Source organism: Centroberyx gerrardi, chromosome 5, assembly GCF_048128805.1.
Source record: "Centroberyx gerrardi isolate f3 chromosome 5, fCenGer3.hap1.cur.20231027, whole genome shotgun sequence".
NCBI classification, from domain to species: Eukaryota; Metazoa; Chordata; class Actinopteri; order Beryciformes; family Berycidae; genus Centroberyx; species Centroberyx gerrardi.
The window spans coordinates 24,940,228-25,010,640 of record NC_136001.1 but is presented as its reverse complement, the minus strand read 5'-3'; the positions used below and the strand labels follow the sequence as shown (position 1 = coordinate 25,010,640).

Genomic DNA, 70,413 nt, shown 5'->3' with positions numbered 1-70,413 from the left:
GCAGTGCACTCCAATTTGGTCACATAAACATGAGGATACCGTCACCTTAGGGCGCACCACAGCAACTTTTTGTAACTCTTTCCGCGATACCCACGAGTGTCAAGTCACCTCCCAAGTGCCAGTCGGACCTGTATGGCCCCATCTATCGCCATGTCAGCTTTGACCGCTGGTTTGAAAACTGAAGACCTTCCTCCCCGCTCGGTTCTCGTCAGCAGAGGCGAGATGCAGACCAGTCTGAGCCCCGCAGAGGAGACTGGGAAGCCCAAAGTGGCTATTCTGCCCTTCAGCGTCGAGGCACTGATGGCCGATAGGAAACCGAGCAGAGAGGTGCCATCCCCGGATGCCCCGTCAGTCGCCGGGACGTCCCAAGTGCTGGGAAGGGGCGCAAGGATGGGCTCTCTCTCCAGTCTGGATACTTCAGTTCCTGCTTTGCCCATGGGCTCCTCGTTTTCAGTGGGCGAGATAATGAACATGCCAGAAGACGTGTTGATCAAACCCGAGAGCCCGGACAGTAAAGACAGGACTGGCTGGATACAGAATCCTCGCTTTTCTCCCACACCTCCACGTAAGTTGAAGTTGTCGTGTCCGTGCTTAGAGGTAGAAATAAATCCACATACATCATAATGTGTGCAATTGTATGCTCAAAATCTCGGTTATCTCAGGACTCGTTTGGAATAGGATTTATTTCGTAGCCATATAAGTGTAGGCCTATATCACGTGTGTTTTCTGAAACTTTCTACTCGATCTGTATTCGTCTTTGGTGGAATTTGCATGATGTGCGTCCCAATCCCAGAATTTAAGATGATAACAAAATTGTTTGTCTGTTTACAGGAAGGCTGAGTCCCCCCGCCTGTCCACTGAGAAAACACAAGACGAACAGAAAGCCCCGGACCCCTTTCACCACGTCCCAGCTGCTGGCCCTGGAGAGGAAGTTCCGCCAGAAGCAGTACCTCTCCATCGCCGAGCGCGCAGAGTTTTCCAGCTCGCTCAACCTGACGGAGACCCAGGTTAAAATCTGGTTTCAGAACAGGAGGGCCAAAGCCAAGCGGCTGCAGGAGGCAGAACTGGAAAAACTGAAAATGGCAGCTAAGCCCATGCTGCCTCCGGCTTTCGGGATTTCCTTTCCTCTCGGTGCGCACGTCCCCGCGTCCTACGCAGGGTCGCACCCGTTCCAGAGGCACTCGCTGCCGGTTTCCCCCGTGGGACTGTACGCCGCCCACGTCGGATACAGTATGTACCACCTTGCTTGACGGGACGGAGGACCAGGGGCACTGCAGTGGGGTACAGGGGGGATAGACTACTTTCAGAGGGCCCCGAGCAAGAAGGGGCCCTTCAGATAGGTGAGGTGATACTGAACTAATTTAGAGGCATCCTGGTGCGGAGCCCGGTGTCACATCTTGTCAGGGGCCAAGACTTCCTCGCAGAGCCCATTCGCAGGACCTTGAAGTTTATCCACTTCTCTTGACCAAAAATAATCCACCTTAACAAGTCATTTCATCTTGTGTTGAGTCTTAAAATCTGATTTTTCTGAGTGGGAAAATCTGCCAGTGCAGTGACATTATTTCACAATGCCAATCAACTTGATCAAGATTTTTTTTTTTTATTATTTAAGGAAAATATCTTTTTATAACTGACTGATGAGACTAAATGACTTTAAGATGGATATTTTTGCAGTGCAGAAGTGGAGAACAGCTTCGTCCCTGTAGGCCTATGACATATCATGACTCGACAGTCAAGTATGGACAACCTAGTCGGCTAAATGCCACACAGTGTGTCAAAGATAGCCCACTCCTCTGCCACGACCCAGCCAGGTACAAGGGCTATTATACGAACTTATACCAATAAGAGACTATTGCGCACAGCTTGACGTTTTGCACCAACACACATAAGAACCCCAGGTAGGTTGGGCTCTCATCACTTATGTGGGATGTTGTCACACTGCAAACACCATACTTTTTCATTTTGCATTCATATCAATGCGTAACTTAGTGGGTTACTGAATCCAGTGTCAATGAATGCTCTTTGCTAAATTGGAGAACCACAGCATTTTTTTTTATAACAGCACTGTCTGTTGTTGGAATGATTCCCTTCGGAAGGGATTTGTGTACTGTAAAATAATGTATATTTGAAGAATATCCTCATTTATATTATGAATATATTTGTGACATAAATTAACAATAAATTGTTTATTCTTTTTCATTAAGAAGTTGTTCGTTTTGACTGACACTTGCTGCCTGCAGCACCAACATTTGACTATTTGCTAGTCCTATTATGAATAATAATAATACAGTGAATTGGAGTTAATGAAAAGTTCAGATAATAGTTATTTTATAATTGTATATCTATTTTAGGCCATGTTGACTGAAATAGAACAGGCTTACAGTTGTGAGTGTTGAGCTTCTGCGCAATGGCATCTTGGAACAAACAATAGAGAGGCCTACTGTCTAAACATGAAGTCTATGTGCCAATGATTCCTATAGGTTTACCGTCATTGGAAAGAATAGCAGGGAATGATTATTGGGAAAAGTTCTAATGCTGAGGTTTATTTGGCCTATTACAAACATCTTAATACAGTTGGAAACCAGGATATTGTTCATTAGCTACAGTATTATGAAATATTATATGCTTTGTAGAATGTCAATAACAGCTAGACTTCAACATGTGACCCAAAACAACCAGGGCCAAAGTAGCTCATCAATAGATCTGAAGGATCAGGCTAGTGGTTCTACTCCATTTCTCCTATTCTTCACCAGGTATTTGCATTAGAGCCTCGCTCTTTCACATGTTTTTGTGCTCGTGTAAGAGCGCACGTTTTTCAGCGTGGCAGTGCTGGGGCAGGACTGTGAATTAAAACTTGTCAAATGTCATTTCACAGAGCAAAACGTGGAATGTATTTCTACAGCTGTTGCCTATTGCTTTGAAATAACTAACCCAGATTTTGTTGGCGCCAGAAGAGCTCAGGGGGTGGAGGGAGGGAGGAGGGGGGGCCGTATCGACAACCAGTTGTGCGGACTTCTAAACAGGCCGATAAATATTGAAGACTGGTTCTAGGGCTAAATTGCTTGTAAACGATTCGCTCGAGTGTCATTATGGGGCATTTAGGGTGTAAAACGAGCCAGGTGACACCACATTATGGAGAAGCCGCAGAGTGTTTGCAGCCCTGCGCCACTCCGCACATAAATATAGTCTGCTTGACATTCCTGAAGAAAGAAAGAATTTAAACTTACTAACAAATGCTCAAAAGGGCGCTGCTGCCATAAAGAAGACTTACATGACAAAATAGGGATCAGAAAGGGGCAAATTACAGGCTAGTCCGCAACAGTTTTAAAGGCTTTCTCCTGACGTCCCTGCCATTCAGGCAGGGGTTAAATTGGAGTAAAATAATTGCTGTAATGAGCAAAGGCAATCTGCCGCAGACGGAGGCCGGCTCCAGCGAGGCTGTAGCTCCAGGCAAGGCGGAACTTTTATCATTCCTAAAATGTCAACGGGGGACTGGGACGGGCAACACTTCTCTTCACTGTGCTTTAGTTTCCTCCTCCAGCCTCCTCGGCTCTGTCAGCCTGTTGTCCTCAGCAGGGCCGTAACATGGAGTCTGGATGAGAAATGCGCAACACCTATGTGTTGTAGTTTGAAGATTATTCCATAAATGTGAAATCGAAGAGATAAAAAATAAAAAAAACATCTCGATTTAAGATTTAGTTATTTTCAGAGATGCAGTGGCGGGTAAATCCTCTTAGACTCTTTATATCTTTATGATTTAAATTACATATCATTTCAAACTGTTTTAACTTATATGAAGGACAATTTAAGGGAAAACGTTTACTTGTTTTTTGTTTATACTGGAGGTTGTTTGCCTTATGATGTTCCCCGGCTGGAGGTTATAGTTTACCCTTTTATTTACCACCGCGTCACAGGTTATTTTACAGGTTTGCCTTAATATTTTCTCTGACAGACTGTGCTTCAGGATAACCTCTGTAGGAATCACTCACCGCTCAGTTGAGGGATCAATTAATAAATAAGTAATGAAAATAAGATGAAATCACACGGATGAATGCTCTATCTGAAAAGGAGAGAAACTTGACACAAAAGAGCCGAAGGGGATCCGTCGATTCTTTCAGCTTCGACTTTCTCTCTTCGTCCCCCGCTCGCTATCTATCTCTAACTCTATCTTTATCTCTATCTCGCCAGGAGCCAAAAAAGAAAACAAAACTCACTTGTTTATATCATCCAAAAGATCACAGGAGGCTGTAGTTGACTCCAGAGAGAAAGCCATTTTCGTTACTCGTGCTCTCACAGGCGCCAGATCCCCATGCAGGACAGCTTCAGGAAAATATAGTTTTATTAGGCGAGGATGCGCAGGCTGCATATCATACATTGTGATTATTAGTGTTATATGATAAGGAGGCCTTGATCTATTCTTTGACATGTCCGTATGAAAATAATAGCCGACTTTCTCCGTTTTCCTTTAGTTTACTCCAAGCAATCTACTTTAAAGTTTATTTAAAAAAAATACGTTTTCTCGTAGGCTAGACGTGGCGTTATTGGACGTTTTTACACGATAGGCCTGAGACTGTATTATGGATAGGCTACATTTGCCGCCTCGGCCCACCGGGTTCAGGGAATAAGACCAAACTTCCATGTGTCCCATCAGGATGAGGCCGGTGTGAGATTATTCATGCATGGGGTTCAGGATATGATGTGTGTTTGATACCACAAAAGTGATACATCAGTACTTTCCATAATGTGACAAAAGCCCATGAGGTCAGCTCAGCACTCTTAGACCTGGGTTGATAAAGCAGCCTAGTGATGGATGAACACATGCAGGGATGAGTGGAGGGTAAACCCACCTAAACTCACTTTACCTTCATTTTCACTGCGGAATATTTAGGCTGACAGTATAGCCTATATCAAACGGATGGAAGTTACATGAGGTTATATGGTCTTTTAAGGGAAAAAGAAAAGAATAAATTAATGCTTTTCTGAAAATGTAACTGATTTTTTTTGTTAATAGGCTACTGTTGGTTTGTTAGCTTATTTTTTTATTTACGTTTTATTTACCACTACATTACATCCATAGCCTGCAGTCTACCTGATCATTGTTAATTAAGCTTCTTTATAAATCAAATTATACGTCCATACAATTCATAATGTTACCATAAAGTTGCTGATTGTGCTGAATATTACTAAGATCATTATTCCGCAAATGCCAATAGGTTAATAAGGAAAGTTGGTGCGAGCAGTTAAGGTTTGTTAAAGCTGCTGACATTATTGGGTCCTAAATATGAGTTCTGTCAAGCTAAAATGTTGCCTTCGCCTCTGCAATAGACTCCATAAAGGTTTGGAAATTTTATTTGACTTTTATTTCATTAATTATTATAGGCTGCTATATAGGCACAGGCAGCCGATAGTTTATAGTTTGCTGTGAAAACGCAAAGGTTAATCAGAGAATGTCTCATTTTATTTATTTATCCTGTTAATTGGCCCAGTGTTGCGCAAGGGTTCGGGTCAGTTCACTTCCAGTTCAGTTAAGGAACCCGAACATAAAAATGGATAAGCGTTTTCCATAAAGGGCTATTATATGCATGCAATAAAGAAAACCATTAGATACATGCCCATTATAGCCAGTGAGCTGTACATTTGGAGGTGATCGCACTGAAATAGAAGTGACTCTAACCCAATCTCAAGCCAAAATCCATAAACCCCGCGAGAGCAGCAGTTGTTTCCCTGTGGTTTCAAATACCACACTACCACCTTCTGTTCAAAGTCGGAGTAGCAAAGGCCTTTTCATTTCAATAAAAAGGGATAAAGCTTGACCCACTAAAATCACTTTGACAAAATGTATTCTGTCATTTTAAAGCTTGCTATACGCGTCGAGCCAGTGCGTCCATTTCTCTCCAACACACTTATTTGTTGCGCTTCAACTTCAGCCGAAAAATGTAGGCCAACACAGTCTGCTTATACTGTAGGGTAAATGTACAGTGAATGAATAAACTATAGTAATAATGACTGTCAGGTTTTTCTTGAATAATAACTCAATATATTTTTTGCAAATAAAGCTATTAAGATGATGCTGAGTGACTGCATAACCTTTGATATCTTGCCAAGGCCCTATATATGAATGAAATTCTGAAGATGTGATTTCACTCGATTGTAGGCTATAGTCTATCATATGACTTAGCCTATTTAATGAGATAACTTTATGAAAATATGTCGGCTGAAACAGGAGAACAGGCTACCTGTTGCTGAATCGTGTGAATGTTTTATGTTGACATGCAGAAGCCCTGGGACAAATAAAACCTAGGTGATTTTTCCATGAAATGATCAGCTTTCTTTATTGACAAGCTGTCAGAGACTATTCACACAATAATTGAATGTTAATACGATTAAGCCGTTTAGATGCATAGGAGAAGGTTATTAATATTTTCATTTCCAATATTAGGCCTAACATTTTACCATTAATTAGTGTACCATTTTCCCTGTTACCAATATTAATCATATTAATATTTCCCTTATGTAAGAATATTCGCTCTTTAACGTCTGTCTCTTTAACCACTAAGCCCGGGCTCTGCCGCCACCAACCAAGCAAAAACACATGATTTGTCCAAATGTCTTAATAACAGCATTATAACTCAGAATATAGCTTTAATCGAGGTAGGCCTGCCACAGTTGTATTAATGTGTTGCATGACCCACATCTTAATCACACTACTCTAATAGGTATTAAGATAGAAATATACACGGTGTAGTCATACGGCATGTCAGCCTGCTAGATTCAACGCGCAGCCATCCATTCCCTGTGTATTATCCGAGTTGTGAAGCGCTCAGTATGAGATGGGAGCGCTCAGGCAGTCCATCCCGGAGGCCGACATGCTTTATATGTATTCTGTTACAAACGACATCAGCATGAATGTTATGAATCAATATTTAATAGCCAAGATGCGATAACCATCATATCACCAATTTCTTGCAATCGGCTCTCTAAGGGAAAAGAAGTAGCCTGTAGCCTAGTAATGCAGTTTAGAAGTCCACTAGGCCTATAATGACACAGAATGTCCCTACAGGAACATTATGAGAATATCACCATAGGAAATAAAAAATACCATTAAGTACAATAAGGTCACTATAAACTCGCTGAGTAGCCTACCACACAGTAGGCTGTAAGTCCCTTCAGGAATATTACAGGAATGAGGCTGCACCACATGCATTTCCAATTTGACATGGGCCTGTACAAGTTGTGCAGCCAAGCCTCTGGGTATCATGCTAACAAGAACACGCATAAAGACACATCCATGTACTGTTCATCTTACCGATCCGGGTCAACTCAACATGTTCCGTCAAGATGACAGCGGCAATGCAACTATAAGCATTAGTTAACATTATAATTCTGCTTAGTTCTCCTACAGTGTCCACTAGAGGGCAGCGGTGCCTGGACCTGTTTTTTGTTTTATTTTGCTCATATTCTGAATCTTGCCTAGAAAGCTTTTTTGGTTGACTTCTGCTTCTCACCAGGCTTTAGTCACATAAGAATAGCCTAGTTACCAGCCATAGAGATAACACTAGAGGAGCCTATATTAACCCTCCTAATAGGCTATGTTCAAATTAACAAACTATGTTTGGGGTCAAATTGACCCCAGCAATTTAAACCTCCAAAACAATTATTGTAATTGAAAGTGTTACAGAACATCAGCAAGTAACACATTGCAGTTAGTCAATAATGAAAAAAAAACACCAATAAAAAGTAAACTAGTCACCAAAATAGTCTTTCGAAGAGCTGACAGGAGAAAATCTTCAGGTGAGATAAAACTCAAACAGAAATGGTTTAGAGTGCTGTGTGTGTGATTATATTAGGGTCCTAAAGCATGGGGACGTTTTTTAAACATGCATGGGAAAGTTCCCTCAATATCAGTCAAAACAAAGAGAAATAAATATGTGTAAAACTTTTACATTTTCTCTGGTTTTATAAGGCTATTGTTTTTTAAACACACCGCTGTATACAGTGTGTAGGCTACAGGACCTTGAAAACTTATCATCATGTTAAATTTGATGTTTACCAGTTGTCCCCATGAAATTAGGGAAAGTCATGAAATATCAAGCAGGAAAAATGTGAATCATGTTTTTAGAGACGTTAAATGTTGAATGGGGTCAAAGTGACCCCAAACATAATAGGAGGGTTAATTAACGTTAACAGTTCGTGTCCTTATTCACCCAGTTTTCTACATTAGGAGTCCTCAAATGACCCTCCGTTGAATAATTACTTCAACATGTAAATCACTGAAACAGTTGTGCGTTTATAAGGTGCATTTACTGTTAACAGGAGGGGCAACCTTCGTCTAACATCTGAGAGTTTTGAAACTCAAACGGGTTGAATAATGTAACACAAGCCTCCATCTGCATGCAGCCAAATTGTTGAGCAGCGTAATTACAACTGGTGGACAGCGTGCCAATCATGTATTGGAAATTAAGGGGGAAACATTGTCTTATGTAGACTAATGAGGCAGCATTTGTTTTAAGAGACAATAAAAGTGCTAAATGTGATGGAAAATTGCCTGAAAACCCTATAAACAAAACTAAATCACACAAAATACTGCATCGCTGAGCCTTTAATGTAAATAAGTTTCTGATCCGTCCTTTACAAGGCAATTTATTTCAACAAAGCAGAGAATGATTTCTGTCACCCTTCGGCTAACTCGTTGCTTTTTATAGTGCAGCATTTAGCATTTTTTTAGTGCAATGTCACAGAACATAAAACTGTGAAATTACCTGCCTCCCTGCGGTTTAAATGTTGTGTTTTCTTTTTGCCTTAATGATTTTCAATAAAAATTGGATCCTGCAAACCCTCAACCCTCTAATGATTATCAATAAGCAAAGCAATTACGCTTTATAACGGTGCGGGCTGATTTCTGAACAAGCCACATGTTGCTGGTTAAAAAGGAATTCTTTCGTTTTTAGAGAAGGTTGTATTTTCCCTAAACTTCACTCTATTATATTCTCTAATGAAAGACATTAACGAGTGTTCTATCAACTTGGAAAATGATGAGATAGTCGAAAATTAGGCTAACAATTCAGACAGAAAGGTTAGGGTTAGTTAAGTCCGAGGGGTTCAACTTGATAAGTCATGTGGGTTTAACCGCTTGTGAGAAGTGTGTACTGTATGCTTTTTACAACATGAACCCAGCTAACCTTAAACTGGAAGGTTTCACTGCGCTGTCAGTCCTAACACCCTTTACACAGGAGGAGTCCATGGCAGAGGGAGCTGTCACAAGGAGAACATCGGACTGAGTAGCCTACATTATTATTTTTTTCATTTGTGGCTCAATGTTTGAACAACATGTAGCTTACAGGTAAATGTGGAGACAGTGTGGCTTTCATGTATAGAGGTGTAGAGCATCAAGTAGGAAAACAGCCAGACCATGTTTTCTGTTGGAACCTTATCCACTTCCACTGAGTTTGACACTACAGTATATGGATTTCCTAAGGGCATCATAAATAATCTGGTTCATCAATTAGCTACTGAAAAAAACACACACCTATTAATATACCTGCCTGCACACACAGTTCCACCACCATGGGGACAGTAAACAAAGCCACGAAATGAAACGACTTTTGCACCAAAATGAGATTCACCATTTGACTCCCTGGCAGGAAGTTAGTGCTTTGCTCAAGGACACTTCAGCAGGGAGTTGAAAGACAGTTTCCTCCTCACCCCGCCCCCTGCTGCTCACCCTGCATGTCACCATGAAACTGCTTCTTGTAGCGCTCCCTATTGGCAGGGACATTCCGAGTGATTCCACTAAGATGTTCACTTATAAAATATATATATATAGATTTATGGTAGAAATTGACTGTGTAGCTACTGTAAAATACACACAAGTCCCAAAAAGCAGCCTAATAATTACATGGAACAGTTTGTTTTACCCTTTGAAAACTGGCGTTTTTGCCTGTCCTGTCTGACATCCAGCTGTCATCAGACATATGACCATTCATATTCTCCAATAATCTCACACGTTTTTAGAATTGTTTTGTGAATCCACGTGCCCTTTAAAGCGCATAATAGCTTTTTTCACGATCAATACATTTTAAGTTGTAAAAATGTAACATTTAAGTTGTGGCCCTCCTACATTCAACCCTGTTACCTGAACACATTTACCTCTGTCAAAGAAATGGAAAATTTCACAAGTCTCATCATTAACAGGACATCAGCATCATTAACAGGAAATTACATCATTTGGATCTTTTCAAGGTTTGTCCTCTCATTTTTTTGTCTGTTTTCACAGATTCTTTGTGTTTGCTGAGAAGGTCGAGCTCAACCCTGTTATCAAAAGTATAGCTAGAAAAAAATGGAAAGAAAATTCTCAGAATTTGCAGGAAATAGCCTGTGTTCATCATCATCTTAGATATACAATGTGGCCTCGTGCTAGTCTTAAATAATGGCTAATTTTAGCCTGAGAAGCCAAACCTGTTAATTACTTTTAAATCAAATAAAGGTAACAGGGTTGAATTCTGTCATAATTATTGGACAAATTGACAAGTGGGAATTATTCTCAAAATACCAGTAATTGAATCTAGGCTATATCAAAGAAAGACGGTTAGAGTTAGCTTTATTTAGGGTCTGAAACACACACACACACACACACACACACACACACACACACACACACACACACACACACACACACACACACACACACACACACACACACACACACACACAAGCGTTTCTTCTTTCTCTTGGTATAGCCTATGTGCTGCAGCAGATTATGCGTGTGAGTTCCGTTTTGATTTTGATTTTCAATTTTCATTTCAGTTTAGGGGTTTGCTATTTTTTTTGTTCAGTTTTTATTTTTAAGAAATGTTCAGTGTTTGGTTTTTATTTAGTCTTAGTAACCGTTGTGCCTGTATGGAGTGTGCTGGTTTGTTTACATTATGTCTGTTTTGTTTACATGTCACAAAGTTGTATATGGATGGACATGATAAGTATTAATGTCACGGTAATGTGATCTGGTCCAATTCTTTACTAAAGAAATCTTTTTCTCTGTAAATGGCAATGACCAAAAAAAATAAAATAAATGAATTTCATTGTATTTTTATTTTACTTCAGTTAGTTTTGGAGGCAGATATCACAGTTTCAGTTTTTTCATTAGGTTTTTATGTTTATTTCAGCTTACTAAAATGTTTTCCATGCCAAGTTTTAGTCTTATAGTTTTAGTTTTAGTTATAATAACCAATTAAGACATGACCACGCCGGCAACTACGGCCATATCCGTATGATTACTGATTACTATACAGTTTGATTAAAAAATTCTTCACTTTCCTTTAACTTGGTCCTGGCTCATATATATTTGATAGTTCATTGTTTTATTTGTATTTTCACTTAATGGACATTCACTCAACTCTCTATTCAACCCTAATACCCAAGTTTCAGTCCTACATTTCTAATGAAAATACCATTAAGTCATTTATTTTGCTGAATTATATTTCATTTAATGTCTATCAAATTGTCAAAACAATTACCCATTTTTTCCCATAGGATAAAAAATTGGTAAAAACATGGAATATGGCTCTACATGGAATATACAAGATGCATGACAAATATTTAAAATATTTATTTACCATTTTAAGCCATATTTGAAAAATGTTTTAAAATTATATTCAGACAGTGACCTAAGTGTTGGTAACAGGGATGAGCAAAACAGCACATTTCAGGTAAAACATCTCAGCCTGAGATGGAAAAATACATTTCTCTGTAGGTAAAACATCTCCTTTCTGTGATGCAATGTTGAAAAAAAGAAAAATCAAAGTTAATTTTGTAAAAGTGTTAAGGTCCTAACGACCCCCCAATCACAGAATCATTCAAATATATCTTTATTATAATAAAATGTCCATTTAATAGCGGTGTATTAGCTAATGTTCACTAGCACCTGTTGCACTGAGGGGATCTACCTTCATGGATGGATGGACGGATGAAGAATCCTGCCAGCAGAGGGCAGCAGAGGCCATGAATAAAATCCTGCACAAGAAGGTGGACCTGTCCCTGCTGTTTGCCCATTGCTCCTAAATCACAGCATTGCAACTATATTACTAAAACAAATGGTAATTGTGCCATTATTTATCAGTGTACTAAGAAGCCCTAAATGGGGCACAGATGTGTGATGCCAAAGTGAAGACCACAAAGCTACAGGCTGTTCCTGAGCTATACATCGGAAGGATTAACATGTCAAGGTATTTTTTCTGTTGGAAATAAGAAAGAGGGGAATGTGGTTTGTGTAAAGCTAAATTCCCCACCTACAGTCCATCAATCACATGTTAAAGATAGAACTGACAGTTTGTTTTAGGTTGTGGAGAAAATATACATTTTTTGTGACTTTCTTAACCCTTGTATTTTTCTCCAGTCTTGACAAACATTACAAATATAAACAACCATTTTACAGGCTCTAAATATGAGTGAAAAATATCCTGAATTGAGTCAAGTTTTCAAAAGAGGGCACCATACTGAATCAGATTAGGGCATGGACCAGTTCTGTAAAGTCTCAGTAGTATTTCCCAGAAGCCACTGTGTCAGATTTTTAAAATAATTTTAAACAGCAAATCAATAAATACATAAAAAACAAACGCACAATATGAAAGAGGGGTTTTATTACATAATGTAAGATATACAAAGAGTCATAACACATAGGTACAAAAGAGTATACACAAAAAACACATTGGCACAAGATGTTACAGGATGTTCAATATGCCAAGGGGTCAAAGATCTGAACTACTGAAAAGTATGAATGTTTCAAGATGTTTGTGACAGTGAGGGCTGCATGATTTCTATTTGCATCATTGCATGAGGCAATGAAAACATTTTTTTTGGCTGTCTCCGGTATAAACACCCTGTCACAAATTCTCAGGTTTAAAACAAACTTAAAAACAAATTACACACACTTTTTTTTTTTGGACGGAAATGTGAGAAAGTAATGCAATATAAAGCCATCCGTTTCTCACATAGCATTCTCAAACACCATGTTAAAATGTCAAATGTTTACAAAATGCTGTATAGTACTCCTTTAAGACATCTTAGTGAGACCAGGGGTTATGGCAACACAACATATTTCTCTTAATGATACAGGAACCTTTGATCAGCCCTGGTAAGTAAGCAGCAGTTAAGCCAGGCTCACAAGCATCGCTTATTGGTTTATTATTTCAAGGTTTTCATCGGCATGGCTGGCATTCAGCAAATTTCCTGTGGAAAGTTCTCCACTCCTTGATGGAATGTAACCACACATGCCGACTAACATGGGTCTCCAACTTTGCCAATAACACAAGCTCAACTAGGTAAGAGTTGAAACAGCACTGCATGTTTTGCTACCACCATAGCTGCATCTAACATAGTGTAAGCTGCTGTGTTTGACTGCTTGTACATATAGGCCTACTTTACCATTCTACATTTTGCTGGTATGCGTATTTGTGTGATTGTCATTGACATGTGTGCGTCTGTTCCGTGTTTTGCTCATCTCTCCTCTTGCAGGAGCTGCAGCCTGTCCTCTCCGTAGCGAGGGCTACTGTGTCCGGTATCAATGGCCTCGCAGTCATCTGTGAAAAACACAAGGTCCTGCAAAAAAAACAAGAAGCAGGTCAAGCTTTGCACGTCTGAAAACAGAACCTGAAGGTCAAGAGTGCTGTGGCCTTTTAAGAGGGTCTTACCCGATAACAGACTTTGATGATGATGGTGTACAAGTTCTGGACTTTCTGTTTCAGCAGGATCATTCTGGGACGCTCTTTGCAGTGCTGGTTAGGATGGTTCAGCACCACGTAGAGGAAGTCACGGAGCTTGGTTATGATGCAGGAGTTCTACAAAGACAGAGCAACATCTCTGAGTATGAACACCTAACAACAAGAAACATTTACACTGTACTATCATCTACAGAATGATTCTGGATTACTTTAAAGAGGTTTTGTTGATTGACCTTTCCACTAACAGTTGGATGTCATGTGTTGTCATGAGGTCCAAACATTGTATTATCTCAGTGTCATCAGTTTCAGTAAATGTGTTAAGGCTGGGTATAGGTCAAGGGAAATCATTTGATTTATTTAATATACTTATATAGGCTACTCATCTTCATGTCACAAGCCCCCAAATTGACACACATTAGGCCACAGAGCTTCATTAGATAAGGTTTTGTCCCAGGAACCCCAATACAGGAAAATAGCCTATATATTGAATTAACTCTACACAATGTGTGGGAAGACAACAGTAGGGAGAGTGAAACCCATGATTTCAAAAAATTTTTTGAATTCAAGTGAAATTAAACTATTTCTCATTTACAGGGGACCATCTGGAACCCCTTCCAGGACCCCTAGGGGGGCCCGGACCCCACCTTGGGAACCACGGCTTAGACAATGCACTATTTACATCACGTGTATTATCCGGTTGCTGTAAACTTACATGAACATCAATGAAGATCGTAGGCAGGACCTCGGCACAAGTTTTCTGCAATCCAACAAACATGATCATTAGGCAAAGCAGAGCGCCAGTTTAAAAAGCCTCGCATAAGTTATAAATGCAATCGATGTGGAACTGCTCACCGTGCGATGATAATTATGTATTTTATCCAGCAAAGTCATTATTTCTTTGCTCAAGTCGAGCGCTCTGGAGTAGCAGGTCGGTGGCGCGCAGTCAGACAGCCGCAGAAAGCTGAAGAAACACACGACGGTGGCAAGTCCCAGCCTCATTTCGGATACTCTGGTTGCCGGTCAGGACAGGTTCCAGTGGCTTGGACAGTCCGCAGTCGTTCAAATCGTGAAGTGGACGCTTTGCTGCCGTTTTAAGGTTGGAGTGGCCCAAAAAAAGAAAAGATAGACGATGACGTTGCCGAGCGCAGCAAAGGCAGAGGAAAACAGTTGGGGCCCGCTGCGCCTTGGAGAGGAGAGCGCGTTAATGCTGTTTTCATGCAGCTTAGAAATGCCATGGGTTTCCTCCTTGGTGATAGCACAGCCAAAAGCAATATCCTGTCTCTACCAAATGACAAGGTAATTTCAGCAATGTTCGCCCTGTAGAGCAGCTTTCTCAACGGGAGTCCGGCCCCCAGGAGGAATTGTAGGGGGTCCCGAGCAACATCTGATATAGTTTATTTCACAATATTTTTGGAAATATTGCACAATGAAAGAATGTATGAATGTATTTGGCTACATGTTGTATACCTGTACACCTAGAGTGTAGACAGGTATACAGTTCTCATATTCAACCACAAAACACCTTGGAAATAAATACATGGGAGTCGTTGGCATGAAAGCTTGGGAACCCCTGCCATAGACTATTTAATACTATAGTGATTTTTGTGAAGAGAGGGTTAGTCTGTCCTTCCCCCACAAATCAAAGAGATCTAGCCTATTGAAATCTGATCCGTAGCTTAGTGGACCTTTTCCCCATTCAAAAGATGTTGTCTGTTCAAGAAAGAGGCATGGAGGAATAATGACTTGTGTGAACACTGGATTAAAATACAATCCACAAACATTTGATTGAATAGACCAAAGATTGCAGGGCAGGGGGGAGCATGTTGACGCCATGCATCTGTTTGTCTGACACTACAACAGACATGTCAACCACTCGTGTGGCCTTACAAATCATTCTGCCTATAAACTAATTTGAACTAATGAGCAAAGGAACAACTCTGAAAACAGTTAAAGTCAGCTGCCTTCACTTAAAGGCCCTGACACACCAGGCCGACGGTCGGCCGTCGGGCAATGTCGAGCCGTCGGTAAGCGTCGGTGTCCCTAGTTTTTGCAGTGTGTCCCGCACCGTTGGCACTAGTCGGACCCTGTCGGCGTCTTTTCGGCCGATTGAGCATGTTGAATCGGCGTCGGAGCCGTCGGTGAGAGAGATCACTCTGATTGGTAGTTCGTGTTTTGCCTCTGGATGATTGGACTGATAAATTCCTTCAACATGTGGAACTGAACAGGAAAGAGCCGAGCGAAATTTTTAAAATCAGAGGTTTCATTTATCTCCAGCTCTCGACACAGGTTCGGGAAAGCCCCTTGAGCCTGTCGCTGGAGTAACGTTATTCATGATTTCACCCATTTAGTGCGGTTTCTCCTTATTTTTCGCCTCCGCCTCTTCCTTTCTTCTTCCACAACCAAAAGACCAAGGGCTGACAACGCCAGTGCCATTTGCAACTTCTTATCAGACATAAGGTATGGAGAGTTATTTCCCCTCACGCAGGCGCAGAACGTACGTGCTAGTTGGCCGACAGGTGTAGTCTTTGCGGTGTGTTCAAGTGCAACTTTTTGGACCAGACGCAGGCGACGTGAGGCGACGCAACAGTCGGCCTTCGTCGCCGCTGGTTCTTTGAAGTCGGTTTGGTGTGTCAGGGCCTTAGAAACAAAGTCAGTGGCTACATAAAACTTGAAAAGTACAGCAAATATCCTAAATTTTGTGGCTACATATCAAAACTATTTCTTCATGTTGGACCTCAGTATTATTATACCATCATTAAGTACCATCATTATGCAAACGTATAGCATAAGGCAATGTTTGTAAATCTCAAGGTAGGCTTGTTGGAGCCACTGAGCCCTTCTTCAGATTGAGGAAGTTCCTCTTCCTCTTTCTCCTGGTGGCGTCCATGTTGTCATGTGACTCTGGTGGAACCCGAAACACAAACACCCTTTCCCCGGTAGCAGGGAATGGGATGCCCAGTGCGGTGCTGGCAGAGCTGGAAGAAGCCTCCTCTACCCCTTCTCTTGGAGTGTCATGGTGCTGCTGTGTGGCTGTAGTTCCATGGCATGTCATGGCTGATTTATGAATGGGCTGTTGTACGTTGGTAATAACGTCTTCCTTTCCCTTCTCCTCAACCAGCACCGGTGCAATGTCTCTTGGAGCCTGGAGACGAGGACTGGGGAACAGTTTTTCCATCAAACTTTGCCTCTTCTCCTGGAGTCTGGGAGATTGGGAGGACAAAGGAGACGTTGTTAGTGGGACTGTGTCAAAGTGCTTACCTCATGCATGTGGTCACTGCAGCTCAGTCATGTAATTCCTCTGATGAAAGGGATATTTCACTTAAAAAAGGATTTGTCAGTGGTGTTGGTGCACCATGAAATAGAAAGATCCACCTTTAGGATATTATAAACACAGAATCATTATTTTGAGATAGAGAGGAATCGGCAATGGAGCGGCAACCTTCACATACAACTCACCCCACTGCTAGAGACAGTTAAATAAAGCAGCTATAACATAGTTTGTTATCTTGAGCTCACCTGTCTCGGTCCACAGTGTTGCTTGGCACATTCCTATGCACCATGTCTTCCCTTAGTTTGACCAGAAGAGTTATACTCAACCCCCCGGGACACCTGGTCAAAAATAAATCAATGTGTAGTGAGCCTGGTAATCATAAACAGCTTCTGAAGACAATGCCAATTTCAGAAATAAATAAAAGTGAAAGTAGCAAAACAGAATACTGCAATTTCGACATCACATGAGCCTGTAATTTTTCATCAAGGGGAAAGTTACTCCAGATGGCCCCCAAAACAAGGAACTGCAGTGGTGTGCAGTACCCCTGGTCTACAAATCATGTTGCATGGACAGAGAATCCTTCATTATATTTATAAGCATCATCATGAACATTTTGGACATTTTTTCAAATGAATGAATTATGACAAAATAGGTGTCCACATGTGTTGCAATGTGTGAGGGAGCTACATGCACTCCCTCACAAATCAGGTAGAAAGCCCCCCAACACTCACTCTGTCCCCACCATCCTTGGTTATATTCTGGTGTTTTTTTTTAGTTATCCACTAAACAATGATCCAGTTTAGTTGATTAATGCAAATACTTTATTCCTAACTTTTGTTACAGTACCAGATTCCCTCTCTTCCAAGTTTATTTTCCTACCATTAATCAGTTTTCTCTGAGGTCCTCTTCCTGGTGAGGGGGCGGCCCAATCACGCACGCGCGCACGCGAGTGCTGCCTAACTACACCCCAGTGTTTCCAATTGCACTGTGCCAAGTGTGTCCGGATGAGAGGGGGGGGGTGGGGGTGGGGGGGGGGGGGGGGGGGGGGGGGAAGAAATGGGTTTTGAGTTTTTGTGCATTTGTTTTCTTTTCTTTTCCTGCCAGCCCAGTAATCATTTTATGGAAAAATGCTACTTGAACATTGTGTAACTGTGAAGCTAAAAGGAATAGTTCATCCAAAAATGAAAATTTTGTTATTACCCTCATGTCAGTTGAAACACTGGTGAAGTTCGTATATAAACATAACAAACAGTGAGCTAGCTGTCTTCACCAAAACAACTGGAGAGAATGGGGACCATTATCTTTAGAGTTACAAAAAGAGCAAAATATGCCCATAAAATCACTCCAAAAGCATAATCCAAGAGTTCTGAAGCCAAACAATTGCACTGTGGGTCCAAAAGTCCAACATTTACCTCATTATCACCTTGATTTTCCCCACTCACAGCTCTGGTTACCCTACAGTGAGTCTTGATGCTGTCATGTGCTCCTCAGCTCGTACTTCCGAGTTTTACAGTCATAAATACAACTCGACCTGAAACAAAAGTAGCTTTTTTGGTGACTATTTTAGAAACCAAAGTGGCACAGAGCTACTTTGTGCTGCAACGGCAGAATGAGGAGAATATTCACATCAGTTTTGTAATAGATACTTCAATAAGTTTATTGGCTAAAGGTAAAGAGTTAGAATGTCACATCTTGGCATCTTGGGTATCATGGAAAATTTTATTTTCCCATTTGTATTAGTCACTTCATTGGGTCGTTCAAGCGCACTCTACCTGTAATTACAATATTTCCGACAGTATCTGCTTGCTATTGATGTGACTTGTTCCACAGTACAGAATCTATAATAATAACGATAATGAGGTAAATATTGGACTTTTGGACCCACAGTGCAATCCTTTGGCTTCAGAACACTTGGATTATGCTTTTTGGATTAATTGTATGGTCATTTTTTGCCCTTTTTTGGAACTCAAAAGAAATGGTCTTCATTCACTCCAGCTGTTTTGGAGAAAGCTGCTGTGGAGCAGCACTGGCAAACTCTGGCTGTGTTATATTGACATACGAAATTCACCAGTGTTTCAACTGACTGAGGGTGAGTAGATAATAACCAAATTTAAATTTGGGTAAACTATTATTTTAAAACTACTTGCTTGTATGTCAAAATGGTTTATAGCCATTTGTACTTTTGGTGGCAGTCCTGCTGCGAATATGAATGATACTGACCAGTTTGTATTTAAAGCTGTGGCGGTGGGGTGTGACAGGCTGAGGGCTGGGGGAATTACTGTCGGCGTAAGTTTCACTGTGTCACTGTCTTTCTTTGTTTTTGGGCTAACTCTGGCCTTACATTGTATATGGTTTGAATGCCAAGTAAACCAGAAATCAGAGCTCTGAACCAAACTTCTGGACTGTTGTTGCCTTCTTCCTCTGCCCCACACTTCCTAGAACCACTAACCTATATCCTTTTGAGTAGGGGTTTTACACCTTAACCTACACAATGTTTGATAAAAAACAAACAAATAAAAAAAAAAAATGTTTTTTTGTCAATATGGTACAGTCCTCAGGGTTGCTGTATACCTAGCATACTGTACAGACCTCCATTATGAGTCTATACATAATGTGGCAGAATATCCCTACACCTGGCAGAGACCAAAGAGCTAAAAAAAAAACAGATCTTCCATATTGTTCCAGTTGAGCTTTTTCATTCCTTTGTCCTTTGGCTAGACAGCTCAGGTCCAAGGGGATGTAATACATGGGGCATTATTCATCAGCAGTGTCATCCAAACTCAGCATGGGCCAGACCTTGACAGTAAGTGTTCCACAGACCGAGCCAACGTATCAGGAGGAGATGGAAATTAAATGATGATGAGTAAAATGATTCCTCTCTATCTTGGATCAGGGAAATTGACCCTTGCGGGACCACATACAGACGATACTTGCTATTTGAATTTAAGAGAATGATTGGAGATGGCAGACCCTGCCTGTATATAATCAGTGTCTTCACTTAGAAAACTACCTTTTTAAATTACAGAACTATTGAACTGTGTCTGCTTACTTAGGGCAAAAGGGTTCAACAACATCCAAGTTGTTCTATGACTTTCTTTAAAAAAAACTTGAAAAATCCCACAAAGGAAACTTGGATACCATGGCATGACAATGGCTTTCATAGAGTTGGCTAATTCACATTCAAGTTCAAACAAAATTATTATGCAAACTCAAGACTGGTTTGAGAGTTGGAAGAACCAGCCAGATCCTGTATGCTGATGAGTGGTTTGATGAAATGTCCTTATTGTTCTAAAAAAAGGGATAGACAATCTTGGCAGTGTTCAATTAAAGAGTAATGTCTGTGATGTATAATTTACATTGTGTGGTAGGTAGTTCAAATTGTATAACATGACCCAATTCATCAGAGAGACAAAATAAATTAGTTTCTTGTGTGTGACCATGTTTTTTCAAAATATAAAACAAAGTGCAGCCACCGTTTACAGACAGGTAAATCCTGGTACAGCTCTCAACTGCTGACAGACGAAATGCTAAACATCTGCTGTGGGGTGCAAACTCCTCCAAGTGCTAGATGTGGGGGTTTGGACTTGGCATGTGGGTACATTTCAACAGAGAATCTAAAAAAAGTTCTGTCAGCAACACATGGTTCAGTTTGACAGATGTACAGATTTCCCAGTCCGAAAACAATACATTTGTGCAAGATGAATCTATTTGTGTGCAAATTTCCTCTTGGCCATGACAAGCACACTGTCAAGACAGCCAAGTCTTCTGACACAATATGCCTCAGTACTGTGCGCCGTTTATGCACAAGACTTCATTAAAAATCAGATGTGTGTTAAAGCTTGCAGCATAGGTATGATAACATAATGGCAGAAACTATCCCCTACAAAGAAAAGTATACTATATTTATACTTGCTACACTAAACAGTAATACTCACCTCTTACTCACCACTCTTAGGACTTTCTGAACGCAGATCTGGAGGAATGGAGAATGTTTCCCACTATACAAATCCTGAATCAGGTTCTTACCCTGAGTGGTCCTGCTCTGCAGAGGATGAAACAAGGGGCTGTTTGGGGCAGAGGGCGTCGATGATGGAGAGGAGTTCAGATTCAGGCAGGGTGGGGAGGAGCAGACGCAGGGCCTCCAGGAAAACCTCAGCAGACACCTGACTCTGCTTCACTAGCCGAGACGCAAACTCCAGGTCCTGGGATGAAGAGAGATTATCATATAACAACATGACATGGGGGCCACAAGAGCAGACACAGTGCTGGAGAAGAGACAGACATCGCACCATCACTAATACGGATGTTGTCTTCCTCCACTTGCATGCACACACACATAAGACTGTCCCTTTATTTTTCCTTGATATTAATGTATTTATTTATTAAAAGTCACATCAGAAAAAGCCACTTGGACAAAGTCAGACCTGGTCACAGTTTGCATACAGTCTCTTGAGCTCCAGTTGTTCCTTCAAATCCTCCATGGCTTGGCTGTTTGTGGTCGAGTCTTGCAACCTAGAAGCGGCACAGACAGTTGAAACTTTGAAGCCATTTGCAAAAATTACTAATCTGTATTAATCAAAAGCTTTTACAGTAATTCCTCATTCCTCCTGAGATCAGACTGACATGAAAGCCCACCTCTCAGTCAGCAGTGTGATGACCTGCTCACACTTGTAGAGCGCCTGCTGGAGGATGATGGCCATCCTGCAATCTCGTTGCACCTGAAACAGTCTCTCCTCCTTTCCATCCTCCTCCTCTTCATCAGAGTCCTCTGGGTTTGCTCTATTTGACTTGTCTCTGGGCTGAGCTGTTTCCAGGCAGTCTAACTCTGTCCTCTCCTTCTGAAGCTGCTGGTCTGCTTCCTCCAGTCCCTGTGGCACGAGTCAAATTAAAGACAGAACAAAAGTAGAGTCTGGAAACTGAAAGCTGCTCCCAAGGTGTAGAAATTAGGTGTATAAACTCTATTTTGAGCTCAGTGCTCTACATTAGACATCTTTCAGCTTTTAGTATGCCGACTATAAATTTGTTCCATGTTTTATATTCTGTCCAGCACATGTTTAACATTGGGATGTGCATGTTTTTAATCTTCACATTAAGTCACATTAAAGAAGAAAAAAAATACCTCAAACTCTGCTTCAACCTTATAATTATGGTTATTGTGTTGTTTTGACGAGTCACCGTTATGCATGTAAGTGCATTATAGCAACTTCTATAAAGTCTGGATATTACAAGTAAAAAAAAACTGTCTTCAGTTTCATACAGCAATACATTGGTTCCAGTGCAAAGGAGGCTAAGTGAAGCAATTGTGTCATCTCAGAAGAGACAGGAGAATGGAAACTTTCTGAGAATCATGCTTTAGTCTCAACCTTATTGGTTATATGCCTCAAAGCCCGTGTGCAGCCCGCAAAACATTTTTGCAGTGTAACAACAAAAAGGTCCACTTGGAGTCAACTATTTCCTACCATGCAGTGGCTCTGTATGCTCTGGGCCATGTCTTGTCTCTCTAGGCTCTTTGCCTCTCTGAGCTGCTGGGTGAGCAGGCTGTGCAGGGTGAGCATGGCTCTGGAGGTCTCTAAGACCTTGGTCCTCCTCTCAGCCTTCTGGTAGTGGATGGCAGCCATCTGCATTGCCAGGCTGTCTGCCTGAGAGCGCAGTTCATCCTCTCTCTCCCTCCGCATCTCCTCCAAGACCTGGCAAAATAAGGATGGATGAGTTGTAGTCATCTTATATAACCTAGAACCACATCAATGCAATTTAGACACTGAACTCTTGCACACACACAGCTATTTGCTGGTTCTTACAACTGCAAAAATGTAGCTGGTGTAGACCTATATGTGCTTAGCGGAAGAGTGTGATGTATAATCAAGACTAATACACTAGTCCCGTGTTACTAATCAATCATTCACTGCATTTAAAAATGAGTTATAGTAACAGTAATTGTCTGGAGTGACAAAAGAGCTTTTCCCTCCATCTTTCCATCTCTTCTTCACCTTGTCCATGGTGCTGCTCTCCATCTCCTTCTCCTTCTCAAACAGTTGGATCCTGTCCTCTAGTCTCTTCTGGAAGAGGAGCAGCTCAGATGTGTCTGCTTTCTGTCTGGCCTCACTGGATTTCCCCTTGGATTGCGGCTTCTTCTGTAAAAACCATAATGTCTTTGAGGTGGTTGGGAAAATGACTCCACAGCATGCTGTGATGATGTGATTAAAAATGAAACCACTCTGTGGAGCCCTTTATTATCTCTGAATAACAATGTGCACTCATCCTGCTGCCTCACAACTGATGCTGATCACAATGTGGGCTACATTGGCGGTCACCATTCTCCACTCTCATTAGTTTGAGAAAACATTAAATACCCCATTATCTCCTGCAGTGGTTTAATTCAAGTGGTGGTGAATTCCTCCCTTGAAATTAGCTACAGAAGTGTTTGTGCATCTTGATGAGATTTAGAAAGGAAATGTTTTTACATAATCAAAGTTAGCATAGAGAAAAGGAAGTGGACATAGAGGCATCTCTCCCAAAAGGAACATTTTATAACAGCTAGAGAACAAATGGAGAGAGAGAAAAAAAACCAAATGCTGCCAACTGTCTCTAATGGTAGCTCTAATGCTAAATTATCCTCCACACATGCATAATCTCCTGTGGATCTTGAACATGGCGGTTCTTCTTGTTCCCAGCACCACACTAAGGAGAAAATGTGTGTGTTATGTACTTTGATCACTGTTTCTCATGTTCCCATCTCCAACATGTATCAACATTGTACACAGTTCAATAATAGCAGTGTCTTATAGAAAGAAGCTCATAATTCTGTCAGTCTTTCATCAGAAAATACAGTACAAAGTGTGCAACCTGCTACTCCCACCTGCTTTTTTAATGAAATAGACTGATGAGGTAAATTCAGGCCCTTATTGTTTTCATTAAAAAAGAGGGGTCAAGACAGGTTAAAGAAGGTTTTTAAGCCTTGAGACAACTGACACAAGGATTGCGCCAAAGGAGGTGTAACTCAACATTAGGAAGGCGATCCAAATATGTCCTCTAGTTTCTCTTACACCACTAGAGGGCACCTGTGTATGTGCTGTACCACTTCAATTTAAGCCCATAAAGTTCCAAATGAATACATGGAAACTGAATTCAATAATGTGTGGTTAGTTTCTCACCTCTGTGTATGTGTTCTCCATCTGCTGCTCATGCTCCTTCCTCCAGGCAGCCAGGGCGGTGTGGAGTTTGGCTCTGCAGACGGCGTGGGGCAGCACCAGGCAGCGGTCCATCACAGAGAGACACTTCTGGAACTCCAGTTTCATCCTCAGCCTGTCATCTTCTGACAGGGTCAGCTGGGAAGAGCACAAACGCCTAGGACAGAAAGAGAAAAAGAAGACCAACAGATAAACACAACCGTAGCCATGGAAGAAAACATTTCACTTCCACGACCTGAAAACATTTTTCCTGGTTTGTTGATACTGTTTTTCAGCTCAGAAAAGCTCTAAAGGGGTGAGGTCTGGTTTCCACTACAGTTGGGACTTACTAATACTATGAACTATGTGAAACAACTTGTGAAAAACATTCTAGTATATTCCTGTAAAATTCCCTGATATTCCCTGAATTTATCAAATTCTGCAGCTTTCCCTGCCTGGAATACACCTCTCAAAATTGAATGATATTCCACAAATTCCATAACCAGTGGGAACCATGACACACACACACACACACACACACACACACACACACACACACACACACACACTTGTAAATGCTTTATTTGATCCACTGAAATAAATCAATGCATCACTGACCTGAAGAAAGCTCGGCCATGGGCCCTGAGCTCCGTCTGCTGCTGCAGCTCTCTCTCCATGGCTACCTGCAGAGCCTCCCTGGTGCACCTGAGGGTGCGTACGGCTGCCTTGCCTTCCTGGTGCAGCCTCTCCTGGGCCTGGAGGAGAGCGCTGGACCCTTGTCCCTGGCCCTGTCCTGGCCCAGACTCTGGTTCCATCTGGAGCAGAGAGCGTGGAGCCCCAGGGGGCCAGAGGGCGAGCAGGGCCTGGGATGCAGAAGGCTGGATGGCCTTGACCTCTGCCATGGCACTCTGGATCACACGCATGGTCACCTATGGAACAGGTGGAGGATGGAGATAGGGAGTGAAACAAACAGCTCAATATTAGATGTGTGTGAGTTTGTATGCGTCTTTCACAGTGATTAGGACCTAACAAGACAGGTGTGCGTGGTGAATGTGCCTGAGGTGTGCGGTTAGTGCGGCACCTTGCGGATGTCAGCGGCAGCCTCCTCATCCAGGTTGTTGATGAGCTCGGCCAGCTCCAGGCTCTGGGCCGTCAGTAGGTTCTGCCAGCAGTGCAGGTGCTGGGCCACCTCCACCCTTTCCTCCAAGCCCCTAGACAGGCCCGACAGATCCCTCTGCCTCTGCCTGTGGCCCTGCAGCTGGAGAGAGTAGGAAGCTGGGTTGGATTATGGTGATATATTATTGAGAATCATCATCATTATCATTATCATCATTAACACTCATCTTTACTCAACCTCAAAAAATGTACTAATTATTCTGGACCAAAGATTCCTTATGGTGTCCAAAATGAGATATCCACCATATATAAAAAATAATTGACACCTAATGTTAAAAATTTAAATTTTAATTTAAAGTAACTACTATCAAAGCCTTTAAGAGTAATCTCAAAGGAAAAATCCACCCTAAAACACTTTAACACTGTTGAAAAACAGCTATTAGTATTTCTGGGTCCATTTTGTTGTTTGGTAGTGGGATTTTCTTTTCCTGCATATAACTGGCCAAACATAGACAATGTGACGTCATGTTTCCAACGGAGTTACAATGGAGTTTGATAGTAGAAAAGTTTTAAGTTATCTAAAACACCAATGATAAACATCAAGTTTTGGCAGTCCCTCAGAATAAAAGAGCAAGGGCTTCTTTCTAGACTTACCATGTTGCACCGACGTTCATCGATCAGAGCAACAATGCACTGCAGCAACAATCACAGACATGCCTCAGTGTTCACCACCTAGTTGGCTAGCTAGCTGTATCCCCTTCATGTGCATGATCTCCTCACCATGTCAGAGATGAGCTCCCTCCTCTTCTTAATGAGGCCACAGTGCATGGCTCTCCTCTCTTGGCTCAGCGCCTCATCCAGTCTCTGCCTCACCATCACCAGCTCTTTCTGGGCCTTGTCCTGGAGCGGGTCTATCTGCTCTGCAGGCACTGTGCTCCCTCTGGTGGACAAGAGGACAGCATGCCGGGTTAACATACAGGTCTGTTGTCCATACACCCAGGAAATCTTGATTGACTGTGTTTGGGACGAAAATGGCACTTCTCCATTTCCACTGTTTTAGATTTCTGGTAATTTATACATGTTTACTTTGCTTTACATGTATTTCACCTGATGTACTTTCACTGTCTTTAATTAAATAAAATTTGTCAAGTGTCCAGTGTCAGTAAAGCATTCTTTTCTTTTCTGTCTAGCATTTTGAGCATTCCTCTTAAGGCTTTTCTTATTTTGGATAGAGTTAAGAATAATTAAGAGTTTAAAGTAGCCTATGGGGCTGAACGGTCACCCATACCTCATTACTGGGTTGATGCAATTATGTTTGCTCTCAAGTTTTGGCAGTTTTACTTTTTTTTAGATGGTGGTATTATAAGATTGATGGCAATAACACACTTTTATGTGGGAGTGGCATTAATTCTACCATCTGAAGTAGTGATTACGAAGATGTGAGTTGACACAACAACTCTACTACTACCACTGAGAAAGAAAGCCCATGCGAAAGTATTATGCAATTTACTTTTCTCCTATTGTAAAGTGCAGCTAGATGTAAAATTAAATTATCAAGTGATGATACCATGATGTGTCTAGGTATTGATACTACAATAGGAACCGACCTCCTGATGTGAGTGAACCAGTGGTCCAAACTGCTGGAGTTGCTGGAGAAGGTGTCAGAAATCAGGCTCTTGAGGCTGTGGAGGCTGTGCACCAGGAACTTCCTCTGTGCATGGCGTTCGGCCAGCACATGACGCTGATTGGCTTGGACCACGTCCAGCACCTCCTCTAGCTGATCCTGGACAGAAAGGAGAAGAATATTTAAATATTTTCATTTTTTAAGTGCCATCCTGACTTCACATGCCAAATGCCACAGGTTATGTGTCAAAATAAGCTGTGCATCTATTGCTACCTGTAGATCATATACTGTATTGTGTGCTGCATGTCCTGTTGTACAACTTTTTTGCTGAAAATAAAGATATTAGAATTGTAATGCAAACATTTGAGGTGAAATATGTGTGAAAAGCTGTACTTTTACATTTCACATTCTCTGTTCAGTATCTTTGCAGATGCCACCTCTGGATATCATTACCTTGTATGTGAAGTTAAATTAACACAACCAATACAACTTGCACTAATTTCTGCCTCCATTCATTCATTCACCAAGCATGACACTCAAATGGTCAATTCTAATGTGGCACTTTATTACTATTATTATTATTATTATTATTATTACTTTTGTTTAATACATTTCATCCAAGCCTGTACTTTGCTCAAGTCAGGCTGGTTTACCATGCATATAATAAAACAAAGACAAAGAATACATAACATAACGAAAGCGTCAAATATAAATCCAATATCAATAAAAAAAAAATTCTAATGTGGCACTACTTTCTTAACTTACTTGGCAGGTGAAGTAATCATGCTGAAGACTCTTGGCTGTGGTCTTCTCCAGCTCGCCCATCCTGGTGGCCTCCTCCAGTTCCTCAGAGAAGATCTTGTGGAGCTCCACCCGGCGCCACTCTATGATCTGTCTCTGGACTTTGGCCGAGGCTTCTTCGTGTCGGACGAGCAGGGAGCGCTGGAGCTGGCTCTGGTTCAGCTTGTGCTGCTTCTCCAGGAGAACACTGAACTGAAGGAGCTCCTGGGAACAGACAATTAGAACAATGTCTAGGTGACATTTGAAAAAGACAGAACTGACAGTTTGATGGTAGCATTTTAAAGAGAGTGGTAAACCAACAAACTACAAAATCAGGAATATCTCAATGCAGGTTTTTTGCAAAAAGAAAAAACATTCCTTTTTATACCTAATCTATTGACAAATAACTAGGAATTACTACTCTTCTGAGCTGTAAAGATGCATCCCATCCGTGTGCTGTGATTTATAGGGTGGTAATGATATCATTATTAGAGGCCTATTTATTATAACCAATTTCTATATAACTTCCAGCACGTTTTTACCCCAATATTTCATGGGCAAAAACCTTGATAGGTAAGGTGGGTTCCCATTTGAATATTTATACAAATAAATATTATTATTACCTGTTGGTCTGCATGCTGACACAGCAGCTCGGCCCTGGCCTTCTCAGCAGCTTCCCTGCGGTGCTCCAGCTCCATTTCCTCCCGAGTCTCCAGGTTACACTGGCCAGCCAGGGCCGCCATGCGGGCCCCCCGCTCCTCCTTCAGCCGGCCCTCCATGCCCAGCAGCTGGCCATGGAGCACACTGAGCAGCCTCTGCTGGGCCTGGGCGCTGGTCTGGCCCCGGGACCGCAGGCTTCCCAGCAGGGAGGCCATCAGGTCCTTGTAGATCTGAACCCGGGTGGCCTCCAGGTTGGTGGTGGCACGCAGCAGGCTGGACATCTCAAGGCTGGCAGGGAGGAAATGAGGAGTTAGCAGGGTGAACATACAGGTTTTGGTTCAGATATAGAAATTGTGTGACGTTTATTGTCCCTGGTGGATTTGATAATAATGTTGACATTTATGACTATAATACACTGAATATTATATACTCTGCATTGGACCACAGGTATGAATGTGAGTGTGTGTCTATGTGTTTAGCCCTGTGATAAACTGGCGGCCTGTCCAGGGTGTTTCCCTGCCTTCCACCCCATGTATGCTGAGATAGACTTTAGCCCCCAGTGACCCTGATAAGGAATAAGCAGGGAAAGGAAATAAATTAAAACTTACTTCAAGATGTGGTGGTTACCCATAGTATGTATTACTATGGAGAAGGCGGAAAAATAAACTACAAGGGAAGCAGATGTTACTTTAGCCACAGGATCCTATGCAATTGATGCATGGATAGTTTTGCTTAATTCACTATGGGCTGGTCTACTCACTTCTCCAGAGCCTGGTACATGTTCTGGGGATCCTCCAGCACCATGATGTCCACCATCTTGTCTTCAAACGCTGCCTCGTCTTTGGCTGTCTCACTCATGTTGCAATCTGCATACTCTGGGTCTGAATCGCCCCTTTTTTTCTGAGGCAAGCAAATATATATGCACAATATACATGAACTAAAACATAAAACCTTAAACAAAAATATTATAATATGAAATATTATAACATTCACTCAAGAATTACATTAAGTATGCTTATGGGAAAGAAATAACGTTGAAAACTTTTGTTTTACAAATTATCGTGTACTGCATATAGACTGGTGATAATGGACAAGGATCAAGATTTTTGTTTTTACAGATAATCATCAAGAAGAGCCTTATAATAGTTAAGTCGACAAATACAGTATAAACGTGTCATTAAGAATTAAAGGAGGTTTCAATAACAGTTCCTTCTTTATATTAACTAAATGGAAATGCATAAATGTGAGAATTTGTAATACCCTTTGCTGAAGAAGGTTCAGCCTGGTTCTGGGACCTATCAGGTTCATGGCCAGAAACCCCAGGGACAGCAACACCAAAGTAACAAAGAAACCACCAACAAGTCCAGCAAAATGGACACCATGATTTGGATAAATCTAAAAATGGAGGACAGAAACATCATTCAAACTCCCCATTAAAAGATGGCAAACGCATCTGTTAGGAATCAGTCTCATGAACATGCTGAATCGGGAATACCGGATAGGAATATCAGCCCTCCATTAAAAACACTACAAGAGCAAAGATGTGATGCTTTACTTAAAGCTACAAGTGTGTTTCCAGTAAAGGAACTGTACAAAAGTGTTTGGTAAGTGCCCACCACTTACCCTGTCAGTGGAATTCACCCTCAAGGTTAGATTAGCCATTAGTGGACCAAACATACTAACATCATTCTGTGGAGGCAAGAAAACAAAACTCTAGAGTAGAAGACACAGGAAAAGTCCTTATATACCTACAAATTGTGAATATTCATTTTGTGAAATTAAGAACATAGCTAATTATTTTGGTTCAAGGAAGTTGTTTTGTTAAAAATTTTATGATACACAACTACTGTAGATTATATCTTGTTGCAGATAAGGGTTGTCTTTCATTTTAAAAGGAGGGGAAACAGGGCAGCAAACAATACCTGTGAGGCATTAGAGAAGGTGAGAAAAGCTGGAAGGTCCAGGACTTCACTCTTATGACTTTTGATGTGAGCAGTATAATTCACAACAACTTGGGATCCAGCTGAAAAATTAAATATGTTATTTATTGAAGATGCAGCATAGCACAAATCTTAATATTTTAATTCAACAACAATTACAACTGGACATGTTTGGGCTACAATCATATTTTTAAAAAAAATCCTCCCAGACTTACCAGGTAGTGAATCAATGGCAAAAGTCTGGTAGCCCGTTTCCACCACCTTGCCATCAGTCTTTAGGGGTACAATCCCAGAAATGGAGTCCCTGACAGCCACCTGGGACAGGTTGGTGCCACCCACTGGGCCCATGTTGTGGATTAGCAGGAAGAATGCCAGTTGGGGGGGATCAGTGTCGAGCTTCACCTAGGGCCCAGAGGATATAGAGGATTCATTCTTCAACATGTACATTAGCAGAATAACTGATTGAGCACATTTAGCAGAAATAGGCTGAAATCCAAACAATCATATTGATGTACCTGTGCACACTTGTGAAATTTGACTCCAAATGCTGATGGATTTGCCACACTCTGAACCTGCAGAAATATTCAACACAAAGACATTTTGTAACTCATTCCTTTCAATCAAATCCTTCTGGGTCATGTAATCCCGTGAAAAAGTATCTGAAAGGGACTGTTTCAAGATGTTTAAAGTAAGAATTTTTTTATACAAATAAATTTCCATTTTGCTACTTTCTATTGTCAATTGATATAACACAAGTGATTCAACCTATTGTTCATGAAAGCTTTTACATTTGCTGTTTCAAACACACGGTATCGAGTAGGACTTTCCCGGGAAAAATCCTCTGGTGCACAGAAAATTATCCATTTTACATTTATGGAAGCTGCAACAGCGGCTCATTTGGAATAAATAGAAGAACTGGGTAGTTAGTATGAGCAGTGATAGCCACCATGGCTAGACAAAAAAAAGAGCGCCACCTACAGAAACTCAAACTTCATCAACAGAAAATCCAAAGAAAAAGACGTCACAGAACTGGACACACTGTTTGATTGACAGGTGATCTCTGGGAAGCAAAACCACAACAGCAATGAGCGCTTATCACTATCAAAAAAACACCAAAAAAAAACAACCATGAATCTCATGAATTACCACTTTATGTCTACATGCTCCGCAAACACTCAACACTGACGCCACAAACCCACCTCTTCAATCTGTGCAAAAATATAGGAAAGCATTATTTAAAAGTAGCAAAAATGCAGACATACCTGAGGCAGAGTGCGGCCAGGGTTGTACCTGGTGAGGCTGCTTCTGCGGCCTCTGCGGTGCAAGATGTTTGACATGAAGCTAAACGAGGTGTAAATGGAGTTTCCCCATGGGCCAGCAGGAGCTGCAGAGGAGATGGGCCCCTCCTCAGCAGAAAACACCATGGGCCCATACTTTTCCACTGTACCTGTGAGGTGTTGTAACAGAGGCTGAAAATGGCAACAATACCACAACATTGTGGTTGTACATTCACTAGTTCATTCAACATGTACACATCTCTAGGACAGCACTCCACATCATGTATTTTGATTATAAAATTATTGCTATTATATTCTGCTCTTCAGATAGTCTTTGGGTGTACAACATTGGACTTACTGTATAACCAAATAATATTTACCTCTCATGAAGTTATATGTACTTTAGAATAGTTTGCCTCATCTATGCATAGAAATTACAAATTTGTCCAAAATCTGGGTTGTGTTGTTTGTTGCTGATGTATTTAGAAAGGAAAACAAACCATCCATCATCTGAAAACTCAGCTCAGCTGATTTCCCACTGTGGTCATGGTGAACTACATGGAAACTGGACAGACCCTGATATTGGAAAAGGGGACACACAGCATAAATTATGTAATGTGTTGATATTTACTGATGAAGGCTTAATGATCCTATCAACTGACAGCTTATAGACAGATTATAGACATGCATACACATGGGCATCTCTCCAAACCCAAACAATTAGGCTATAGTTCAGTTCCTGTTATAGGCCTGATTACATATTTATGGTACAAATAAATCAGAATACTGGTTCCCAAACTAGGGTCCAGGGACCCCCAGGGGTACTTGAAGGGGTTCCTGGGAGTCCCCAAGAAAATAAACATTAGTTTAATTTCACTATGGTTTGTGAATGAAACCATAGTGAAATCTAATCTGATCAGATGTTTCATTCTCTCCAGTGGTATCTCTTCACCCATAGCATAGACAGACCTAAAAAAAAATCTCAGGTGGGGGTCACTGAGACGAAACCTTTATCAGAGCATTTGATTTAACCTACTCACCCCATGTGCCTCCGAGAAAAAAGGCGGTGGCAGCATCATGTACCGTGACACATCCTGAGAAGAACTGTTATGACAAGGTCGATGTCCAGCCTTGTCCCCCGGTATAGCGGAACGGCGTATGAATTCACACTGGGTTACATCATGACAACCGTGAAAAAATGAAGATGGTGGGAATAAACATGCCACTTGAAGATTAAAGAAAAAAGACCATATCGTAACCCTCTCCGCGAGAAAGTGTACATGAAGCATTCGTTTTTAGTGTGCAGCTCTCACCAGGGAGAGCCGTTAGCTAACTGCCTGCATTGTTTCTGGATGTTGTCGGTGTCCAAGATGAAAACATTTTAACAGCTTTTCGCTCAGAAACAACAGCTCTAGCAACGTTTCTGACACACATGAACATCTTATTTGTATTGTTTCAGCAAACAATTACAGCAGGTTTTTCAACGGTTTGTACCAGGTTAGCACACAACAAAAAAGTCCAAAATCACTGGTAATGTAAAACTTAAGAGAAGACATTTCCAAACTTGGAGGAATACTGCTCCTCCTCCACGAGTGTCAAGCCAGACAGAGTGAAAAAAAATTGTCTTCCGGTCTTAATTTTCAAAATAAAACGATCGTCTTGTGTATTTTTTTTCCAGCGTACTAATGTAAACATTAATAGAGAAGAGAACAAGGGCCATATATGAAAACAATTTTTGAGTTCTGAGATTAATCTCAGAACTCAAAAATTAATCTCAGAATTCTGAGAAACAAAGTTCTGACTTTTTTCTCAGAATTCTGACTTTAAACTTTCTGACTTTAAAGTCAGAATTCTGAGATTCAGACTTTATTCTTATAATTCTGACTTTAATCTCAGAATTCCGACTTTATTCTCAGAATTCTGACTTTAAACTCATAATTCTGACTTTAATCTCAGAACTCAAATACATTTTTCACACGTGACCGCAATCCTCTTCCGTACATTAAGAATTCGTGGGAGAAGGAATATGTTGTAAATTAAAATAAAATTGTTGGGTTTTCTTTTTGAAATGGTCCCTTTCGCTGCACATATCCACGGTAATGTAAGTCTGTACAGTGTGTACACTTTTCTAGCTCAGTGACACATTCCATGCTTTTATTTTGAAGATAACATTTCGTATTTTCCGGTCATATTCTCTGGATAACTTGACGCAGCTTGGTCCTCCTCTCCAAAACGACTTTAATTGGAATTCCGTGAGACTCGCATCATCAAATCCTTGTCCACCCATTGGCTAAGATATTCACCGAATCTGTCGTTGTTGTAAAAAGTTGCTGCATTTCCTTTTACTGAAGATCTTTGTGGCAAATGGTGAGGTTTCAAACTGTAAAAGTTCTTACAAAGGAAAATCATTCAGAAACACATGCTTGCAACAAATGTCAGTGTTTCGTCCAAGGTGAGGAGTTTAAAGTGTGAACGTTTGCGAAGAAGCGCTATCATACAAAAATGCTAATCTTCAACGTTTACCGTTACTCCCTGTTTGATGGATTTGTTGGAAAATGACAGACCAGGAATTGATAACGGAATGCGCCACCGATGTCTTGGTCAGTTTCGCCGAATCACTGCACATATACACAGGACTGTTAACAGTGGCTACGGTATTTGGAGGGCTGTCGGGAATATTAGCTGCTGCTCTTTTATATGTGTTCTGCCTGAAGCCTATACTGTTAACCAGACAAGTAAGTTAAACATCTCACAACCTCTCTCTCCCCTCTCTTCCTCACACACATACACATCATAAATTATCTAACTCTATCCACTCTAACTATCCACTGTAACTATCCACTAGCCTAGTGATTTACAGCTTGTCGAGGTTTGTACTGTGGGACAAACCTATCATCATGTGGCCTTTAATATCAGATATCACCAGCAATTCATCATGTCTATCCTCTGCTTAGGTTTATATTCTCTTCCTGTCTCATCCCATTAGGGTTACAATGCAAGGAGACTGTTTGAACCTGATGACGGGGAAGTGGACAACAATCAGAGTGACTGTGTCAGCAACAGCAAAAAAGAAGCTCCAAGTGGCACCACTAATGTAAAAGTATTATTCTGTCACATCCAAGACAAGTTTCTACATCGGTACTCACACTAGTTTGATAGCACAAGATAGCTGGAAAGTATCAAATGTACATAGTCTACATGCAGAGTAGGTAGAGTTATAATTCTGTGCTACACACTAACATTTGATGTGTTTACATTCAGGGTCACACACATTCTGATGTTTCCTAGTTAACTTCCCACTAACCTTTTAGTGTGTTTACTCATTGACCAGGAGAAGAAGCAGCCACCCATGAACAGTGATGTGGCTGCTTTTGCATCCAGAGCAAAGGTGGTTTATCCCATCAACCAGAAATACAGAGTAAGTCCACTGTAATTACACAGTATATACACCTATTCATGGGTACACAAGGTAGCACCTACTCATTACACATCTATTAAACCGAAGGCTCAAACAGTATGAACATGCCCACTGATTTGTAAAGTCTTTATTAATCTTTGCAGTACACAACAAAATAATTTGCTCCAGGAAATATACAGGACAAAGCCCAGTTTAATATGTAGTATGAACACTCCACTACCTTATCTAATACGTGTTGATAAGTGCACTTTTCACTACAATTTATTTTAAATATGGTTTACTTGGCTGATGTTTGATGTGAGCATTTGGGCTTCAGTAAGGTTTAATGTTATATGTTGAAATCATCAGTATGTTGATACTTCACATACGGCATGCAGTATGTTTGTATACTGTTAAGATTATGTATGAACTAAAGAGATTTTGAACACAGCCCAGGTGACTAACAATGTCATTACACTGATCTAACATAAAGTTTAACTGTGACGCTTCGCTGTACCTGTCAGCCTCTAGCAGATGGAGCGTCCAACCCCTCGCTACATGAGCACTCCAAGCTGCCGGCCATGCCCAACGAGGAGTCCTCCTCTTCCTCGGCTGGAGAGACTCTGAGCCAGGAGCAGGACAATGATGACAGCAGCCAGTTTATCTCCACCTCGCTGGTCCCCAAGAGCCTGCAGAACCAGAGCTTCACCAGGGTTTCACACTACCCACACACACTGACACAAACTGGGTATAAGCCTATATATGGTCTCTAGATACTTCTACAGTGCTTTGGAGGCGTAACGCCGAGTTGAATCTCTTAATCACCCTTACAGTGCACACCCTGCATGCACAAATCTGAGTCTGACTGGATAGTGATAGCAATCATATCTGTTATTTTTCCAGGTTTGAAGGTAGGATCAGCCTCTACTGTTTGGCCCTCCAGGAAATACAACAGCACTGCTCCCAGCTCCAGGAAGAAAAATGTCTGGTGAGTGTATATAATACATTTTTTGCACAGTAATAATATATATATCAAATATGTTTCTTAAAATGTATCCAATTCCATTCAAATAGCAAAATGTTAATATTTTTGTATTTTCCTTCATTGCTTCATTTTTCCTGCTACAGATCTTTCTCCGAATGGTGAAAATAATATTCAGCCATCGTTTTCCAAAAGATAAAAATGCCGCTGACTTCTCCAAAAATGTTCTTCTAATGCAGGAAAAGGTAGAGCCAAATGTCTTATGCCTTTTAATTGCACATAAAAACTGTAATCATACAAAAGACATAATATCAACAGTTCTTACATTCTGTATTGACTGGCTTACTTGCTGTAGATAGACACACTGACATTGAACTTTTAAGCTATGTGAAGGCGTCTTGGCTTGTCATTGCTTGTGTCACCATTTCAGGAACTGGATGAATTGAAGAAGCGGCTGCCAAGAGGCCAGACTGCCAGTGAGAAGAATGAGGACCAAAGAGCAGATGCTCCCTGCACCCTGGAGGAGATTGAGAGAGCTCAGAAAGATCTTCTGGAACATGGCCTCCAAATGGTAACGAAGAAGAGAAAAACCTGGATAGAAAATCCATATTAAAACCATACCGAGTTTATCAGAACATTTTTTTTTTTGCATTGGCTGTGTTAGTGGGGAAACTGATGTCCATGTCTCTCCACAGACCAGAGGATTCAGCAAGCAGGTGGAGGCCTTGTGTCAGCATCTGCTGAATAAGACCAGTGCTTTGCCTACAGACGAAGCCCAGGATATAATTCACTCTCTCATCCAAACTCTCCTGTCGGTGGAGAACCACCTGATCAACGCACAAGAAGCAGACCTAAAGGTGAGGGGATATGCAATTGTTGTAAATTACTATTATCCTGTTACATAATGTATGACCTTGCCTAACTTGTGGAAAATACCATTTGTGATCACTGGGGTATGGAGCCTTGTCATAGAAATGTCCTTTGATTTTATTTGAGATTTCTTTGTACAGTTGTTTCAAAGAATATGATAGAAAACCATGTGAAAATGATGTTTACATTCATAATTTGGGGAATGATAAAAATAGTTTTAACTCTAGATATAACACAGAAATATAGCAGGAAAACAATAAACCATATGATTTTTGACATAAGTCACAAGTCTGGCTTTGATTGTAAGCACACAATTTGTGCATAAGAACTGTTAATAAATTGAGCCCATGGTTCTGTATGTGCCCACTTCTGTTTGAATGTCTGTTCTCCCCTGCTTCCCTCAGAGGACCCAGCAGAGGCTGCTGTGGTGGGAGGAGTTGATGGGGCTACTTCAATCCCAGCCTGCCTTGCTGAGGCAGGAAGTATCTCTGAGGCAGGGCCTGATAGCCACAACACTGGAGCAGCTGACCAGCGATGACCTCTTGACTTTTGGCCTCATGGAAAAGACACTGTCAGAACTGCAGGACACTCTGACCGAAGGCCTTCAACAGTGCACTGAGGGTAAGTGGAAACATCTGAGGCAATGATATGTTTTACAGCAAGCAGTTTTTGGGTGAAGGAAAGTGGACAACATGTAGCCTACTTTTCAAACTTAAATGAGCTGCGTTCTGAAAATAGACCGTTTTCTGGGAATCCTCTTTTGTTCTCCAAATAAGGTCAGGTTTTTGTTTGACTGCACTGAATATCATGCCTATTAGTCCAACCCAAACTCTCATAGAACATCTTTCAGCATAACACTTTACATCTTGTGGCAGTTCGTTTTTACAGATGGTCTTACTATTGTTCCTACTAAGTAATTAAAAGAAAAATCCTGCAGACAATTGGCCAAATGCCGATGATATGAGGTCACGTCAACATATTTACAGTGCAGCTACAATGGAGTTTGATAGCAAACTTTTTTTTTTTTAACTATGTAAAACATCAACTGTAAACGTCAGGTCTTGGTCCCAGTTCCTCAGAATCAAAGAGCTAGGGCTTATTTCTAGAGCTGCCGTTTTGCACCAAAGTTCAACAATCATACAGGGAGAAATCCATCATAGAAGAGGCAGAAAGACCAATTTCTCCAGCGATAACAGCCTGAATAGACCATAATGCAATGCAACCACAAGACTTTCCATTTTGAGTAAGGGGCATGACTCTCACTTGTTCACGACCAGAAAAAAACGCTCTCTTGCTATTACTATTGCTAACACTATCACTATTGCTCTCTACACCCACATGTTCTCTTCTGGGAAATGTAGGAAATCACTAACTGAAGTAGAAGTAGACAAGGCAGGTTGAAGAAAAGTGGGCACCCCAAGAAAGTAAATTACAACACTTCATCACAAAATAACTCCTGGAAATGAACATCACAGATTGATGAAGTATACCCGTGTAAGAGTATCCCAGTGTGGATTATTCCTTTAACCAGTTGCTCTATCATACATATCAAGTTAACCCAGAAGTTGGTCTGTCATGTTCCAGAGTGCACAAGGAAGACAAAGGAGATGGTGAATGAGAAGTGCAGGAAAATAGAGTCCAAGCGGAAGAAGCTTCAGAGGAGCCAGGCCAAGGAGAAGAGCCGCATCCTGGATGTGACGCAGGCTCACAGCAACCCACAACAGTTCGCCAAGGTCAGGACCTTTGCCTCCCCTTTCTCAATATCTGGATCATACGTTTACATACGTCACTGTAGGTTCCTCCAGTGAAATCATTCAGAGGTGTGATGTTGTAGTCATGTCACCCATCTGATCTATTTGTCTTGTCTATCAATTCTAAATTCCCCTTTCTACTCTTATCATTATTACACGCCTTGCTTTGCCTGAAAGTAGGATGAGAAAACTCTGAACTGCACACTTACTGCAAAAACAAATGTCATTCAGACATTCAAACCCCTACAACGAATCAGTGGTTACATTTTGAATGTAGAAAAAAGATCCACGTTGAAACCATAAGGTGCATGTAATTCCCACTAGTATCTAATTCTGAAACTTTAACCTTTCCTTTCCTCCAGGCCTACCAGGAGCTGCTGGTGAAACACAGGCAGCAGATCGCTGACCTGGAGCAGCAGCAGGACAACAGAGTGGCTGAAGCCCTCTGTGACCTCTGGAGGGTATGGGATGGAATACTGTGTGTGTTGTGTGTGTTTGCATGCGTGTGTGTATCCATTATCCTTATACAAAATCTTATATCTTCAGAAACTTCACTCCTCCTGGTCAAAGAAGCTTGGAGAGCTAGCCAAGGAGGTGTTGTTCACCTCTCTCCCCGCCCAGTCAGAGCTCTCTGTTGAGCGCTGTGAGAAGCTGTGGCTGGATCTGGAGCAGGAGCTGGATGCACAGCTGCAGCAGGCGGAGTCCACGACCAAGCTGCAACTGGAGGACATGAGGGCTCAGCTGGATAAAGATGGACAGGTAGACACAATCTGGTGGATTATCTCCATTTTAGTTATCAACTTTTCTATCGATGCCCGGTAGCTTGATTTAATCCAACTCTTGTGTTGTGCCTTTCATAGCCCAAAACTTTCCAAGTGCGTGAAAGATTTGTGATAACGTACTTATGCCGAAAACTCTCACAATGTGTCTGACTCAGCCTGATGACCCTGTTTCCCTCCAGGTGTGGGGTGAGGAGACGGCGCTGGTTGTGGCCTGCCTCAGACATTTGGCTGAACAACAGATGAAGATCCTCCGAGCCATGGTGGTCAGGCAGAGCTACACACTCAGCAGGTGAGATTGGGGGACCTCTGCTGTCAAAAAGTGCCTTGCCCATTCAAATACATATGATATCGTGATTATTGTGAAAGATTACCAGGTTTCAAGGGTCGGTCATTATTGCTTTCCAGGAGTATGTGTGTTTTCCTTCCTTTGATACATTGTCTCCAGTGATCACAAACTGAATCTGCACCAACAACAGATTTACCAAGCAGCTTTCTCTTATGTGGTCATATCCTGTCATGTCTGAATCCTTTTTTTAGAAGTTTATAGGAAAATAATCTGATCTGATCTTTTGCCCAGCCAAGTGGGGATGCTGATAGAGAAGAAACATGAACGCCTGTTGGTGGCGGTGCAGAGACACTTTGTGGTCAGGCACTTCTGTCTGCACATGCTGAAGGAGATGAGGCTGTCCAAGCTGAAGGCGCTCTCTCAGACGGATTTCAGAGCTCTGCTGCTGGAGGATCACAGCCAAAGCCAGCCCACTGTCAGTCCATCTCCCAAGGCTGAGAACAAGGTGGGGACAAATGTACAAGTACACATGAAGAGTTTTGTTCCAGAATGAGATATCTCCCACTCTCCTATATTGACTGCTTGCATGAAAGTTAAGCACATCATGAGTTGGTATAAGTTAGGAGTCATCTTAAGACATTTGCTTATAAAATATCTCATAGGATAGAATGGATAGAATAGGATAGAATCATATATGGTTTTCAAATATTGCCTTCACATAAACAGTAAATGCAGACTTTTCACCGAGCACTGAATCTGAGAACTCATTACAGAAGCCATCTATCTAGATTCTTCTAAATCCTTTTAAGCACCTCAAAACTGAGCTACTTTAATTTTCTACAATAACTTATATGTCTGCAATGAGGATGCAGCAGTGTGGTTGATTAAGAAAACCACTCTTTCTGTAATGAAAACAATGGACACTGCATCTTATCTCTCTTCCTTCCATCAACGATGGAATATAATAGCTCAATCCACAGTAGACTGTACGCTGCTCTCGTCTCACGTCAATCACAGGACAGCAGTGCCAGCCTAGCAGAGAGACACCTGGGTCCAGAGAGCCAGCTGGTGGGCCACAGCTTCCAGCAGGAGTTCCTCTCTGAACTGGAAACGGGGGCGGAGCTACTGCAGAGCCACGCCCAGCTGCTGCTAGGCAACACCCTCAGCCACGCCATCTGGCAGATGATGGAGGCTCAGCCGGTTGAGTCTCAGACCCGCCCTCAACAAGACGATGGCTTGAAGGTAGGCTTTGAGTTGACGGTTGTTTCTCTGTAATGGTCTTGATCGGGATTGTTTTATTCATCTCCCATGAAATAAATTCACTTCCCATGGTCGTATTTGTTAGATTAGTCAGACCAGTCAATTACAGTGCAGCCCACATCCCCTTCTTTCCTCTTCTTCTGTAGCGCCACCTGACAGAGGTTGCCTCGGAGAGTGTGTATGTGACCAAAGATTCTCTCAGTGCACTGGTCCAAAGCTACTACTCCCACATACAGGACATTACCAAAAAACTGCAGCAGGATCAGTCAAACATAAACCGAGGTGAGATCGCAAACACATCCATGTCCATACAAACTCTATTTGGGCTGCTACCTTGCTCCTTGTCAAGACAAAGTAAAAGCAGTGTATGAAATAAACGCCCTGGGAGAAAGTATCCCACAAATGGGGGTTACGGTAATTTAGTCAGGATGTATATTAGAAAAAGCATGCATATAAGAAACAGTCCATTGCTCACGTGGTATTTGTACGTTAGACGTAGAGCTTAATTGGTACTGGACTGGATTGTTAATTAACCAGATGAATGAACTACTTCTGAGTATCTATAAGGGTGTGTGTGTGGTCAAAATCTTGTTATTGTTAACTGTCTAGGTAGTGTGACATAATGTGGATGCAATTTTGAGTGCACAGGACACTCCAACTGACAAAAAAATATGTACTGTGTGTTATTTTAACTTTCTACAGAAGAGAATGAGAGGCGAGAGAGCAGCAACCAGCTGAACAGAGCCTTGCTGAGAGAGCTGGCTAACTGGGGCAGGAAACCCACCTCCACTGAGTTTCAACAGAGGTACAACAAACCTGCCAGTGGCAATAATTGTTTCATTTGTTTGAACTGCATGTTGTAAACCTACACATATTGGCTAAACATACTTTTATTTATTTATTTTTTTTTTGGGGGGGGGGCCTAGGGTTGAACTCAACAAAAGGAGGGTGTTGGAGCAGTATGACCTGGAACAGGAAGTGATGTGTGAGACATTGAGGCGGAAAAAAGTAGCCCAGGATCAAGACATGGACAGAGTCAAAGGACAGATACTGGTCAGTACTGTGCTTCAGGTCTTGTGTGCATGTGTAATTAATTATGATGCCACTGTATGCAGCTTTTCTGTGTGTGACCCTCCAGAAAAATATTATTCTGTGTGTACATTCCCTCATAGCACAAATCCTTATGTGTATAATAGTTTTATTAGTGGATCTATAATCTTGCCCAGTGTTTTTCTAAGCATTGTGGTGTTGTGTCCATCAGGAGGCAGAAGAAGCCTTCATTACGGAGCTGGCAGCCTTGGCCCGGGTGCCTCTCGACAGTCCAGATCCAGAACCCAGCGGTCAGGAGGACAACACGGGTAAGCACCCCTCTCTCGATTGTACGCCTGTGTACAAACTGACATTTATACCCACTCCTCAGTCTCCTTTGCTTAATGATGGCGTAATTCAACAGGTGATGAGAGTCCGAACATATTGAACCTGCTAGCCCTGAATCCAGCGTTAGATCCAGCCTTGAATCCTTCACTGACTCCAACTATTATAACTCCGGCAGTAAAACCAACGCAAAAGAAAAAAAGAGAGCGCGAATCTCAACTCAGCTGAAATCTGTATGCAGTATATATGTATGAATGCATATAGTAGTGTCTTTTATAAAAAAAAATGTTTACTCTTGATTTTGACAGATGACACCAAGTAAAGTAATACCACTACTTGTTTGTTGGTAGCAATATTGTTGTAAGTAGATACTTCTGGTGCCTTGTTTGGTTTTAGCAAGATGGATCTATCCTTTTGTGCTGGTATTAAATAATGAATTGTCTGGTTTCTCTATTTTTAATACTTGTGTTATAATACTAAAATGCTATAAAATGTGTTTTTAATAAAAAAAACTATATATATATATACAAAAACACTCATATTGTCTTCAATTTTAACTGTGTTTTTGGAGATAGAAAGTAGTTTAGGCCCCAATTTTTCACTTGGTCTGCTCAGTAACTGTAGAATAGTTTATGGATCTCAAAATTAAAATGGCACATCCTATCAAATCATGCAACTCTGGGTTGACTTTATCCTGTGTCCTACAGTCGAGCACTATACTTTATAGTTATATTATACTTTATCAAATTTTTTTGAAGCATTAGTCAGCCTTAGGTCCATGTGTCCACCTGGTAGACAGAACTACCATGCTGCGGCCTGACATATCATCATCCAACACAATACATCCTCATTGTTTTTCATACCAACGCTCATTCACCGTATTGATTCCCAGGGATTCCTGAGTACGCTGGATGATGGATGCGCTCCTCTGTGAACTGTCAGGCGAATTGGAGTTGTCCAGTTTGATTGTAGCAGAGTGCTACTACTCAGGGATGAAAGCCTCGCCCTCCTCTTGCTCTAATGGGGTTTTAAGTACAGCCCTTATGGATGATAATGTCTGTGAGGACTGACTGGCAGACAGCTCTCTGTGTATAGACACCAATGTAACGGGACTCAGGAGTTCACTCTAGGCCTTATGGTTTACTGTCAGTGCTGTCAGTATGGAGTTTTAGGAGCCTCAATTAGCAAGCATCCATTTTTAATTTCTCCTTTATTCTAACGCACAACCAATTAGCTCTATGGCAACTTGAGAAAATATGCTCCTGGACCTGATCCACTCATACACACCGGGACGTCCTGCCAAGAGTGTGTCTCTCCTCCAATATATCAATTAGATATCTGGCTGTAGTGTTGACTTTGTCGTCGATGATATGTGGTGAGGGGAAACCGTTTTGGATGTATTTTAAGGTCCCTTAGGGGACTGCAGGGACTTGTGGGAAGATGACCTGATTTCTAATTTTCTCCTCTTCTGCCTGGGCTGTGGGCTAGTCGCTGCTCCAAACAGAGAAGCCCATGAAAGAAGATGAAGTGAGCGCTGGATTGGATCTACTCGGTGGGATATGGCCTCGTTACTGGCGTAAAACGGCGGAATTTATTTGTCGATTTTAATGGACGCAGGTGTGGCTGTTGGAGTCTAGGTCTCTCTCAATAGATACAGGTAAGTCGACAAACTCCTATAGGTTACCACCACTTCAGCTACTGGCTAATAGGATGTTTACAATCCAAACTGCATTCGCACCGACAACACTGTCATTTGATGTTTTGATCCACAAACGCAGGGATTCGCAGCGCAGATTTGTTGCGCCTGGAACGCCAGTATTGTATCCTCTTCATTTATATTCATACCGTTTTCTAGGGCAGCTTAATGACTTAGAGCAAAGTTACTGGAGGCATGCCAACATGTTCGTGATTGCCCCCGTATTTGTTTTAATAATAAGAGAATAGGCCCTATAGCTGTTAATAAAAATGACTGAATTGAAGTTCCTCTGTGTTCAGTAGGCTAAGTGACGCAGGGATGTGCGCAGTGTATCGCCGTCATGAGATCAGATGGTCAGTTATTTTAGGGCATCAAAATAAGGTCACTATCTGAATTTCGACTCAAAGGGCTTTTTCCATGCGAGGTGAAAACTTGCAGTCAACTGATTTTCAAACGTTTTTGATTGATGTGTATGCTGGCTGTGAAACGAGTTCAAATCTGACTGACTACTGATATTGTAACCCAATCAAGCTTATGATTGTTACTTAGAAATATCTATAAAGAAGCTATGCTATCCATTAGATTTTAATACAAATATTTCATGGGTATTATTGCTATTACTGTTTTATTACTATTACTACTATTATTATTAGTAGTAGTAGTATTATGATTATTATGATTATTATTATTATTATTGTCATTTTTATTGTTATTCTTCTTCTTCTTATTATTATTATACAATATAATATATAGTGCCATTCTTCACTAGAATTGAGTATGCCTGTTCCATTGGGCTGAGGAAGAGAGAGACCTAATTTAAATGTTAATTTGTAGTTCAAGTGCAAACCCTTAAAATATAATAATAGTCCTAATACCTTTTGTTTTAGATTTAACCTGGGACAATAAGACATCGATAGAGTGTCCAGGTCTGTCCTCCCGCTTTCTGCCTGCTAACGGTGTGTCCTCTCTCTCAGGTGAGCAGCCATGGCTAACCTGCAGCAGGAATACCCCCTGGTCCTTCTGGGGATCCTGGAGGAGCTGGCCAATATGCGTCACTGGCTCTCCTTCCAGGACCTTTGCCGTATGGTCAGCACCCGCTTTGACCTGGAGCACCTCATCGAGCTCAGGAGCTTGTTGTTTGCTGCTGCCAGCCGGGACCCCTGTTTCCCAGCCACTCTCTTCAGAGACCGGGTTACCACCAGAGGCCTGGGGCTATCCCCAATAGGCGTGGCTGCTGACATTGTAACTATATTCAATCTTATTCAGATGACGGGTGGGGCTCCCGATGACAGCCAACCAATGAGAACCCAAACAGTCTTCCCCGCCGACCAATCCCCAGGGGCCTCTCTGCCTGGAGTCCACCAGCTGAGCTTTGCTGGACGGGAAAGAGCACGCGCCCACTCTGATTCCAGCGGCAGGCCTATCGACCAGCACTTGCTCTTCCCGAGATCAAATTACTCTGCCCGCAAGCGAGCAAGTCTCCCCCCCGATCCCATCTCACTTGTGTCCTCCCCTCCGGCCAGGGCCAGGGCTAGGGCTGTGTCTTTCGACTGGCCTCACAACACACCTCTGTTCCCTGGTGGTCAAATCCCCAGCCAGACCATGCAGAATATCTACCTGCCCTTGGAGACGGACAGTGAGTCTAGCGGAGACTCTGCCCCTATGGAGGTGTTCGAAGATGAACCGGGAACGTCTGTCGGCCAGAAGAGAAACATCTTCAAGAAGGACTTCCATAATCAGCCGCCTCTCATACCCCAGGTGACTGTTAGCAGTGAGTCTCCCAGTCCCGGCCAAGGGCAGAAAGCCTTTGACAATCACAGCTTTGAGATGCTCTCCAATCCTTATCCCTCACCCACAGTGGTCCACAGTTCGCCGGAGCAGCGGGCCAAACATGAGAGCCTTGATGACCTACAGGACTCAACCTACTTTGGGCCCGGGTCGATCCCAGATTGGTCCCCCCACCACCTCCAACCTTCCAGGGCCCAGAAGTCCATCTGGACCAACAAGAGTCACAGTTTAGAGGACCGGATAGGCCTGGGCAGTGTGGGGATTGGGATGGACTCACCAGGGAGCCACCTCCCAAGACGATCAACACCCGCCATCAGCAATCTGGGGGGGTCTTCAGGAGGGGAGAGTGGGGATAGTGGAGTGCCGAATGTAGGTGATGGAGTCAAGGCTCAGGGAACCCAGACAGACCCTCCAGACCCCCGGCGCCTCCGTAGCCTGGTCCATGCTGACCGCCTCTCCTTCATGACCTCGCTAGACGACCCTGAGTTTGGCGAGGATGACATCAGTGCCATCTTTCGTTTCCTAGATGACATGAGCATGTGCGGTTCCACGGGAGTCCTGCACCCCAGCGATGGATCAGGGGCCATCAACCAGGACACTCCTGAGGCCAGGCGTGGTCGCCTAGGCCAACTCCAAAGGCTTTTCCACTCCTTGGAAAGCAGCGATGATGGGCTCAAGGCCAGTGTCTGCAAGCTACTGCTCCGTATGAACCAGATAGAACGACAGCTGGAGTCACTGAATGAGGTAAAGGCCGAGATTTCCCAGGTGCTCTCCGCTCTGCAGCGACTGGATGAAAAGATACAGCAGCCTATCGGTGACGGAGGACGAGTTACAACCGGGCGGTGGCTGGAGCCTCTCAGTGCCGGTATTTCCTCCTTCAGCAGCCACCCTGTAACCCCTGCTTCTGAGACATCGGACCCACAGCCTCTGTCTGTATCTGGGCATCTGTTCCCAGGGACCAGCACTAGTAGTCTGGACTGGAGCCGATGGAACACTCCTGTGGGGCAAATGGAAAGTAGCAGCAAGAGTCAGGTTGATCCTAAGGGGGTGAAAGAGGGGAAGAAGGATATATTATCTCGTCGTGCCTCCAAATCTCATCCTGAGGAGAAGAGCTTTGATTCCAAACGGCCAAGTGTGTCTACCTCTGCACGGGACTGGCCAGTGGCGTTCTCGAAAAGTAAAGATGGTAAAGTTTTTCATGGAAAAACGGGACAGGTACTTCTACTGTGTACATTTGATTTTATATTCCCCATACATCATTGCAAAGCAAATGAGCAAATACATTTTTTTTAAACAAGTAATAATAATAACAACAATAACAATAATATTAAACATAAATGTCTGTCTGTGTGTGTGTGCAAATATATGTGTGTATGGGTGCTCTTGCATATAGCTGCCACGATAGATAATAGATAGATGATAGTTTCACAGCATATGAGCACTCAGTCCTTAAACAGATTTAACTGTCATCCATTACGAAGCCAAATGCAATTGTACTGGTGTGTAACATAGTGTTTCTATATCCTGACACAACCAAATGGGTTAGACCTGTAGTTGGTCTTGTGCTCTGCTGGGCAGACATATGTAATTAAATGGTCAGTTAACAAGCTGGTCAGGCCACTTTGGGAGCTAATTCTTGAAACCTTTACAGTGAATATTGTTTGGTCAGGCTGCGGAGAAGCAGAGCTCATCTATTCAGGAATGTCAAATGCAAGTGCATGTTTGGTGGTTGTATTTGATTGATTTTAGCCAATATTGCCAAGTTCACCTGAGTTTTACTGTTTCATCCTATTTTTGATTACATTTTAAAACGATTATTGTTAATACCTTTATGGACTGATTGTTTGCCCCGTCTACCTTTTAGATGGACCAATCAAACAGTACAACTAACCTACTCTCCCAAAAGTCCTCCAACCTGGTGGAGCAAGTGTTTAACTCGGCCCTGTTCCGACAGAAGGACAGCAGTCTGACTGGTGGGCTGACCGCTGGGAAGATCATAGACCCCAGACTGGCTGAGGGGAGGGGGAGGCCCATCTGGACTGTAGATGATAGAGAGTCACGAATCTCCCCTTTGGATCTACAGGTAAGACTTGGTGAACTTGTTGAAATGCTTGATTACAACCACTATATTTCTTGTAACATCTCTGAGATTCAGTGAATGATTTTGGTCTAAAAGTCCAAAAATTGTGTGTTTCCGTTTCTTGTTTTTTCATATTCAAGCACTGGTATTAATCAAGTGATACAGACGTCATCTGTCCCTAGACAGCGAGGTTTAGCTACTTTCACATGGGGTCTGTAGGTAGGACAGACCTCTAGTATATGCAGTACTAGTGGGATGTCCCTCTGTGGGATGTATTGAATCCTAGGAAAACCTGATTGGTAGTTGCATCTTTCAGATAATAGCAGGTGGGGGACTGTTCTAGAAATTCCCCACTTCAGAGGCTCCTTAATAATGCTAGAAGTCCACATCATGCCTCTGTTATTCCTTCAGAAGGTAAAGGTATGTATTTTAACTTTTGTGATGTCTGATTTCCATACGTCTCATGCCTCTGAAATGTATTATTCTGTTGAGAGGGTGATGCTGCAGGTCGATTGCTCAAAGTTTAGATGTTTACTGAAGTGAAAAGTTATAGTTGTTGAGAGTTATAGTAATTAATATAGCTGTGTCAGTTTAATAGTGTTGCTAATCTATTCTGCGGACAAAAACTTCTATGATCCAAATAACTTTATAGCCCTGGACTAAGAAATGCATGCTTAAAGGAAAAATCCACCCTAAAACACTTTAACACTGTTAAACACTGTTCTGGGCCAATCACTAACTGAAGTTGTAGTAGAAGAGGCAGGTTGAGGGAAAGTGGGCAAACCAAAAAAGTAAATTACAACACTTCATAAAACATCATAAAATAACTCCCACAATGAATTGAATATCACCGATGGATGACACATAACAGTCTAAGAGTATCCAAGGGTGGAATTTTCCTTTAAAATTTCCATTCAAATTAACATTTGAGACTAGAACTGGGCTCAATCCCTCCCTACAAGTCTATATCTGCTTTGGCAGTTTTTTTAATGATGTCATGTTCAATCCCTTAGACCCAGGAGTCTCTGAACCCCAACAACATGGAGTTCTGGATGGAGGACATCTATACTCCAGGCTATGATGCTCTACTCAGGCGTAAGGAGGCCGACCTCCGCCGGGCCAAGGCCTGCAAGCTGGGTGCACTCATTGCCACCGCGGTGACCATCATTCTCATCATTGTCATTCCCATCTGCACCATAAGCTCGTGAAGATCCTCACTCAAAGCCCACATTGTTGCCCAGTTGGGTTTCGCTTCTTCCTGAATTGTATATTTGCCTTCCAGACTCATTCACAAGCAGTTAATTGCTGTACCCAGGGACTTGCACACCATTGCCATGCTCTTAAATCCATGGAGATTAGTAGATGAGGGAAGACTATGACTCTAGAACCTTAAAACTGACTCCGGGATCAGTTGTTTCTGAGATGTCTCCTGACACTTCTCTTCATACATTACCATCAGGTGTGACTTTGGAAAAATAGGAGGAATTGGACTGTATTGGAATGCAGTTACATATGCCAACACATTATAAGTAATCTCCCAAGCACCAAAGTTTTGTTCCTTCATAATTGTTTTCACTTATTTCATAATTTATGTTCTTACTCATTTCCAACTGGCCACAAGAGGAAAGCAATTAAGGATGGAGGTTTTAAATAATTGTGATATAACTCTGAGAGCATACAGTAAAACTAGATTTACTGAGCCAATGCAAAATTGTCTCATTTCATTTCATTTTCTCATTTTATCTGCTTTTCTCCAAGAAACAACACTGTTACAAATGCATTATGAATCCGCTTCAGCCTTGAGCACTGCCTGACTCTTTGTACCCACGATTTTTAGCTGTTCCCGTGAGAACACTACAGGGCTTATTTCACTTCTATTTAAGATAATTGTTTTATCAGTACATAGGAGTTTTACATCTACAGTTTATAACTAACAAGTACTGGATTCTGCCAAACAGATGCATTTTTTTTTTTGAATGTTCTTGTGCCTCATTTAAGCAACATGATACAGTGCTGAAACAAGCTTACATCAATAAAAATAATATTTTATAGAGATTTCCCTCTCATCATTCAAACTGGAAAATAGCAATCTATTTAGTTCACTCATAAATGTGTTTGGGTTGTGGGGCAGAGTGTTTACCAAGTGTCAGATTTCATGAAATGGAAGATAAAATCTTGTCTACCTTGTTGATATTTTGGCCCTCGAGCACTGAAGGAAAGAGGCAGCCTCTTCCAGTAAACACTCTCTGAGTGGGAGATTCCACGTGTAATCAAATTGATGAGATTTGGAGTGCTATACATGCACATTATCTTTCCACTAGTCTAGCTCTGCCAGACCTTTCTCCTCAGTGCTGTGCCAGATCTTTTCACATACCTGTACACTCACTCAGTATCAACAGATTCAGCTGGCATTCCTTGACAGATGGTGAATGTAGTTTTGCCAGTGGTGTAACATTCCATTCCAAATGACACAACTATTTAAATGACAGACAAGATTCTTTATGAAAACTGTATTGGCTGGTTATCAATGAATTTGTTTCTGTTCAACATATAGGCTAGATGATAATAGCTAAGCACTTGCTCCATGCATGAGGTATAATATACACCAAAGTACATTGGAAACTAAGGATGTCAGTTGAAAGAAAACAATATCAGAATGCTTGTTTTCTTTTTGTGTATTAGACCTTCAAAACTTCACTCATGGTTTGTGTAGGCAAATATGTTCAGGATGTAAAGGGGGTGGGTGTGTTTTTGCAGTGCATCCTCCTAAGTAGATGTATGTCTGCCAAGTGGTCCCCATGAGGCCGCTTGTGGATCCATTACCGTTCCGATGGTGCCATTGGGGAACCCTAACCTTGTAGTCAGCACAATCCGGTGGTGCTTGCCTCTCAAACTTCTGTGCATTAGGGCCTCCTAATACTTTTTCCCTCCTCGATGCACTTATGAAATTTGGATCTGGTGGTAGTACCCATGCACCTTTTAGACAGACAGCTAAAAAAAACTCATTATTCAGGTAAAAAACACTCTTATAGCTTGCTAGTAAATGATGTAATTGCTGTGCAGGTAAAAGTGTGCTGGTATGTGATGTGCAAGGCTTGAACACAATGACAATATGTAGTAGTCGAGGTGATCATTGACTTAAGTTACCTGTCTGAATAAACTCAGCAAGGTGGTGATGATTTATGTTGTCTGACCTGATAAATAATAAATTGAGACCTAATTGTACTGTGATAAACACGCACTTAAAAACATCAAGGTAAAAAAGAAACAATTGTCTCTTGCAAAGACCTGCTCTGTTTTGCTAAATTAATTGTTTCCTGTTTTCCTTTTGGTAAGGCACTTGGTTGATGCCAAATTACACTTGCAGATAGAGATAATTGTCCAGTCAGGCCAAGAGAAGGCAGGCAGTGATAGGTGGAAAAAGAGGATTCTGGCAGTTAAATGATCCGTGACTGGAGGAAATGTACGCATAGAGATGAATAATTGATAAAGACAGAGAGCACATATTGACTGACAGATCCTATTATCTCAAATCAACTCTAATGGACCTGCAGTACTGAGAAGACACACACACACACACACACACACACACTGTTCTGGAGGCGAGTGTGATGTTAAATCAGCCTGCCAATGCTCTGTGAACCTGTATAAAATTCAGATCGGTTCTAGCCAATTATTGAATTCTTTTATAATATGCTAATGTGTTATGGACACATGAATGGGGAATTATTTGAAATAAATGTATTCATTGTGTGTGTGTGTGTTTATGTGTGTGTGTGTGTGTGTGTGTGTGTGTGTGTGTGTGTGTGTGTGTGTGTGTGTGTTCCCCTCATTAGATGTTGCACTGCAGAGCTGCTGCTGCACCCAGATATGCCACCCTTGGCTGATTAATGATGCTACAGGGTACATCCCACATGCCAAGCCCAGTACAACAGGATACACAGTCACTAACTGTTTCCCAGGGTTTCAGCATTTCACACATAATTTCACCATACTGTATCTACCTCTAGCATGCCTTGATACTCGGTAATGAGAGTAAACGGCATAGATATTGGTCTGTTTCACCTCAAGCATTTCCCCCTTTCAGTGTAATTCAACTCACCATGCAAAAGACAATAATATTAGGAGAATTAATTGTCAAGCATTTAAAAAAAAAAAAATTCAGTCTACATATCTAAGTTAGTGATATTACTATTAGAGTTAATATACAAGTTATAACTTAGAAGCTGACAATTCAAAGACTGACCAAATGTTTTCATGTCAAGGCCCTCCAAGTAGATGCTTTAAACCACAGACCCCACTTGATAAAGATTATGTCCCAGGGAACCCTGTCTATCTGTCTATACTGTAGGTGAAGCGATAACATGGGTCATTATTATACATTCTCTCCGAGTGCTGATTTCTAGTGAATGATATAGCCTACATTATATCATTCCCTAGAAGTTAGCACTAATATATAACACAATAGTGATATTAAACAGGTTCTCGTTATGCTAAGGAACCTGTGGAACCCGCTCAAGGACTCCTGGCCAAAAATCCCATCCATGCAGTTACAACCCCGGATATGCGGGGGCGCCAGAGTGCTCCACCACCCGCCAGCGCAGACGTCGAAGAAGAAAAGCGGCGCTGATTTTGAACTTTGGAGCAGAAGTAGTGTACAAGTTTTGACAGACAGGTGTGGCTCTCTGGGCTCATGTTGCCAAGGAATTGGAGTATCTACACTAAAATAGGACGCCGGTCGCGTTACATGTCAGCCACACTATCACAGGAGAAATACTGCACAGGTAACTTCAGTGTATTTTATGTTTTTCTTGTTTAGCGTAACGTTAGATAGGTAACGTTAATGTTAACGCCAACTAGCTAACGTTAACGTTAGCATGCTGATAGCTTCATGGGAGCAGTTAACCAAGCTAGTCAAACTCTTCTAAGTACAGCAATGCACAGGGATATAGGAAAATTTATAGTAACACTGATTTTGTAGGGAAATAATGAAAACTCTTTAAACTGTTTTTTCTATACATAGTAAACAAATATAACGTTAGAGGACACGGAAAACATTGATTCTTGATTCATTGATCTCCGGACTGAAAAGATGTCCGTTTTATTTCCCACGCTTTAGCTGAGATGTAGATCAACGCTAACAGCAAAGTATGACCCAAAATATTGTTCAGCCAACTCGCCCACTTCTCCCTCCTAACCTAATGTCAACCGTAGCTAACCTAGCTACAGCAGGGCACCATGGAGTCGTCTGTGCTGAACCTGCACAACCAGTTCCAGAGTCTGAGGGCCCATGTGGACGTCCTGAATGAGGGCATTGAACCACGTAAGTTATTCCCACAGTTTGTTTCGGTATTTGTCACTTCTTCATGAGCCTGGAAGGAAAACATAAAGGAGCTACTTGTGTGGTGTAGCTGTGTGGTCTGCGGCATGGTGCTGGACTGTCTGGTATGTTGGGTGCAGTTTCTGTTGTTCCCATTCCAAAATGTATACAACTGGTGTTATGAATTATTCGCCTCAGACGTTTATTTTGTATGCAGAGACAGTATTCAGTGCAGAGCCCGTGCTTCACTGTGTAAAAGTTGACAGGGCCAGGACTACAGTCATGCTATGGAAATTGATGATGCAGCCTAAGACGCAACTGGGGGTCGAAATAGTCAGTGGGGTGCGGTCGAAATTTCCATTTCAAGTAGTCCAGATAATGGAGTTCATTTCCATTTCAATTAACAGAAAAGCCCTATTGTTCATCTAGTCACTTTACATCAGAGCACTCTTTCTTCTTGCCCCCTATCTGAAGGTATTTTGTATATTGCCATGGAAATGGAAACCATTGATTTTAGGAAACATAATACACATAACCATTACAAAGGCATGTGGACAGCAGAAGTACAAACAAACTCTTCTTCCTGTGTCTTATCCAGAGTTCATCCAGATGGCGATGAACTTTGAGGACTGCCGTAAGAAGTGGCTGCAGGCAGGCGATGAGCTGGGTGCCTGTAAAGAGGTGCTGGCTAAGGCAGAGACCGAGAGAGGAGCCCTGGAGGTCAAACTAAAGCACGCTCGCAACCAGGTGGATGTCGAAATCCGTCGGCGGCAGAGGGCTGAGGCAGACTATGAGAAGCTGGTTGGTACAACAGAGTTTACAGGTTACATAACATCACATACACCTGTCCTGCGTAGTTGTTTAGCATCAATTATGTGGCTGAACAGATCAAACTTGTCTTCCTTTGTTACAGCTAATATTGCCACTGTTTTGGTGCATAGCGTTTTAGGAAAAGCAGAGAAGCTAGGATAAATTAAGTTAATTTTTAGTTCATGCCAACAGCCAGTGCACTTAGTAATGGTTTATGCCTCACATTGATGAACATGGGTCACTGCTTGTTAAGCTATGTATGAATATTATTGCACTAATTATAAATTGGTCATTACTCCTCATAACTGAATACTGCCTGTTTCTCTACTTATGTCTGTGGGTGTGTGACTTTGTATGTGCGTACGCCTGTCCACCTGCCGGTTTGTGGGTATAGGAGCGTCAGCTGCAGCTGATCCGGGAGCTGCTGATCTCTGAGAACAACAGCAGCAGTGTCCACCTGAGTGAGGAGCAGCGCTCTGCCTTGGCCTTCCTCAGCGCCCACTCGCAGGCAGCACAGGCTACTAAAGCCAACCTCAACTCCAGCCGCAGGTCAGAACCTCCTAATCCAGTGGTGGGACAGCTAGAGGTGCACCAATACCAGTTTGTGCTCACAGACTACTAAGAATGAACACTACATATGGAATAGAGAGAGTACACATTAGACAATTTTGCCCAAACAGATTTTTTTTTGTGTCTTTGTCTTTTTTTTTAAGACTTAAGGTGTTGATTTAATAAAATGGTGTCCCATCTAATTGTATTATGTAGTTAAATATATGCAGTTTATCACAGCATCATCAAATAGCATTGTGCTTGTACTCACTTTTGGTTTCTGTAGCTTTCACTGATACCAAGGGTGAGCACCATACCAGAGCTGTAGTATACACTGTAGGCCAGGCATAGAATTCAAAACCTGTAATATTAATCCCTAAACTTGAGCTCATAATTCACCATAACATGATGTCAGTGCTGCAAACAGGTAGCTTAAGTGCTGTCTCTGATCTGTCTTACAGGTTAACCACCATTGATGAATCAGCCTCCTTGCTGTCAGACATTAGCTATGACCAAACGGATGACTCTCTGGTATATTGACCACTTTTCTTTTTCCTAGATCTTCTGCACTGTATATTAATGATAAACCACTGATTCAAGGACGCAATGCGGAATGTATTTGACATCTTACTTTTGAGTACATATGCTTTTATACCCAGAGTTTGGCTTATAAATGCAAAATAAGCTTTGTGGAACTTTCTAAACCCATTATAACTGCTTTTTCCTCCAGTTTTACAAACATTACAAATGTGAACAACCATTTACTCAGTTAAAAATATATATATATATATATATATATATATATATATATATATATATATATATATATATATATATATATATATATATATAAAAAAGCAATTAGCTGTAACATGCAGTCAGTACTTGTATCAAAAGCACAGACACAAAAAAACATAATGAGAGAAATGTCTGCAGTCCAGTAAATTACTAAACAATGCCAGTACTGGGGCAACAGTGTTCAATATGCGATGCCAATTACGTATTGGGCTTTTAAGTAGGTCTACAATGGCTGTGTCTCCTCTTGTTCTCCAGGACTGGGACTCCTCTGTGATGAGGACTGTGAGGCTGCGGAAACGGCAGAAAAGAGTGAGTAGTGCTCAGTAGTTTCTTTACTCTTTGATAAGATGCCTTCGTGGTCTTGATGGTGATGGTGAGGGGTTAGGTTTAGAGACTGTTACTGGTTTCATTCCTGTTTTTCTACACACCAACACACGTGAGGTTTGCTAGTTATTCTACAGTTTTTCAGTAGTCAAGCGATAAGAAAGTGTTTTTAAAATTACTTTTTCATCCACAGCGTTCCTCCAGAAAACTCTCTGAGGTTCCTCCACAAGCTGTGAAAAAACCTCGCTCCACTGGACGCACATCAGAGAGGGTAATACTGACCTCTGGAGCTGGCTATGCTCTATAACACTGGCATAAAAAAATATCAGTGTGTTTCTGTAAACCCATTTTTGGTCATAATGTCTCTTCATTGAAAGATCAGACAAGTAAAATAACTAGAGAGAGAAGGCAAAACCTATGTTTTTTTCGCTACACCAACTGAAATGGACATTAGTTTGCTGAAAATTGCATGAAATGTCTGTTTCTTATGATTCAGATGAATGAGTCTGTGGTTGCCAAAACCACCATCACCGTCCCTGTCAGTGGTGGTCCTGTTGAGGCCGTCTCCACCATTGAGACAGTGCACTGGACACGCAGCAGAAGGAAGAGTGGTGAGAATATCCTAGATCTTCTATTTTTGGGACCTGACCCCACTGAAACCAATTTACTTATTTTTAACAATATACTCATGGAAAATAACGGAATTAAGCTAAATTTTGCTGATTTTGGGATCTGACCAACATATGATTGTGTCTATAGCTGCTCCATCATGGGCTGATACAACCACTACTGACCAATCTGAGACGGCCAGTGAGGCTCCCAGTACGCCAGCAACAGATGTCCCACCACCATTCAGAACCCCCAGAGCCAATGGGGGAGGAAAGAGACACCAATTCATCCCCAAAACGGTATGGCCACATGCATACCATTGACTGTGAGAGTGTAGCGTTTCAAGTTTAGACTATATCTCAGAAGTGCTAGCTGGATTACCTTGTTGCAGTAAGTGTAATCTACTTGCCTTGGTCACTATCCAGACTGACTGTCCGTCTTTGTTCCCCTCACACCAAGGTGATCAAGTCAGAGTTCTGTGTACCATGTGGAAGAAGAACCAAGTTTGGTAAGATGTTCCTTCGGTGCCAGGATTGCAGGGTGGTGACCCATCCAGAGTGTCGGGACCGCTGCCCCCTGCCCTGTAACCCTACTGCCACTAGCACCCCCATCAGGAACACAGAGGTACTACACTCTATAGTGCTACATGGCGTGCTTTGACACTTTAATTTTTCAATGTTTCTTGACTATTTTCATTAAACTGTTAAACCATTTGATTGATGTGTCCTGTGTGTAGACCACCCTGGCTGACTTTGCTCCACTCACCTCCCCCATGATCCCAGCCTTGGTGATCTACTGCATTAAGGAGATTGAACACAGGGGATTACATGAGGTGAGACTGGCTTCATTCAAGCCACCGTTTACCTGCCGACTTCATGTTATGCTCCTGCCCTTTCCCCTGATGATTACACCAGATAATTTCTCTCTAATTGGTTATCTCATACATCAATACAGTATCACAAGCAGCCAACCAATAAGGCTAGGTTTCTTTATCTTTTCCTTGCCACAGGTTGGCCTGTACCGGGTCTCTGGCACTGATCGCTTGGTCAAAGAGCTGAAGGAGAAATTTCTTAGAGGGAAAACTCTACCTCCCCTTAGCAAAGTAGAAGACATCAACGTCATTACAGGTGTTCTCAAAGACTTCCTCAGGAACCTTCCAGAGCCGCTGCTCACCTTCCACCTCAACAAAGCCTTTATGCAGGCGGCAGGTTAGTTCCTGAGATATTAAATTAGTCACCTATAGACTAATTTATAAGTGACTAGAAGAATGAGTGTCTGAATTGTCTGAATGTAATAGTTAGTTAACATATGATTGTTATTCTTCCTAAGAACTTGGCTTTAAATTGAGTGGTTATATGTGTATCATATAATTGGTCTTAATTTGCAGAAATCCAGGATGATGGCAACAGTCTTGCCATGTTGTACCAGACAGTCAGTGAGCTGCCCCATCCCAACCGAGACACTCTGGCCTGCCTGATGATCCATCTGCAGAAGTAAGAGATTTTCATCACTGGTATGGCACTGGCACTGCAGAGATGCTAAGATGCTTTCCATTTTATCCTGTTTTCCCTCCGACATCCCCTCATTCACTGCACCCATCAGATGTGACAGGATTGATATAAATAACTATATGTGGACCAGGAGGAGTTGTGTCCAGATGCCTCAGGTTTGAGACTGGAGTGAACAAGGACAAGAGGGCATAGCTTTACGGAATTGTTACCCTCTACTTTCTCAAATGCGATACAAGCCAGCTTTTCACTCTAGTAGAGATTTAATGAAGTTTTCCTCTTTTCTGTTTCCAGGGTGTCCCAGTGTGTGGATACTAAGATGGATGTGAACAACCTGGCCAGGGTGTTTGGCCCTACCCTTGTGGGTCATGCTGTTCCTGACCCAGACCCTATGACAATCCTACATGACACCAATAGGCAGCCAAGGGTAGGGGAATAGGTTGAACTTGACACACAGAACACGAATAGTGATCCTGGACCTGTTGTACCTGTTCTTAAGTCAATGTGAAGTTTATATGGCCATGTGACGTGACCCTTAATTCAGATTCAGCGTTTCTGTTTTGATTGTGCATCCTGGATTTGTTTCTATCTTCCCAGGTGATAGAACGCTTGCTGAGTATCCCAGCAAGCTACTGGAGCCAGTATGCCCATCCAGATAATACAGCAATGGACAACGCTCAGCACATCAATACTCCAGACCACAGAGGTAAATCGCAGAAAGGAACAGTAAAGTAAACAAGATTTGAAAAATGTTGCTCCAAAATGATTGATAGCATGAGATTAAAACCAATTATTGCCATTTTTGAAGAATTGTAGGTAAGTTAAGTTTTTGGTTGACAAAAGGACACTTCCCAATTTTATAGATACTATATATTTTATAGACAATGATAAAATTCCAGTTAAGTTTTTTTCTCCAAAGTGGATATACAGTGTTTTGAAATGGAGCTCCTCATTTGTTCCATGATTCAAAGGCTCATTCTAGTCTGCTAATAACTATCAGCGAGATCTGAAGCCTCCATTCTCCAACTACTTGATAGCCTGTGTTGAACTGATTCAAGATGTATTGATCATGAATGATTCTCTAGTGAGCATGTTGGGACCAGTGACCACTCCAGAGCACCATTTGATGACCAAAACGCCCTCCTCCAGCTCGCTGTCCCAGCGCATGAAGCAGACCCTCTCCAGCACCACCATGTAAGCGTGCACACACACACAAACACACACACACACACAAACACACACACACACACACACACACACACACACACACACACACACACACACACACACACACACACACACACACACTGACTCACTCTCTCCCTATGGGTCCCCTCACTCAGATCATGCAAACCAGAATAAACACATGTTTTTACTTCTAAACACAAGGCTTTATAGATCTGCCAATTTTGTTTACTAAATATTATTAAGCAGAATAATTCACTATCTGTCCCCTCCTAACCTCCAGATTTGGGAGCAAGAGTAAACCATCAACTGCCTCTAATCGCCAGGTCAGCTTCTTTGCTTCTCCACAGCTGAAGTAATGGCGAAGAAAAAAAAAACTAAGAATGTACTTTTGGGTTATTTACTGCAATAACAAAATACTGTATATATTCACATAATCATGTGGGAAAACTACTGTGCAATTCTATCTTATAACAATTTTATAACACTTTTTATAACACTCTTTTGTATTCAGATATTTTAAGCAATAGTTTCCAGACAGATTTTTCCTTTGAAAAAATATGTGTGCATAATAATGTTTGATTTTTATCTTTGATTACTAATGACTTTTTATTGACTGTGGTAACATCTATGTAACTGTGACGAGGTTATACAGTTTTAATGACCAAGCAACCCACAAACCTAATCAAGGACCACTGTCTGCTATTCTGTCTTTAACACTTTCGATTGATGGAGGTCATAAACGATGCATTCACTGGTGTTTGTGCGTCTTTGGTCCTGTGGTTATAACCACAGAGACGGATGCACTCACACATTTGAAATATGCAGCTGGATTAAACAAAGAGGAAAAAAGTTGTATTATTGGCCATTCTAATAATTGTAACTTGTCTTGTGACTTGGTTGCCTTGTCATTGTCTGGGAAACTGACACCTTATTTGTTTTCATAATTTTACATTTTGTTCTATATTTATGTTGATGTTGACTGTTGTATGAAAGCAGATAAGGTATACAAATCATGACAATTTATAATCCCTGATCATTTTTTTTTTACAGTCATGCAATGCATACACTAATACTGAATGGGAATTATCTTGCCTTTTGCACTGTATCTGTGGAACTATCTGTGTAATGTATTTCTGCCTGAGAATACATACCACAAGAGGTTGCCATTGCACCATTTTCGATATGCTAGCCTTAGCCTGTGAAGAGGATTTATTTTATGTGCAGATCCAGTGAGTATTACTGACACCCCTTATGTTGGTCAATCAACAATCATGTGAAATTTTATTAAAGGGGAATACCACTCAATTTAGAAATGTGTTATTCCTATGGCTGAGGATAGCCTAGTCAACATTTTACTACTGCCAGTAACCAGAAACCTGAGACTCAGATCTGTGAGGTCATCACAATAAAATCTGGAGCTACTCCATAATTTATGAATGAAATACTTATTTTACTGGATCCACACAATGTTTGGTTTTTTTTCCAATTACATTGAACATAATGAACCAGACTCTTTACCTTCTCTCTGCTGCTGTCACAGTCACCTTTATCAACTCCAGATTTCACATATTGATGACTTCACAGCTTCACGTCTTAGTTCTTTAGGGGAGGATTGTTCCTGTTGACAAATATTAATTCACAGTATTTACTCATAATACCAAATTCAATATGTTATGCTAGCTAATAGGGAAATGTGCATAGTATGGGATTTAAGACTCCTCTAGTGCTTTATTGTATGATTTTTACATTACATTTATTACATTATATGGCTCCATTTCTGTAATGAAATATTGTCTGCCTAACTGATGTCGTTAGTTGCACTGATAATCATGTGGACTGAATTAAGATTCATTCCTTTGCTTGAGCTCAAATAAGATCATACAAAAGTCCATGGTTGGGCTAAAAATAAAACATCAAAAGACTTGTGCTTTTGTCTTAGTGGGTGTTGTTCATGCATGAGATGGGCATGTGGGGCAGGGAACCCTGCAGTAATTGTGCAGGAGATCGGGGCACAGAGCATGTGAAGCATACACGCCATGTATGGGTTTTGTTACCACTAATTCAACCAAAAAAAAAACCTAACATCTGGACATGGATTAGTGTTACCCTATTAACTGTGAATATGATGTTATTAATGCCACATTCATGCAGCCTAAAACCTCATTCATGTTTAACACTCTTCATCTTCATTTTCCTAGTGTAAATTGAATGTTGGCCATTGTCATTCAAGATCTTCCTCACTGAAAGGGCGAGAGCACACCGCCAGTTATTCCAAGACAGGCATGGCACTGAATGATAATGCAATTTGGCTCATTGTTCCAATAGTCATTACAGCTATCTCCATAATCTATTGGGCTGAGTGGGCAGGCGATGAGGTCCAACATTATTATGAATTAAAGCAGGGATCATTTATACATCTTATAGTTATTCCATTAACAGTTACTGTGGAGAGAGCTAAGCCAGACTGAACCCATTGACATACATTTTATACGGCCTCATTCAACACAGGGCTTCAGCAACACAAAAGGCCCTTTGAGATCCACGCCTGGCTGTTTGGGGGAGAAATGAGAATTTGGTATACAGTGTTCATCCAAATTAGTTTATTCTTTCTTCCTTTCTCTCCCTGTCACACACACACACACACGCACGCGGTCATGCATGCCTGCAGAGAAGACCCTTCAAAGAATGTTTGAATTTCAAATCAACATTAGTAGTTCATTAGCCTGAAATAAGGTCTCCTGTGTGTCGATCTGTCCTCTCATTGGGGGATTCTGTGTTTATTTATGCTGTACGGTGAAGTAGAATACGCTCAGCGGCTGCAGACATCAAACAGCTGGCTGTGTGTATCTCTGTAGCTCTATATTCCACCATAACCCAGTGTGCAGTGATGGAGCGCCACTGTGCTGTGGGACTACAAGGGCCAAATGAGTAACTAGTCCAATTAAGAGCTCTTAAATAAATTACAATGTAAGCTAGTAAACACACAACAACAACACTATTTAATTCCTCTCTTTATACACTGAACTGCAGGCAGCAATGCCAAAGACACCAACAACAGTATTAGCATCACCAAATACAATTGTTCAATTGATATAGGTTCAGTTACTGCTGCTGTTATTGATTGATTGATTGAAGATGACGTCTATGTCACGCTCTAGCTGGGTGGGTGTCTGGAGTATTGCTTGCTTTAGGTCAGGGCCAATAATGTCAACACCTCATAGATGTCAACTCGATAACTGAATCCCACCCCAGCCAATTCCACCCATCTGATCATATATACAATCAATACATTTGTTAATGTCAAAAGCCATGTTAACCATAAGACACAAACGCTCATTGCATGTCTTGTGCCAGACTACTGCTTAAATATCTATTTTTAGACATACAGTATACTGTCCAGTGTCCACATATTTTGTCACCTGCTGGAGGCTTGTCGCAAGATTTGGTGGTGGATTATTTTAAGTTACTTGCAGATTTGTTTTTGAAATTGCATAAAAAGGGCTGGGGTGAATGAGCAGTCAGGTTTATGAACGCAGGTATAATCCCAGCTGCAAATTTAGAAACTTGAAGACAAAGAGCAATATGCTGCTTCTTAAGCTTGGCTAAGCTTGTTGCATCTCTGAAAACTGGTTCTCCAGGTTTTCGTTCTCACACTTGTTAGTGAATTATGTGACAGATTGTGCGATCAATATGCTTTCCATTTGGTGAATTAAACATACAACACCGGGGCTTGCACACGAAGTGAACAGCTGAAATACCAAACTAAGTTAGGCCTATATAGTATAAACCCTCAACAAAACAAGACAAGAGCCATTGGCCAATCACCTGCACTCTACACCCACCTAAAGCCAGTGAGTGTTTTGCCTGCAAATAATGATATGGCTGGTTGGTCTTCGATGCTCTCTCTCTCTCTCTATCTGTTCTCCTGCTCCTTCCCTCCTCTTTTTCCCTGCTCCTCTCCACCCCTCCTTTGAATTGAACCGCCGTCTTAGCCAGCTAGCGTGCGTGGTCGATACCTTGTTACCACAGAGAAATCAATTATCTCGACCAAGCAGCAGGGGAAAGAGGTAATAATGAAAGAATGCTCCTCCCTCCCAGACGATGGCCATGGCCATTAAATATGAATTTATCATTGGCTGAGGAGATTTATGGAGCGAGTTGAGGGCCTGAGTTCACGCTCTCTTTCCAGTGTGACTTCAATGTCTGGCTATAAGTGTACGCTAAATGGGTAACAGGTTGTTGTATTGGCTACATTCTTGTCCTAAGCCAGATTTTAAACTTAAAAGGTAACTTGATCCTTCAGGTTTGTGGAATAAGGCGACTGTCATCTGGAAAGTGTCAACTCCATTTCCTTTTCTGACTTGAGATGCAAAAGAAACAGTGATGTGACATTAAACCATGCTCTTAAAACACCCACACATCACCTTCAGATGACAAGAAGGCCTTCTTACTTGTTTAGGTCGGTGTGCCAAAGACCAGGGTTCGATCAAACACACCTCTCAGTCAAATACCTGGCTTCTCTGAGAGGGAAGCAGACACAGAAATGAAGGACAATGCAGCACACGCTCAGATACATCCTACATTCAACACAGAGCAGTTTGGTATCAGCGGGGCGCACTGTATGCTGAACAGGAACGATAGCTGCATCAGATGCCACCGTTTTGACAGACAGACATGGGAGCTGGCAGCGGGCAGAGCCTGGACGACGGGCCGCTTTTCAATTAGACGTCTGAGCGTCGATCTCTCTCGGGTGACAGGGGGGGCGGCGGCGGTGCCAGGGACGCCTGACGGGTAGGTGGGCATGGCGGTGTTCTCTGCCTACCCCGCCTGCCCATTTGGGCCTGTAATGAGCCGTTGTGACGACTTGTCTGACAGCTGCTGCAAGGAGGGGGGGGGGGGGGGGGGGGGGGAAGAAACACACCACTACCATCACCACAGCCGAGGAAGACAGAAAAGTGCAAATGAGAGCGAGGGAGGAGAAGAGAGTGGAGAGGGAAAATATGTGTAATTCGGGCTTGCTCTTAAGGCAGCAATAAATTCCATTTTAATGGGGCACCACAGCAGTAGCAGGCACTCAGCAGTCTGTTGTGTTTGATGCCAAATTGTGCAGAATAAACAGATTTGCTGTGCAGCTGGTCCAAACACACACTCTCTTTTTCTCCCTCTCTCTTTCTCACTCTGTCTTCCTCTCTCTCTCTCACACACACACACCCACTATCACTCTCTCACTCTCCGTCTCCCTCTCCATCTCTCCCTCCCCATCTCTCCTTCCCCATCCCCCCCCCCCCCCCCCCCCGCCGGACATACCAGACAAGAATTAGACAAATCATCACAAAAAGATGGCAAGTGCTTTGATTTATTTTCCTCCACTCAACTGAGCACTCATCTCCAGCTGTCACACACGGTGAAGGCAGAGTATTTGTTTTATCAGGGAAAAGAGGCACGCATGGCATTAGTGAGAAACAACATGCCACATCTGGATCATTTCCCTCTCATAAGATGAATCTCTGGTCAGCCTGGACAGGTCCATCATACTAGTCTGAAGTCTGTGCAGTGGCTTGTGGTGCATTAGAACCAATACTCTCATTAACCCTCGTGCAGTGGACACTGAGCATAGACAGACCTCAGTACAGTACATACATCCATTCATCCATCAACTTGCTGACTAATCTCAAGCTTCATCTGTTAGGATCTCTGATTATCGGCGATGTCATGCAAAAACAGAAGGATGTCACTCTGTGCAACAATCTGACTTGGAATCAAAGAAATGAAGCTCTATTATGTGGACAAGACAGCTTGCAGAGATTGAGATCTGTCATGAATAGGCTGCATCATGCGGCTCTGACTGATACTTGGAGGAATCTTTTTATAGAACTTCAAATAAACCAAAAACACGCCAATGGCATTATTGAAATACGAGGGCAATTTTGACTAAAAGTAAGAACAAGAAAGGGTCAGTGCGTATGGGAGATGGACGATGGTCCATTTTTTGGGGGGGTCAATGGAAGTGTTAACGTGAACTCCATTTCTGTCTCCATGCGTGAAGGAGGAGGAGGAGGATGAGATTTGTGGCCAGAGCTCCCATCGCTGATGCATTAAAAATGACGACTCTTCAAAGAATAAGAATGTTTTCAATGACAGGTTGCCTGCCAGCAGAGTGACATCCTGGCCTGTTTGGCAGCACATAGGCACTGGTTTGTGCATCCGCATGCACACACACACACACACACACACACACACGCACACACACACACACACACACACACACACACACACACACCATTGACTTCCACTATTGTTCCCATGTTTTATTTATGGTTCTTGGAAACCGGCCTTTCACATGTGCGTGCACATGCACACACACACTAAAATACCTGTGTGCAGGTGTGTGCTTGTGTGTGCCTACTGCATGAGTGCATCTGAATTCATGTAATTGAATGTGAGTGTGTGTGCACGGGTGCATGATATGGAATAGTAGGAGAGGGGCCGTGTGCATGAATGCCTGTGAGCGTTTTCCAGTGTATGTGTGCAGTGACCATATGTGCAGGTATGTGTGTGCCTCTGTCTGTGAGTTTGTGATTGTTTTTTCTACCTGGATGGGCACAGCTATAAATATATATACCATATACTGTATATACTCATCTCTTCAAAACCATACACTGCAAATCTCATCAAAAGAGACTAGAGTTGAAAAGCACAACCCCCATCTCTCTCTCACCCATCTCTATACTTTTATTATAGGATTATATGATTATTTTAGGTTGCACAGTATCTTCTTATACTCTCCCTTTTAATGAGATTGATTTTCAACCTCCTACCGCTACACCTTTGATATTTCCAGTTGCTCTTGCCATTTTAGATGAAGTTGGACCTCAATATAGCTCTATATAAATCTTTCGCATCAGAAGTGAGAATGCCTGGGCTTGTGTGCTGCTACAGTTCAAGGTCATTTGTAGAATATATTCAATTTTGTAAACATTTCCCACCATGCAAACTGGCAGTGAAGGCCCCACAAAAAAACACATAAGCCGGTTAATTTAGCCAGGTTAAGTTTTTCAAACGTTTTCTGTGATTTTCCTGCTGGCCACTAGAATGCACTGTTGCACCCTGTAATCCATCATGGTGTCATGTGACAGCTCATCTCTGCTGGGTGAGTCTTGCCTAACACACCCATTTGGTTCACCCACCTCCACCATGCTTGTATCATGCACCGTTCCCCTGTGGTTGTCGGGAGATGGGAGCGGTATTGTCAGTAGCTGTATCATGTGCACTATCCGATCTTTAAGTTGAACTGATAAAGTTTTCCTTTGACTGTGGCAGCCTGTATCCTGGGTGACAGCTATTAACATCTTACTCCTGTGGATCTTAGCTCCAGGGAAAATATTAAATGGGGTGGATCAGAGTTCGTACATAAATGTATGCTGAACAGGCACCGGTGTATGTAGCCTTATCATATGTGTAATTCATATGTTCATGGTTTTATCTAAGCTGTAAGGTGCACAGCCATTTGCATGTGTAATTCGCCTTTTATCACACCCTGCATGTGATGCAGTTGATACTTGTTTATCAGCCAACTGTGACTCCCTCCTATTTTCCTGTAATTCCCCGCTCTTGCTGATAAGGCAGTGCAAATTCTGCATGCAATTAATAAATTGTGGATGCAACATACAACATTAAATGGTAATATATCCATACATGACGCTTCCAGTGTTAGTTTCACTCCCACACTAACATGGCTATGCTATTGTAGTTGTATAGTTTATTATCTTGAAGTTGTTCTCTCTCTCTACGATTGTCTAAAAGACAATACCTCTGTTTTTAACACTTATCGTTTTTGACAAGTCAGTGACTTTTAAGTGGAAAGTTGCTCCATTTTGTCATGATATTGCTTCTGTACAAGAGCTTATTCCTCCTCTTCGGCTGTTGGATTATGGCACAATGGAGCAACTTTTCTGAAGAAAAAATGATACCATTGAATTTAGTGCCACATTTTCACTGGTTTGCTCATTTTCATGGGTTTATGAAGTGAATATTTTCAGATATACTGGAAACCAAGGCAGTGATGAAGCAGCACAGCTACCAAGTACCTTCATAACAGAAAAAGCAGAACAAACATAACTTAACCAACTTCTACCAAGACATGAATGATATGACCTGCATGTCAAAAACAGTAACTAAGGCCACCTTTCAACAGTTTTAGGATATATGCAGTAAACATGGTACCTTTGGCTTTTGGATGAAATGGCGCTTTTAAAAGGTTCAAACAAAACTGTACTGAAGAAGGCCTTCTGTGGGGTCACAGAGCATCGATTGCAGCCCCAGACAAAATCAAACGCCCGGTGATGCCGATCAATTTACCACAAGATTTGACCAATTTAGTTCAAGACCTTAATAAATTGGTTCTCCTCTCAGAATTTGTGGCAATTCATAACTGTGTCATGTTCTGACTCCACAACACAGATTTCAAGGCTCCAATAGGTGATGTTTGTTACAGTTGCAATTTAAGAAAATGTTTAGATTAATTCTATCTTAGATCTCTATCAAACAAGGGGATGTAAATAACCATCCAATAGTTTGTTTTCATATAAGATACAATACCTGGGGTATATTGCACTGTAAATGCACATTCATGATGATTTTAATAGACATTATGTATGACCAAAATACTAGATTGAGTCTTAGACTGACTCAACATTTACCACTTCCCTCCTTCGGATGTTGGTTACATAAAAGCCTCAGAGCAACCTCATAAGAATTACAGGCAGTTCAAGTTTCCAATAAGTAGCTCACCATGGAAGAAGTGGAGCTGTCTGACTACATCACCAGGCATGAGCTTGAGGGATTTCAGAGCATTGAAACAAAGAGTGGCGACACTAATCAATCAGGTAAGAATACAAGTAGATAGAGATTGAAAAATAATAGTTGAATAAAATCAAAAACGGTACAGTTTGATTGGTTCGGTTTGACAAATCTCATTGAAAGATATTGTGAAACCTCCTCAGTTCTTCACCCCTTCAGTGATTACTTCCTGTGTTTTCTGTAAATTTCAACTCATGAGAAGAACAGACTAAAAATATATAACGATCTTGGGACAAAATTAGACAAAATGCAAATTTTATGCTCAATAATTTGTTTGCAATGTGATGTTTGCAATCACATTTTCTCTGAAAACATATACCCTACCAATGTATATGGGCAGTGTTTGGTATTTTAACAATTTGAAATCAGAATGGTGGAGCATCAGGCAACATCAAAACTCATCAGTGATTGGATTCATTTCTCTTCAATTCAGAAAGATTTCACATGAAACAAAAATGGGGTCAAACTTTGGAGGTGGTCAAATATCAGCGTCATAATCCTGAAATACAGAATTGTAGCATATTTGTATGTTTGCTTGTGGGCGTGTGAGTGTGTGTATACTGTATGTTTATATAAGTATGGTTTTGCCCATATGACGCTGAACAGACACCCTGAATAAGCAAGGAAAAGACACAACACCTCTTACAGCATGTGCGTGTGTGTCTGTGTATTTTATACCCACAGGAAGAAGACTCCTCAGAATGGGTGTTTTAACTTTAGGACTGTTGTGTATCCTCCAAGCCACTCTCAATGTCTCTCTGCACCTTGCCTGTGAGTTGAGTATTTGTCACGCAAATTCTTGATAAGTCATAGCACATGCATAACAAATATGCCTATTAATATAGGTTTGGCAGCCACTGTCTCATATGCTTCCTCAGTGGAAAGTTTTGCAATCCTAACCCACAAGTTCTGTTTTCTTCCAGTTAACACGAAAGAAGAGACAGATCAGTTTCCCTGCAACAGTTCCTTAAAAGAAGAGCTGGACCAGATAGACCAGACTCTGGTTAGTTCAGCCCAGGTACTGGCTTGCTGCAACAAACAGCTGAGAATATTGCAGAAGAAATATGATGACATGGAAGCAGATAGAGACCGCTTACAGGCCATGGTCAGTCGACTGAGTATGGACCTGGGCCAGTTACAGAGACAGAACAATCTCCCGGAGGATCAGTCTGGTTCATGGGAAGGATCCTCCATTCCAGAATGACTTCGGCACTCTTCATGAGCAATTATTCCAAGAAAAAACAAAAAAAATGCAGTGATCTTTGAATTAAAACTAAGAATTGTATGTTTTAATGATTATTTGTTGCACAAATCTGTGAAAGTACAGTGCAAGCCACACTCAAGCATTAGGAACATGCGTGTTAAAGGCTTGAGGAAAGTAAAAGGAACTGGTCTTGGGGACAGCAGCCTTGTAAACACATACACACACACACACACACACACACACACTGACCTTTATCTAATTAATTGCCATGACATACCCAATGAATGCACTGTGAACTGGATATGTGAGACAGATGCAGTTTCAAATTTAGCCCGCTGGTTCCTTATAAATAAAGTTTTTTGCAAAACTAAAATATTGCTGTAAATAACAAATTTATGCAAGACTAACAATGGTATTTGTTTTCACATAATTATACTCTTACTATGTGAATGATTTTTTTTTTTTTGCTCTTAGTGTGAGGATGATTTCTTTCAACCACATCAGCCATCTGGATCCTTTTACTCTCACAGAATAAAAGCCCCTTGCTGTATCACATTGCTTGACACAGCAGCGCTCTGACATCAGGCCTCGCTGCAGCAAAGAAATGAGAAGTGGAAAAATAAAACACAACCTAGATTTTTTGTGGTTTTGACTGTACTGACATCTTCTCAAGGACTGTCTAATTGATTCTGCAAGTAAACTGACCTCAACCCTGCTCCAAGTTCAGCAGTTTCAGTCATACAACATATTTGCTGGCTTTCAGCAACACCACCTTCATATAGAACGATCCACCGGCATCAAAGATAAAATGTGAAAAAACATATTTTTCTCATTAACTTCTGTCTCTGACCTGCCTCCTCTGATCCCTCTCAATGAGTTGAGAGAGATTGCATGTGGGGGTGTGACCGGCGGTAGTTTCCCTCGACCGAGCGCTCCCCCCCCCCCCCCCCGAAAAGAGCCCCCGCGTACATAATAGCCCGAGAGGTTGTTATTGAGCTAACCTTAATTGCTTCATTTGAATTATAAAATGAGCTTTTGCTATTCTCTTCCGATATCAAAGGCAACCTGCATCGCACGGGAAATGGCACTTGGTGAGTGGAGTGCAGGAGGGCTTTCATGTCAAAGGAAGGAGAGGATTCAGCTTGGAGTCATTCAGCATGTTCTTTGTTGTCGTTGTCCAAGGTTAACATTTGATTTGAGTAGGGGAATAACAATCATGACTGGATGTTGCAAACCTGAGGTTAGTAGCGGATGAAAGGTGGTTATATCCGCTACTAATCAATCATCAGTGTGTGTGTGTGTGTGTGTGTGTGTGAGGAGTTCCTTCTTCCTCTCCCTTGCCAAATAAACCTCCTTTGCCTCTCAACTTCTCTGAGATCTCCAAGTCTTTCTTTGCTGATAAGTCTGTCAAAGCTAAGCTGACAGACATTAG

The 70,413-nt window shown here is 41.8% G+C and overlaps 6 protein-coding genes and 1 long non-coding RNA gene across 7 annotated transcripts; 5 read left to right on the top strand and 2 right to left on the bottom strand.

Annotated features, from left to right (window-relative positions):
• Positions 1-39: 39 nt before the first annotated feature.
• msx1a (muscle segment homeobox 1a) lies at positions 40-2,180 on the top strand. Its single transcript, XM_071894462.2, has 2 exons — positions 40-565; positions 832-2,180. The coding sequence occupies exons 1-2, from the start codon at positions 133-135 to the stop codon at positions 1,248-1,250; spliced, it is 852 nt and encodes a 283-aa protein (XP_071750563.1). The 5' UTR covers positions 40-132; the 3' UTR covers positions 1,251-2,180.
• Positions 2,181-12,623: 10,443 nt separating this feature from the next.
• On the bottom strand, positions 12,624-16,013 carry LOC139907950 (cytokine-like protein 1). The gene is made up of 4 exons (XM_071894480.2): positions 14,565-16,013; positions 14,425-14,469; positions 13,683-13,829; positions 12,624-13,590 (listed from the first exon to the last, which is right to left on the bottom strand). Exons 1-4 carry the CDS (start codon positions 14,709-14,711, stop codon positions 13,489-13,491), a joined length of 441 nt encoding a protein of 146 aa, XP_071750581.1. The 5' UTR covers positions 14,712-16,013; the 3' UTR covers positions 12,624-13,488.
• A 43-nt stretch (positions 16,014-16,056) lies between these two features.
• Positions 16,057-33,073, bottom strand: LOC139907952 (limbin-like). The gene is made up of 23 exons (XM_071894482.2): positions 32,587-33,073; positions 32,047-32,122; positions 31,532-31,716; positions 30,785-30,841; positions 30,485-30,671; positions 30,252-30,352; positions 29,953-30,018; positions 29,590-29,724; positions 29,090-29,229; positions 28,293-28,617; positions 27,655-27,894; positions 26,873-27,048; positions 26,046-26,205; positions 25,231-25,407; positions 24,768-25,078; positions 24,135-24,327; positions 22,971-23,114; positions 22,443-22,670; positions 21,619-21,851; positions 21,408-21,495; positions 21,010-21,185; positions 17,229-17,321; positions 16,057-16,912 (listed from the first exon to the last, which is right to left on the bottom strand). The coding sequence occupies exons 1-23, from the start codon at positions 32,833-32,835 to the stop codon at positions 16,519-16,521; spliced, it is 4,134 nt and encodes a 1,377-aa protein (XP_071750583.2). The 5' UTR covers positions 32,836-33,073; the 3' UTR covers positions 16,057-16,518.
• A 980-nt stretch (positions 33,074-34,053) lies between these two features.
• evc (EvC ciliary complex subunit 1) lies at positions 34,054-42,685 on the top strand. Its single transcript, XM_071894472.2, has 20 exons — positions 34,054-34,281; positions 34,533-34,640; positions 34,878-34,964; positions 35,468-35,691; positions 35,847-35,931; positions 36,072-36,170; positions 36,356-36,496; positions 36,621-36,782; positions 37,200-37,416; positions 38,380-38,528; positions 38,909-39,007; positions 39,093-39,305; positions 39,508-39,617; positions 39,906-40,119; positions 40,632-40,856; positions 41,021-41,156; positions 41,577-41,679; positions 41,801-41,927; positions 42,136-42,232; positions 42,328-42,685. The coding sequence occupies exons 1-20, from the start codon at positions 34,102-34,104 to the stop codon at positions 42,474-42,476; spliced, it is 2,925 nt and encodes a 974-aa protein (XP_071750573.2). The 5' UTR covers positions 34,054-34,101; the 3' UTR covers positions 42,477-42,685.
• Positions 42,686-44,928: 2,243 nt separating this feature from the next.
• Positions 44,929-49,020, top strand: LOC139907899 (major intrinsically disordered Notch2-binding receptor 1-like). Its single transcript, XM_071894409.2, has 3 exons — positions 44,929-46,947; positions 47,597-47,815; positions 48,826-49,020. The coding sequence occupies exons 1-3, from the start codon at positions 44,929-44,931 to the stop codon at positions 49,018-49,020; spliced, it is 2,433 nt and encodes an 810-aa protein (XP_071750510.1).
• A 3,453-nt stretch (positions 49,021-52,473) lies between these two features.
• On the top strand, positions 52,474-60,797 carry LOC139907932 (rac GTPase-activating protein 1-like). Its single transcript, XM_071894458.2, has 17 exons — positions 52,474-52,596; positions 53,027-53,135; positions 53,731-53,933; positions 54,337-54,491; positions 54,953-55,022; positions 55,545-55,598; positions 55,807-55,884; positions 56,110-56,224; positions 56,373-56,521; positions 56,682-56,846; positions 56,959-57,054; positions 57,232-57,430; positions 57,610-57,715; positions 58,025-58,157; positions 58,328-58,436; positions 58,816-58,924; positions 59,199-60,797. Exons 2-17 carry the CDS (start codon positions 53,051-53,053, stop codon positions 59,272-59,274), a joined length of 1,902 nt encoding a protein of 633 aa, XP_071750559.1. The 5' UTR covers positions 52,474-52,596; positions 53,027-53,050; the 3' UTR covers positions 59,275-60,797.
• Positions 60,798-67,685: 6,888 nt separating this feature from the next.
• Positions 67,686-70,316, top strand: LOC139907976 (uncharacterized). Its single transcript, XR_011784454.2, has 3 exons — positions 67,686-67,803; positions 68,462-68,557; positions 68,713-70,316. It is a non-coding gene; the product is annotated as an uncharacterized LOC139907976 (long non-coding RNA).
• Positions 70,317-70,413: the final 97 nt, after the last annotated feature.

Bases quoted from the DNA above. Each gene is read 5' to 3' on its own strand.
- msx1a (XM_071894462.2), top strand. From the start codon at position 133: ATGGCCCCATCTATCGCCATGTCAGCTTTGACCGCTGGTTTGAAAACT. The intron at 566-831 runs GTAAGTTGAAGT...GTCTGTTTACAG, and splicing joins CTTTTCTCCCACACCTCCAC to GAAGGCTGAGTCCCCCCGCC.
- LOC139907950 (XM_071894480.2), bottom strand. From the start codon at position 14,711: ATGAGGCTGGGACTTGCCACCGTCGTGTGTTTCTTCAGCTTTCTGCGG. The intron at 13,830-14,424 runs GTAAGTTTACAG...CTGTCTTTGTAG, and splicing joins CGATCTTCATTGATGTTCAT to AACTCCTGCATCATAACCAA. The intron at 13,591-13,682 runs GTAAGACCCTCT...TTTTTTTTGCAG, and splicing joins TCATCAAAGTCTGTTATCGG to GACCTTGTGTTTTTCACAGA.
- LOC139907952 (XM_071894482.2), bottom strand. From the start codon at position 32,835: ATGCTTCATGTACACTTTCTCGCGGAGAGGGTTACGATATGGTCTTTT. The intron at 22,671-22,970 runs GTGAAGAAGAGA...TTATTTTGCCAG, and splicing joins AGAGCAGCACCATGGACAAG to GTCTTGGAGGAGATGCGGAG. The intron at 17,322-21,009 runs GTAAGAACCTGA...ATTTTTGACCAG, and splicing joins GCAGAGCAGGACCACTCAGG to GTGTCCCGGGGGGTTGAGTA.
- evc (XM_071894472.2), top strand. From the start codon at position 34,102: ATGACAGACCAGGAATTGATAACGGAATGCGCCACCGATGTCTTGGTC. The intron at 36,171-36,355 runs GTAGAGCCAAAT...TCACCATTTCAG, and splicing joins TTCTTCTAATGCAGGAAAAG to GAACTGGATGAATTGAAGAA. The intron at 40,120-40,631 runs GTGGGGACAAAT...CGTCAATCACAG, and splicing joins CTCCCAAGGCTGAGAACAAG to GACAGCAGTGCCAGCCTAGC.
- LOC139907899 (XM_071894409.2), top strand. From the start codon at position 44,929: ATGGCTAACCTGCAGCAGGAATACCCCCTGGTCCTTCTGGGGATCCTG. The intron at 46,948-47,596 runs GTACTTCTACTG...TCTACCTTTTAG, and splicing joins TTCATGGAAAAACGGGACAG to ATGGACCAATCAAACAGTAC. The intron at 47,816-48,825 runs GTAAGACTTGGT...TCAATCCCTTAG, and splicing joins TCTCCCCTTTGGATCTACAG to ACCCAGGAGTCTCTGAACCC.
- LOC139907932 (XM_071894458.2), top strand. From the start codon at position 53,051: ATGGAGTCGTCTGTGCTGAACCTGCACAACCAGTTCCAGAGTCTGAGG. The intron at 53,934-54,336 runs GTTGGTACAACA...TTGTGGGTATAG, and splicing joins AGGCAGACTATGAGAAGCTG to GAGCGTCAGCTGCAGCTGAT. The intron at 56,847-56,958 runs GTACTACACTCT...TCCTGTGTGTAG, and splicing joins CCCCCATCAGGAACACAGAG to ACCACCCTGGCTGACTTTGC.